This window comes from Erinaceus europaeus, chromosome 1 (assembly GCF_950295315.1).
Source record: "Erinaceus europaeus chromosome 1, mEriEur2.1, whole genome shotgun sequence".
Taxonomy (NCBI): domain Eukaryota; kingdom Metazoa; phylum Chordata; class Mammalia; order Eulipotyphla; family Erinaceidae; genus Erinaceus; species Erinaceus europaeus.
The window spans coordinates 22,388,679-22,449,626 of NC_080162.1; the positions used below are offsets into that span (position 1 = coordinate 22,388,679).

The window sequence follows — 60,948 nt, forward strand, 5'->3', positions numbered from 1 at the left end:
ATGAACACATCTTGGCATGTCTTGCCCCTCTTCCTGGCTACCTGCAGGGTGTAGGGGGAGCAGTTGCTAATATTCTTCCTCCAGAGGAGGCTTTCCCTAGGCAGATCCCTAACAGTAGCCTCACTAAATGTCAAGAAAGCAAAGGAAAATTTAAATGGAGAGCACACGCCCTCTGCAATGCAAACAACCCAGGGTCAATTCCAGCCCCTATAACATTAAAGGAAACTGCTATGCCAGGACATCTTTCCCTCTCTATTTCAATTAAAAAAATTTTTTTGTATTGTCTTTATTTATTGGACAGAAACATCCAGAAATAGAAGGGGGTGGGCAAGAGAGAGAGAGAGAGACATAGAGACCTGAAACACTGCTTCACCACTCACAAAGCTTTGACCCTGCAGGTGGGGACTTGAGGCCCAAACCAAGTTCTTGCCCATTGTAACATGTACCCAGGCCCTCATTTGTTATTATTGTTATTATTATATCATCATCATCATCAATCTATTTCTATTTCTCCACCACTCTCTTTCAATCTGAAATAATAAAAAACAAAGAGTGTGTCCTTTGGGACAAAATGGATGGAACTGGAGGTGATCATGCTTACTGAAATAAGTAAAAAAAAAAAAAAAGAAAGCAGATGGTTTCACACATATGTGGATATGCATGAACTTGAAAACAAAAAACCAAAAACAGAAGCAAGCCATTGACTTATGAGAATTATGGTGGTTATCTTTGGGAGGTGGTAGGGCAGGGATACTGTGGTATGGATGTGATTTGGAACTATACACCATAACCTTACTATCATGTAACCTACTATTAATCATAAGTTTAAAAGATGAAAAAGAAAAAAGTACTTGGAGGTCAAGATGCCGGGCTAGCATGAGGGTGTTTCTTCCCAGGCATGTGCTCTCTGGATTGAAGCCAACCTGGGCTGCTGCTTACTCAGCGACATGGGAGAGGAACCAGGAACTCGTGGCTGAGCAGGAACGCACTGCAATGCCTTTATTGATCAAAGACAATGCCTTTATATCTTAGAAACCGGAAGTGGCAGGTTGGAAAATGTTATGGCTAGGAGAGGGTATGGAGAAAAGAAAAGAGCTCGAAGGTAGAAAGCTTTCATAGCAGCTGTTGCAAAGGTTCTAACCAATGGGATAAACCAATACCCTGCAGGCAGGGTGGTCCCAGGCAAAACAATGATTATGTAAATAAACCACAGTATCAATGATGGAGCAGGGTGTAGTGCCCAACAGGAGAGACAGAGAGACATGTACCTCTGAGGCAGGTTTATTGAGATAAAATCTGAGAGGGATTGGTAGACAGTGGCATCAGACAGTAAATTCTGTTGCAGACTAGTAAGCTTTGTACCTTTTGTCTTACCTGGAGCAGTAGCAGAACTGTCCTGCAGGGACAGTCTCAACCTGCAGGGGGAAAATGGTGAAGTAGGGCTGCAGGTGTCTCTCTGTCTCCTTCCCTCTTTGTCTCCCTAACCCCCTCAATTTCTTTCTGTCTCTAACCAATAGTAAATAATTAATTGAAAAATAACCAATAATCAGTTTTTAGTCATTCTGAATATCAAAAGGTAAGACTTCCACACCTGGCAATTGAGTGGGACAGAAATGTACCCCAGATACCAGGTCTTCAATGACACATTCCTTCCCTGATCCTATAGAACTCAATTTCAATTGAAAGCTTTGTAACCATTGCCCTCTTGCCCAGCAGCAGACAGGTGGCTCTCTCTTTGCTGACAGGCCTCCCTCTTTCTCACCTTTGAAGCAGATGGCTCCTTCTTACTGTCTGCTCCTCTCTTCTCTAGGTGACTATTTCTTAACTTACTTATTCCTATAAACTTCCTACAGTCTTTGCTGCATGTTGACTTATTCTCTCCTGGATCCCTGATACGTTGCCAGAAGACAGCACACAACGTCTTCACTAATGACCTCACGTGTTGGGGTGGGCATGGACAAATGTGATTTTCACAAACTGTAGGTGTTTCATTCCCTCCAAAAGGTGACATTGCTTAGTTCAAGGTAAGCATGATTATCACTTCAGGTGGTGCCTACACACGGGTTGTGCCTACACACGGGTTGGTATATGGGATTTGTTGATGGTGAGGTGGGCTAAGGGTGGGGTAAAGAAAGACTAAGCCATAAAGTGAAACTTAAAAGGCCCACATAGCAGTGACTTATCAGGGTGACTTACAGGAAATAAGCATTTCTGGTGGGTGTTGAGGGGAACCTCTTGAAGGAGCATGGGGTTTGAATAGCATCAGGTCTGAGAACCACAGACCTAGAGGGAGGGTTTTTGAAACAATCATGATTCCCCGAGGCCCCTCCCTAACACTCCTGGCTACAACACTTTCCAGAGGACTGGCATTTCCCCTTCTTCTCCAGAAAATGGAAGAAGGTTCCAGTGTCCAGAGCTGCCTCCAACATTCACCCACCTCTGAAATGAGTCAGGACTTGAAGATGGATGGTTCCGGGGCCATGCTGAACAGAAGGGAAGAAGAGGCTCCTAGTGTGGCCTTTGGCTTCTCAGCAAGCCTCACAGGCTTCTTCTGGAAAACCCAGCAGTCCTCAGGGCAGCACCCTCTTCTGGAACCTTTCTTCTCCCCCCAAGAGAACTCCCAGATATCCCCAAATCCCTGGAAATCTCCACAGTCCTGCCAGCAGGGGGCTGGGGTGGGAGAAAGAAGAGGCAGAGACCTCCATGGGCCTCTGAGGCCATGTGGCCGTCATTTCTTCCAGAAGTCTCTAGGCTGGAGCTGGAGCTGGAGCTGGAGCAGGAGAGGCAAGAAAACCTGGTGAAGCTGCCTTTAAGGTAGCACGTCCTCCCCAGAGCTGTGTTTGCTTCCCGGGAAGCCAGGAGCAGGCCCTGCTCAGGCAGGAAGGGAGCCAGGGGCAGAGCAGTGGGGGTGAGTGGCTGGTCAGTAACCAGCTGCCCACTCTGCTCTGGACTGTCAGGACTGTGCTGAGGGGTCAAGGGAGGGCAGGGCAGCAAGTGGTTCTGTTTGGCTATTCCACTGGGGAGTGAGCTCCTTAGAGGGCTGAGAGCAGCCCCCTTTGCCCCCACCACCACCACTCAGCAGGCCTTCCTGGGGCCTGCCATCCCCAAGTCTGACTTCTGTTGGCTTTCTCCCTGTAAGACCTCTCATGAATGGAGTCCCAACCCCAACCACTTTCTCATGGTCACTGCTAAATGAAGAGCGTGTGTGTGTGTGTGTGTGTGTGTGTGTGTGTGTGTGTGTATCTGTGTCTGTGTGTGTCTGTGTGTATATCTGTGTCTGTGTGTGTCTGTGTGTGCAGAAGCTATGGAGGCTGCATAGGGGCCTGCAGGAGGGGCAGGAAGTCCCCAAAAGCAGAAGGCTCAGGGCTATTGCTCTGCCAGCAGTGGTACAACATAGAGGATTGGTGCCCCATGTGCTCCATCCCAGGGAAGCCCAGCTGGCTGAGGCTCTTATAGATGCCAGCCTTGATGCCACCTGGGGACGGGAGAGCAGACGTGGGCTGTGTTTGGGGCACACAGGTTGCATTGAGGAGAAACATAAGATCTCATGTCTAACCAAGGCTCCTCAGCTGTGTGGCCAAGTCCACTGCCTTCACTCCAGCCTAGGCAGTCCATGCCACCCCCAGTAGGGCAGACTATTCCATATCCCACCCCCGCCTTGTCCCTAGTAGATACAAAAGCTGGAATGGCTTCAGGAAAGCAAACAATGCTGGCTATCAGCTTACCAGTGTGCCACTCAGGGAATGTTTACTTAAGCTCCCTGAGCCTCAGTTTCTCTACCTGTTGAAAGGGAAACTCAGAGGTGTGTAAACAGAGACTGAGGCAGGGAGGATAACAGGCATGCCCAGGAACTAGAGTGGGTGCCCAACACTGGTTTTCTCTTTTTCCTTCTTTGCTACTGAGGTTGTTGCTACAACTCCCAGTCTGCACTATCCCACCTCTGCTGGGAGCAGAGAGTGACATAGAAAGAGGAAGAGACTGAGAGAAGGAGTACACTAATTCAGTGCTTTATATAAAGCTGTCCTATAGGCACTATCATGTGGTACCTGGGGATGCAAACCTTGGTCCTTGTGCATGGTAATCTGTGCACTCTACTGGGTGAGCCACCTCCAGGCCTTTGTGAGATCCTGAATGCTGCAATATTTGGCACTTCAGAGGATGACTTTTATGGGCATTCTTTATGACAACTTTATCTTAAGGAAAGGAGAAATATTTATTTCTAGGTATAGGACTGTTGAGATTTAAACTTTTTTCCATGCTAGTTTTTGTAAGCTATTGTTTTAAGAAGATGAATTAATTTTATCTGGATTGTATATGATAGCTTCTTATGATCATTCTAGTGGATATAGACCCATAATGCTGTTTCTTTCACATTGTGCAATCATTTCTTCTCTTTCTACCCAAGTCTTGCTGAGGGTTCACATACTTTGTTATCTAAAAGCAACACAGCTGGCAAAAAAGCTCACTTGGAAGGGTGCCTGATTTGTCATCCTGTGAACCAGGATTGAGTTTGACTCTCACCACACTGGGGGAAGCTTCAGTGCTATGGTGTATTTATTTCTCTCTTTTGTCTATATTTTCTCTTCTTTATCTGAAAAAATGGACTGGATTGTTGAAGCCCATGTGATGGGAAAACAGTGATAAAAATACTGAGAGAAAAGTAAATTCTGTAATGGACCAAGGACTTGGATGTTAGACCAGAAACTATCAAATACTTAGAGGAAAATATTGGCAGAACAGCTTTCCATCTAAATTTTATAGGCATCTTCAGTGATACGAATCCAATTACAAGAAGGACTAAAACAAAAATAGACAAATGGAACTACATCAAATTAAAGGATTTCTGACTCTAGGGCTCCCCCTTCTGATTCACTGAAGAATATCTTTAAGATGCAACTAGAGGAATTTGAGAGCCACTTCCTGTTTCCCTCCCTTATTTTATCTGGGTTTTCTTTTCACTCGGTTTCTCATTGTTCTATTCAGTTTGGATGCTCCCCTCAATAATTTCTTGTGGGTGTGGGGGTGTGTCCTGGAAAGGTTATTTGGATGCTGAGACTCAAGATACCATGTGTTATAGCAAGGATTAATTTCATCATATTATAAATAAAATAAAACATAAACATCATATTATACAATTATTCTCATAGTGCAAGCCAAATTACAAGTGTTAAATATAGAATATTTAGAATAATAATAATGGCCATTAACTCCTGACCATATGTATATACATAATAGACCCACCCACAAGTCGGACCAATTTCCTTGACGTGACTTTTTCTTCCTTGCCTCTGCTCCTTTGCTCCTTTTATTCCTCTCCCTGAAACCCATCTTGCCCTACTCTGATGGCATCAGTGAGTTAACCAAATCCCAAACCATTAGTTTACACTGTCCTACTAATTTCTAAGCCCCAGATCCCAACACATCCTTTAAGGTTTTATTCATTCATTCATTTATTTATTAATAAGAGGGGGGCAGAAAGAGTCAGAGCATTACCCTGGCATTACCCTGCACTGGGGTTGGAAACTGAGGCCTTGTGTATGTAAGTCCACTAGTCTACCTGCTGCACAAACACCTGGGCTTCCCTTTATGATTTTTGTATCAAATGAACTAGGCTTTACTTAGACCATATACTCAATGTTAAGCCTTTAGTATTTATTTCTAATCTAAACGCCATAGAGAAACTCTGAATTATAGGATTATTCATGGGAGTTCCTTTTAATTTTTATTTATTTTTACAAATGATTGATCTAAATTTCAAAGTGGGATCATCAATTAATTAAAATTTGTGTCACAAATAATTATCCAGGTAAATTCAATTATTGGCCTTATTTTGCATATGTTGGCACCGAGAATTAAAGAAATCAGAACTTCATCCAGGTTGACTGTAGGCAGTAAGTGATAGGCCAGAGATCTTGATTCTGGATCCAAAGCTTGTGATGTAAACTCTATCATGGTGGTAAAACTTCACTAGATTGTAGTCTGCTTTGAGCATGGGATCCTGACTTCCATACTCTCTATAATCATCAGTACCTAGCAGCACCTTTACTAAACTCAATGGAAGTACTAAATAAAGACTCCCTCACTGGGGTAAATAGTTAATTCTTTTCTTTTTCTTTTTTGACTAAACAGTTGAGACTCATTTATCGCAGCTGCTTTCAAGTTAGGAAATTAATAGCGAGAAATGATCATGAAATTGACCAATCGCTACTCACCACATATCTCATAAAAATCGCTATTGCACGATCATCTCTTGAGCTACGTTTCAACAAAATGGTAATTTTTAAAACAATTATAAACCTCCACTGACAAAAGTCTTAAGCTTTACTGGTGCTGCTGTCAAATGTTACTAAAATAGTGTTTTGTGTTAGAGTTTCATAGCATCTCATAAACCAAATAATTATTATTCATTAAAAGATCCCCCCCCCAGAGTGAGTTACAGATCCACAGCAGTAAGCATATTGCTTGAAAGGAATATAAAGTAATTGTGTTTTTTTAATTTTAAAATTTTATTTATTTATTTTCCCTTTTGTTGCCCTTGTTTTTTTATTATTGTAGTTATTATTGTTGTCATCGTTGTTAGATAGGACAGAGAGAAATGGAGAGAGGAGGGGAAGACAGAGAGGGGGAGAGAAAGATAGACACCTGTAGACCTGCTTCACCGCCTGTGAGACGAATCCCCAGTAGGTGGGGAGCTGGGGGCTCGAACCGGGATCCTTATTCCGGTCCTTGCACTTCGTGCCATGAGTGCTTAAACTGCTGCGCTACCACCCAAGCCCCAAGTAATTGAGTTTTATCTGACAAATATGGCGGCGACTATATCCAGGAAGTGTCTACATACATGTTGCAGAATGAGCACATTACCTGAACAAAATCCACATGCAGCATTCAGTAGGGGCAAGACAAAAGGCAATGATTTGTTTGGAGCATTTGGAAGCCCTCAGAATCATTTGTGCTAAGACTACAAATGTTCGCTACTATTGAGTGCATGCACCAGCCTGAACCTGACTTTGGATGACTATCTGGAAGTGGTCTCTGTTAAGATTGTGCATAACTTTAGAAGATTTTCTTAAATTATAACACTTATACCACAGCCATTATTGGTTATATGCTGAACAATTCAAGACTTTGATATATCTAAGTTCTTTTTTTAAAATTTATTTATTTATTAAATGGAAATTTTTATAAATTGTTAATTCTATCCACAGAATATTTTCAAGAATGGGACCTATTCTCTGCCCTAATCCAACTTTCCAGCCCTCTTCTCTATTCTGACACTGTTTTCTGAGATATTGTTTTTATCCAATTGCATGCTAGCCATCAAATTCAGGCAGCAACTATCATAGATGCTGGCCCCTAGAAACATGCTTATGGTGGAGTTGCTAGCCTTCTTCCACCCTAGGATTCCTAATCTCATCTGCTCTGTTCCTACTTTTTTGTTTCTGTTCATTAACCATTTTGTCTCGCTGTATGTCTTGCCACCTTCCAGACACCAAGTTGCAGACACTACCAAGATTCTGTTCTGATTTCTCTTGGCAGATGACCTCACCAGTATGTCCTCGAACCTGCTTCTCCAGAGCTCTGCCCCACTAGGGAAAGAGAGACACAGGCTGGGGGTTTGGATCAACCTGTAAATGCCCATGTTCAGCGGAGAAGCCATTACAGAAGCCAGAACTCTTATCTTCTGTACCCCTAAAACAACTTTGATGCATACTCCCAGTGGGAGAGAAGTGACAGGAGGAAGAGAACTCTGAACTCAAGCTCCATCAGGTCCCAGAGAGAGAATAGGAAAAGGGGAGAGATATTTGGATGTAGCAATACAGTTATTGTATGTGTAGCTTGGAGGGGAAGAGAGGACTGGACCTGGAAGAAAAAGGGGGCAATTATGTACAAATGTAGACAGTTGTAGGGATGATGGTTAGCCCATGTCTGCAACCTTGGGAGAACTGCAGTGGACTGCACTGGAGGGATCAGGGATTCAGAACTCCAGTGGTGAGAATGGTGTGGAATTATACCCCTGTTGACATGTAATTTTGTAAATAAATATTGAATCATTAATAAAATTTTTTAAAGGGACTCTATGTCTGGTTTCTCAGTAGATGAATGTGGGCAGGGCATTGTGCTGGTCACATACAGGGGGCTCTGGGTTAGAAAGAAACATTGTCAGCTGAAGAGAACCCAGAAAAGTCTCAGACACTGTTCAATTCCTTCCAAAGAGTCATTAGTTAGATATGTTACTTAGGAATTCTCCCCCATCCCTTTCTTTCTCTCTCTCTTCCTTCTCCACTTCCTTTCCTTTCCTTTCTTTTGTTTTCTTCTTCTCCTCCTCCTCCTTCTCTCTCCTTTCTTTTTTTTTTTTTTCCACTCAGGTTTGAGTTTGGTGAGATATTCATGTTTTCACAAGCCCTTGACCACCAGTAACCCATTACAGGACTCCCAGACATGGTCAAACACAACCCACAAAGTATGAACGAACTCACAACAGTTCTCTAAACTCTGTAATCTGAGGTCATCACTTTTACAGAGAAACAGCAGACCTACTGTTCTTAGAAATCTAAGCTATCAGGGACCTGACTGAGGTGTTTAGGATCCAGTTGGAATTTCACTTGGCTGTGGATTTACAGGGAATCTGTTTGTGAGCTGAGTTCCTAAGAAAACACTGGCCTGGAACCACAACACCTGGGTTGGATCTCTCCTCTGCCACTTCTTGTTGTTCATGATGTTGGACAGTTACTTTTTATTGGGTCTCAGTTTTTTCATTAAATAAAGTAACTACAGAGAGCAACAATCAGCTTCTATCTGATGTGTCTAAGTGTTAATGAAATAATATGTGTGAAAGTCTTTATAAACTGTAAAGTCTACTCCACACAAAATCAAGAAAATGAGCCATGAAGCCCTGGGGGAAGGTGGAAGCTATCATTTCTTAATGGTCCCAATGGGACAACCAAGGCAGATGAGTGATTTGAAAAGACATTCAGCTAATAATGAAGAATAAAGCAGAGAAAGATGAGGAGGTGAAAGGTGAAGAAGTCTGAAAGATGGTGTGTTGTACCAAAGTAAAGGACTCTGGGATAGGGGGTGGGCTGCTCAGGTCCTGGAACATGATGGCAGAGGAGGACCTGGGGGGTTAGACTGTTATGTGGAAAACTGAGAAATGTCACAGTGTACAAACTAGTGTATTTTACTGTGCACTGTAAACCATTAATCTCCCCCCACAATAAAAAGGAAGTCTGAAAGAGAAATACATAAAAGATAGGAGGGGGCTAGGAGCTTGATATCTTTCTAGTTCCTGTAAGTATTGTATCTTGATAGATCCCCACTGTAAGATAACCCTATAGAAACACCCATTACCTCACTGATAAAGAAGGGCAAAGAGGCAGGGTCTTCTTTTTCTGCTACTCATTTCCATTCTATGCACATTTGTCATCTGGAACCATGTGTATTAGTCAACACAACTTAATGTAGTGAGGTGGATCTCAAACAAGAGTGTTAAAATGCCTTCTTGGAGGATGAATCTGAGTTGATCCCACTCATAGACAGAAGCTGAAAAACAGAAACAGAAGGGAAAACACAAAGTACAACTTGGACTGGGTTTGACTGGGGATCATGGGGAAAGGAGGGGAACATGATGGTGGAGGAGGACCTATGTGAGGGTTAGAGTGTTATGTGGAAAACTGAGAAATGTTACACATATACTAACTACTGTATTTTACTGTCAACTGTAAACCATTAACCCTCCAATAAAGGTAAAAAAACGTATCAAAATTGTGTTGCTCTCATCTGAAAATGTTGTCACCCATCTGAGGCTTCAATCTCTTTGTTAAAACAGAGCGGAACTCCCCTTTATCTAAAGACAAGTGAGTTAGCTAATAGTATATCCATCAGATTCTTTTGAATCTTTAGGAATATAATAGAATTATAAAATAGTTCAGCACACAGTACATAATCAGTCAATATTTATTTCCTTGAATTTTATTGATGAAATATTTATTGAACAATTATTTGTTTGTTTATTTGTTTTTGTCATCAGGGTAACAGTTGGGACTTAATGGTGGTCCTGTGACTCCACCACTCTTGGCAGCCATTTTTATTAGATAAAAATTTTATCCTTTCTTCCTATTTTATTAGATATGGCAGAGAGAAATTGAGAAGGGAGGGAGAGATAGAGAGGGAGAGAGAAAGATAGACACCTGAAAACCTGCTTCTCTGCTCATGAAATGTCACTTCTGCAGGTGGGTAGCTGGGGCTCAAATCCATGCCCTTGTGCATAGTAACATGTGTGCTTACGCCACTGTCTCACTGCCTGGGCCACTGAATATTTTTGTTTTGTTTTATTCTGTTTTGTTTTTTTCCCCATCAGTGCTACTATAGGGGCTGGGTATCTGCATGACAACTCCACTGTTACCAGTGGTCACTGTTCTTTGTTTTTTTCCTTTTATGGAGAAAGATAGAAAGAAATTAAGAGAGAAGATAGAGACAGAGAGGGAGGAGAGTAAGAGAGATGCCTGCATCACCGCTTTACTGTTTGTGAGGCTTTGGGGACTGGGGGCTTGAACCCAGGTCCTTGAATATTGTAATGTATGTGTACTACCAGGTGCACCACCACCCTGAACAACTAACATTTGTGAAATCAAATATTATTGAATAATCTTCCTTAAAATGTCTCCTGCTACAAAAAATGCCTAAGAGAGATAGACAGCATGTAACAATTTCTATTAGGAAGCATAAATGGAATTGATAATAAGTATTAAAAAATACTAAGGGGCTCAAACCCAAAGAAATAAAATGGAGAGGAGGGCAGGAAGACCATGGAAACCTTGAGAATATATGCTAATCCCAGGTGTGAGAAACAAAGACGTCTGAAGGAAAGAAAGGGGTGTTGGGAATTGTACCTGAAATCATCCAACATAAAACCTCAGTGAACTCTGGAAGTGCTACCACAAGGAGGGACAAACTGTAGGAAGAATTTACTTTCTGAGAAAGGGAGTTAAGAAAGATACTTGTTTATCTCAGTCTCAGATCTGCATGGTGGGACAGAGTCTGTTCTACAACATCATAACCACAGACTTGCTTTGCCTACATCTGAGGCTCCAACTTATACTTCTCATACAGGTGAGAACAGGCCAAAGCAAAGAACAGACATAAACAGGTGGGCTGGTGAAACAGGGCTGTGTCCCACAGAGGCAAATGCAAACCTGCTGTGAAGGAATGTTCTCAAGCCAAGCTTTGTGGGAGTTCTACACATAAAGAACAGCAGAGCATGAGCTCACAAGCTAAACTCACTAGCAAAGCATTCAAGGACACAGGCCACCCAGAGGAGGGTGATTTGGCTGAAATAATGATATAAAGAGTTACTTACATGCATCAGTGGTTTCAGAAAGTGGCAATATCAAACAATTTTTTTTAATTGAGGGCATTAATGGCTTACAGCTGACAGTAAAATACTGTAGTTTATTTCTGCGTAACATTTCTCAGTTTCCCACATAACAATTCATTCAGCCTCTTCTAGGTCCTCTTCAACTATCATGTTCCAGGATCTGAGCCCTCCCTCCACCCCCAGAGTATTTTACGTTGGTGCAATGCACCAAGTCCAAGTTCTGCTTCGTGATTTTCTTCTGATACTCAGAGACAGAAACTGAAAAATAAAATTTTAAGTGACTATGTTTGATGACTTAAAATGCTTTAAAGGATTAGAAAACATAATCACAAAATTGAACTGAATGAAATAAAGTTTATAAATTAGAAACAAATTACTACAAGTAAAAATTCACTGAACAACAACAACAAAACTTAGAAGTTTGAAAACAGTCTTTACCTACAACTGAGGGGGATATGGCTCACTGTATATTGCTGGTTACTGTGAAAATTGGTGTCATATCTATGGATTGCATGTATATATGGATGTGCTTGCATATCCTTGCACACCCTTGCATGTATGTGATGGTATATGTATATGTACATATGCATGTAATCTGTAACAAACTGAATATGGATAAGGATTGACACAACACTTTATCTTCAATAAGCTTACTCCACAGGTACAGCTACACTTATCCAAAGTGAGCTATGTACAAAGCAACTTTATTTGCATCATTGTTTGTAAGAGTGAAAGACTATAAACAGCCAAGAGTCCACTGATAAGAGAAACCGTGTTTCAACCATATAAAGAAATCTTATGCAACAGTGTGAAAAATAAATATATTCAGAAACCTATGTGCTGACATGGTGAGATCCTCAGATGGTATTATTTCATAACAAATACAAAATGTGGAGCAATATTTCAGTATGCTTCATGTTGTATGTGAAATGGAGGAAACAAGACTATACTAGTACTTACATACAGTTACATTGATAGTTACTCAGACTGGGCGGCAAACAAGAACTCAACTAATTTTTTAAGAGGGTCTTACCTAAAATGGATGGACAGAAAAGAAAATAAACCATAATAGCGTCTAGCGTCTCTAAGGTGAAATAAAATTTTTTTTGAATTGGTCCATTTAAAATGATTAAGGTCTGGCAAGATAGTTCTTGGAGTCATGTGCCTGCTTTGTGATCTAGGTGCAGTCATAGTCCCCACCACACTGAGGGAAGCTTTGGTGCTATGGTGTCATTCCCTCTATTCAAGAGAACAAGAGAAGTGATTAGCTTGTCAGTTAAGCAGCAGTTAAAGGAGTTCAATAACACTAACTGAACCCTTACAAGAGATACTAAAGAGGCTTATATAAAAGTCAATGGTTTCTCTAATTTGGAGTAAATAAAAAGAAAAAAAAACACAAGATATCAAAGACAAAAGAAAAAATATTTTTGGTCTCCAACTGTGAACTGAGGTAACCAAGGTTTCTGTCTTTCTTTTTTGTGGGGAGTGTGGGTTTCAAGGTTGAGGGAGGTCCAATGAACTTTGGTGGAGGGATATCAGTGTGTTTGATGGGGACGGAGTGTGGTAACACAATTTGATGAAGTGTGAAGTTGTACTTGTAAAATATTTTTAGTTTTGTAGACCAAGTTCAGCTAAAAAAAAAAAAAGCTTCTAGAAAAAGTTTTCTTTTTTTAAAGAATGAGAAGTCTAGAGAATATAAAAAAAAATAAAGGAAATAAACACAATAATCCTACTTTATGACCACAGACTGTGAGCTCAGATCTACAGGGATGCAGAGGTCACATAGGCTCCTAAGATGAATATGGGCCCCAGATCACTTCAAATCGATGAGGTTTACAGTCAACAATATTTATACACCCTTCCCATATTTAGGAGCTACTCTCTTCCCTCATCCAGCTTTCTAGTCCTTCCGCCAGCCATGACATCACCTCCCCAGGCAATAATAAGGATCCACCTGCATATCAGATTTCAGGCTCAGGAAGAAATAAATAAATATAATTAATTAAATAAATGAAAAGAAAATAAAAACACTAGTATAGTCACAGGCCCTTTGGAATATAACTAAAATATGCCTACTAGCTATCTACAAAATGGAGACCCCCTCAACTCTTCATCTGCACTATTCCAGCCTTTAGGTCCATGATTGGCCTATAATTTGTTTGGCTTTGTAGGTTAACTTTTTTCATCCACCAGGTTCCAGATACTAGCATGATGCCGACCAGACTTCCCTGGACAGACAACCCCACCAATATGTCCTGGAGATCTGCTTCCCCAGAGCCTTTCCCCACTAGGCAAATTGAGAAACAGGCTGGAAGTACGGATTGACCTGTCAATGCCATGTTCAGCGGGGAAGCAATTACAGAAGCCAGACCTTCCACCTTCTGCATTCCACAATGACCTTGGGTCCATACTCCCAGAGGGTTAAAGAATAGGAAAGCTGTCAGGGGAGGGGATGGGATACAGAGTTCTGGTGGTGGGAATTGTGTGAAGTTGTACCCCTCTTATCCTATAGTTTAGTCAATGTTTCCATTTTATAAATAAAAAATTAAATTAAAAAAAGATTGTTTAAGGAAGAGTGAGAAAATATTGGCAATACTCATATGCTCACAAATGTGAAAATGTAGACATTGAAACACTTTCCACAACAATGAAACTAGTTAAAACTAATATCAGAAAGAAAAAAAAAACACAAAGCATGAACAGCTGTAACTATTGACATGTATTCAGTAGGCAAAAGTCTACTCATCTAAAATAACTGAGTTCCAATCTTTTATAAATGCTTCCACAGAACAGAAACAGAGGACTCTTCATTGACAGAAATGTGGGTAATAGATTTGGGGGGTGAGAAAGAACCTTGATATTTCATTTTGCTGTATAGAAAAAAGAACAAAATTTTCAGGATGAGAGGAATACCAACTAAGACTGCATTTGAGAACTATAGAATGTGTATAATAGTGATATCTAAATACTCTGCTCAACTTCTTTTTGATTATAGTTTGTAGTTTATATGTAAAGTATAGTTTGTGTCATTAGTTGTCACTAGGATCAATTTCTTATGCTTTCTGTGTAGATAATCCTGGAAAATTTCTGTCAAGGTAGATATTTTGAAAGCTTAAAATGTATATGGAAGCCATATCCACATGTAAGAAGAAACACAGTTGGACCCTATCCGTACACAGAAGCAAAAGCCAAGTGGATGGTAGACTTCCATGACATAATGGAAACTATACAACACATAGAAGGAAAGTAGAGGAGTACATCTTCTATGCTACCAAGGATTTACTACTCTAGGCCAACTTTATCACATAGAAAAGGAGACACAGTCTATGGCCACACTTCCCTGAACATGTCTGATCTCAGCTGATCTTGAAAGCCAAGCAGGGTCAGTACTTGGATGGGAGAAAAGAAAAGAATGAATCAGAAAGACTGAGGAGGAAGATACCATATTAATAAAACACCCCCAGTATGGTGGGGCCCGGGATAGAGCCAGGGATGTGTGCAACACAAAGCAGGCACCTTCCCAGATGAATCATTTTGTCTGCCCCAGACAATGACTTCTTAAGACTTTAAACTATAATCATCAACAATGACAAAATTTGTGAATTGGATTTCATCAAGATTTTTAAAAAAAATTGCTTAACTGCTTGTCATCAAGAGAGTTAAAAGGCAACCCAAATAACAGGATAAAATAATTGCTATTCATCTATCTGATAAAGGCATATAACTAAAATGGATAGCTTTAAGAACTCATCAATATAAAGAAAAATGACCCATTTGAAATATGGAACAAGAGCATGAAATTCTATTTCTCCCAAGAAAAATGCACAAATGACCAAAACACAAATGAAGAGGTTAAATATCATTAGCCTTTGTGGAGATCCAAATCAGAACCATAATACAAAGACCCTTCAGGGCTGGGGAGATAGCATAATGGTTATGCAAAAGTCTTTCAGGCCTGGGGCTCTGCAGTTCCAGGTTCAATATCCAGCACCATCATAAGCCAGAGCTGAGCAGCGCTCTGGTCTGTCTTGCTCTATATCCTTCCCTCTGTATCTCTCTTTCACAAATAGACAAATAAAATATTTAAAAATAAAGATAGGAGAGGGTAGGTAGCATAATGGTTATGCAAAGAGACTCTCATGCTTTTGGCTGCAAAGTCCCAGGCTCAATCCCCCCCCACTCCCACTGCCATAAACCAGAGATGAGCAGTGCTCTGGAGGAAAAAAAAAAAGACACTTAACACACACAAGCATGACTACAATAATAATTTTAAAAGTCAGATAAAAGCAACTATCTAGGGAAATTAGAATCTTTATACACTGCTGATAGGTAAGTAAACTGGTTTTATCATGTTGGAAAATAGTTCCTAGAAAGTTAATTCTACAGTTACCATCGGATCCAGCATTTCTACTCCTTGGTGTATAACACGAAATAAATTAAAACCTCTGACCATACGAAAAAGATGCTTGAAGGCTCAGCAGCTTAGCTTGATATAGCCCCAAAGTGGAAATATCTTGGTGTCTATAACTGATGAAAGAGAAACAAAATGTAATATATATATATATATATATATATATATATATGTTAATATTATTCAGCCCCTAAAAGGAGTGAAGTGCTAGACAGCTGCACTTTGGACGAAACGTGAAAATACAGTGTTACATGAATGAAACCTGATAAAAAATGTCACATGTTGTATGATTCTATTAATATAAAATATCCCAAATAGGAAAATATATAAACCAGAAAGTAGAGACAGCAAGTGGGTACAGGATCTTTCAGGGAGTGATGACAACATTCTAAACTGAATTTGTTTGCAAAATTCTGTGACTATATTAAAAGAATCATTGGAGTGTACACTTTATTTATTTGCCTCTAGAGTTATCACTGGGGCTCAGTGTCAGAACTATGAATCTACTGATCTGGTGGCCATTTTTTTCCATTTTGTTGGATAGGACAGAGAGAAACTGAGAGGGGAGGAGATAGAGCAGGGAACAGACAGACACTTGAAGACCTGTTTCACCACTTGTAAAGCATCCCCCCTGCAGGTAGGGAGCTGGGGGTTAGAACCTGGATCTTTGTGCTGGTCCTTGCACATAGGACTATGTGTGCTTAACTGGGTGTTCCACCACCAGACCCCAGGATTGTGCACTTTAAATGGATGAACTGCCTGGCCTATAAACTGTATTCAGTAAAGTTGCTGATAACAAATGCTACAGAGAGTATCTGGCAATTGAACAAACTCTGTTCCTGTGGAAATATGTGTCTAAGGGAGGAATGGTGCTTTAGCCCATGGTAGGTGGTGTCTGTCAACTGGAGAAGATAGTTATCATCAGTTCTCTGGACCCCAAATGTTGAGACACAGTATACTAGCCGACCATAGGAAGATGGACACAGCACTCAGCTGACGTCAGCCTGGCCAGAGTATACCACGATCTGCATAAACTCACAATGGATTGTGGGTGGACTGAACGAACTTAAAAGCACAAGCAGTCGGAATTCTAGCCTCTTTGTCCCTTGCATCTTCTCCTGATCAGATGTATCTCGACTGAGGGAGCTGGAGGAGCCCACCATGGCTGCTTCTCCTGAGAACTTGACAGGTGCGACTCAGCTAGCTGGTAATGTCTAAGACTCCTCTACAGCCACGAGTAACCTACATCTCTGCTGATAATTGTTTATCTTGTGGGGCTGAACTTTTGGTAACTAATTTGTGGGCTTATTAGACTCACTTACTTACCCCTGCCTATAATTGCTTATTTTGTGCTACCTAAAATATACAGCCCCTAATACTTTATCAACTAATAAAGCTTTAAACCCACTCAGCAGCCCCATAGCCGAATCCTTGATGTGACACACAGCCAAGTCCATTATGAGGCACAGCAAAGTCCCTTTATTTAGAATACATCACCCAAGCAGTAGCTGGAAACCTCGAGGTCATCTTTGCTCTTAAGTGAAATGTCCCCACCAGCACTTTATGGATATAATCATTTCATGAGTCACTAGAAGCCTACTAAGCACACACATTTATCACAAGGAATGAAAGCATTGCTAAGAGTCTCACAGTTCTCCCGTGGATTTTGTAGAAGATGAAATGAGCCCAGAAAAGAGTTAAAATAATAGGCAACACTTACGCAGTAACTATGAAGCAAAGTCAGACTAAGAAGCAATGCATATGACTCACCTTTCTCCTCTTAGAAGAGGCATTTTGCAGGGTTTAACATGGGTGCCCTCGTGTTCGTGTTTGCATGACCAGAGCTCTCTCGACTCATCTAACCCCCACATCCAAGGCAGGCCAGGGCAAAAGTGAGAGATGGAGAGAGGACCTGCATTTTCTGGGAGAAGGAGGGTCAACACCATGGGGAGGAAATGGGGCTGGATTCTTAGAAGACAACTTTAGCTCCTTTCCTGTAAGAGCTGGGACACAGTGGGGTGAAGATGAAAACTCAAGGGATGAGCCATCCATGGTGTCACAAGTGGTCTGGGGCTTGTGGCTATTGTTTCCTGTCACATATGCAGCTGGAGGATGAACTTGTGAGAAAGACCTCCCCACATTCCATCCTCGTGAAAAAGGCGCCCCCCACATCCCATCCTGCCCTCACCTATGACTGGTAAAATTGTGTCCCCTAAAATGAAGCCCAAGGAGTCACTCACCTCATGGAAATTCACCCACCTGACCTCAGGTTTGGAAATGATGAGGACCCTTCCCAGCAGGTCCCATAGGTCCACACCCACCCACCCAGTGGTGACAAGCTCAGGCCAGCACCAGTGTTCTGCTCATTGACTTCCTCAACAGGGAAGAAGGGAATAGGAGATGCTTGTTGAGGTCTGTATTTGAAGTTCAGAGCTTGGACAGGGTTGGATTTCAGTGCAAATATGGGGGTAGGAAGTGGCCATGGAGGTTGGAACAAGGTGAATTTTTCCCACTTCAACTGCTGGGGAGGGAGGATGGTCCCATGCACAGCACCTGCTGAGGGTCAGCATTGTTCAAGCGCTTCACGTGTAGGGACTCCCTGAACATCAGGGCATGTAGGGTCTGCATCAGTGGTGGGGTCTCTCTCTCTCTCTTTGTCTCTCTCCCTTTTTAAAGTTTTATTTATAAAATGGAAACACTGACAAGACCATAGCACAAGAAGGGTACAATTCCACACAATCCCTGCCACCAGAACTCCATATCCATCCCCTCCCTTGATAGCTTTCCTAGTCTTTAACCCTCTGGGAGAATGGACCCAGGGTCATTATGAGGTGCAGAAGGTGGAAGGTCTGGCTTCTGTCATTGCTTCCCTACTGAACATGGGTATTGGCAGGTCAATCCATATTCCCAGCCTGTCTCTCTCTTTCCCTAGTGGGGCAGGGATCTGGGGGGGGAGGCTCCAGAAGACAGGGTGGGGCCGTCTGCCCATGGGAGTCCAGTTGGCATCATGGTAGCACCTGGAACCTGGTGGCTGAAAAAGAGTTAAGCTAGTAAGCAGAGCAAATTGTTGACTAATCATGAACCTAAAGGCAAGAATATTGTGGATGGAGATTTGGGGGTCTCTGTTTTGGAAAAAGGTAGTAGGTCCATTTTAGGTATATTCCAGGAGGCCTATAACCCAACTGGTTTTTTGCCTGCACTTGATGTCTAATGTGTAGGTGACTTAAGCTATTGTCTGGGGGGATGGTGGCATACTTGGAAAAAGGACCAGAAAGCTGAATCAGGGAAGAGAGTAGCTCCCAAATATGGGGAAAGTATATAAATATTATTAACTGTAAACCCCATTGATCTGATCTGGGGCCCATATTCAGCACAGAAGCCTATGTAACCTCTGCATTCCTGTAAGTCTGAGCTGGTCTTCTGAGGTCATGGCTAGGAACATTCCAGGCTGTGCCAATTTCAGGACCCTTCATCTTTGGGTGATAGGCAGAGTATGCTAACCAACCTTCCTTTGGGAAATGGAACATTCCCTACCAATATTGATTCACATTGAGGGCTAGGTCCAATAGGGGCCCACAGAGGGGTCCATTATGTTGTTCCTGATGGAGATGACCAGTGAAAGTGGTGAGAGGGATCTGTTAGAGGTCTAGGCCCATCATGTCTGTGTGGGAATCCCAGGATTCCCTGACTAGGGCTCCAGGTGATGGGGTGGCCTGGTAGTGACTAAAGAGTTATCATTAAAGTATGACAGTCTCTTGCCCTTATTCAGCTTTTGTAGGAGGGATCCCTTTTATTATAAAGATTGGGGCACAGATGCTAACGAAGCTGAGCAGGACACACATTGGCACTCAGCCAACTTGCACAAAGCCAGGCAGCCTGGCATGGGGCTCAAGCTTCAGCCCAGCCCTGCCCTGTCTCTAGTTTTCTTCCTTTCTTTCTTTCTTTCTTTCTTTCTTTCTTTCTTTCTTTCTTTCTTTTTATTGATTTAATTATGATCAATAAGTCCATTGGATAAGAGTGGTGCGATTCCACACAATTCCCACCACCAAAGTTCTACATCCTATCCCCTCCACTGGAAAATTTCCTGTTCTTTATCCCTCTGGGAGCATGGACCCAGATCTTTATGGGGAGCAGAAGGTAGAAGGTCTGGCTTCTGTAATTGCTTCTTTGCTGGACATGGGCATTGGCAGGTCAATCCATACTTCCAGCCTGTTTCTGACTTAGTGGTATAGGACTCTGGAGAATCTGGGTTCCAGGACAAATTAGTGAGATCATCTGCCCAGGGAATTTACATTGGTGTCATGGTAGCATCTGCAACTTGGTGGCTGAAAGGCATTAAGATATATAGCAAAACAAGTTGTTTAACAATCAGGAACCTAAAAGTAAAATATAGCAGATGAGATTTGGTCTCTAGTTTTCACAACTGTGCACGGTCAGAGCAGGGAGCTCATCACTGCCTGTCTGCTGCAGGAGAAACTTGGAGCCCTTAGGCCTGGCCTAGGTCTTATTTTTGGGTCCCCAGACCCCACAGGCTGCTCCACTAGGCTGTGAAACTCAGGCCTTCACACTTTGCTTCATGAGGGCTGTCAGGACAGGGTGGTCAGGACACAGTGGTGCTAGCTGGGTAGTCAGGTGGAAAAGAAGAGTGAAGGGGCCCTGTAACCACAGTAGGGGGTGGGACAAGAAGCAGTGGGAAGAGTCTGGGAGGCTACTCTAACAGTGGCCTGTGTGGTCAGCTGTGTGTTGACCTGGGGGCGGGCTGACATGACTACTTTAAGAGCATCTGGTGGGGAGAGGATTCTGTATAGAAGCAACTCAACACTGGATAACAGGTAGGAGGCATGAGGAGCTCAGGGGGGCTGGGATACTTCAGGTGGGGCCTGCAGGACACTGTTGGTGCCGCTCTTTTCAGGGAAGAAGTTGTTGGAGCAGGAAGTACTGTGACACAGAAGATAGAAGACTTGGGTTCCAGACAGCACCATCTTTAAATGGTGATCCTGTGCCCACAGGGGCCTCAATTTCCTCATATATAAAATGAAGAGATTAGATACATGGTTTCTAAGACACTTCAAATACTGACAGCTTTGGTGGGCTCTGGGGAAGGAGGGAGTTGAGAGGACATGGGGGTCCTGGTGCATGATGGTGGGAAAGATCTAAGTGTTTTGAAGACACCTATCATTGGGAGATGAGAAACTGTACTCATGTGTCAATAACTATGCTATAAACCATTAACTGCCCCAAATGAAATGGTATAAAAACTGCTAATAGAAAACTTCTAGAAAGCTGAGAAGTTCCTAAGAAGTTGGAAACAGACTTTCTGGGGAAGAATATGATGAGGATGGGCACAGAGTGTCTTAAATTTAGGTGAGGAGCTGTTCTAGCCTGTTCAGTGGAATGATCCTAGAGCCTTTGCAAGATTCTCCTTCCCCTCTACCTCGCTGGGGCTGCTGTGTTGCTTGAAATCCCACCAGCGAGTCCCTCCTTTGGGTAAGGCACAGGCCCCAGTGAGGGAAGCTCCTGCATCCATAACCCACCATGTCCCAGAGAGGCTTCTGCCCTTGGCAACACTGGCGCCCAAAGACCTGAAGGGAGCTCAGTCAGGGTGAGATGGAGAGAAGAGATTTCTGATTATAACAGCCTTCAGAGCTTCCTGAAAATGGGGAGGGGAAAATCTAGCTATTTGTTATCCAGTGTAGAAAATAGGTCACTCGCAGTCCCTGACAGAAGCCCACAGAGCTCAGCAGTGGGGCCAAGGAGTGGACAGGAGCATCAGGAGGGCTGAGAGCAAACTCACAGGCCTGTCCCCACAGGGGTCAAGGGTGTGAACACCTGGGTGATTTCATACTAGAATTCAGGTGGGTGTTGATCTGTGAGACTCAATATGGGACCTTAAGGGGAACTGCGGAGAATAAAGGCAGTGCACAAGTGCTCAATATTTAAGGACTCCATGAAGAGAGAGAGAGAAAAAAATACAGTAAGAGAGTTGGTGTAGGGAAGGCATGTTTTTTTTTTCCTCCCTGGAGTAAAAAATGATAATTCTCCAGAATGCAAGCTTCTCTAGAGTCTCCAGTTCCCTCCCCAAATCCACTACAGCCATTTCTTATCTCCTCCTCTGTGCAGAGACACCCCCCCACACACACACATACATGCACAAACACACAGGAGCAGCTGTGGTCAGAGTCTGGAGACACAGGGTCATCAGCCTGGATCCCCACTAGGGCTTCCATAGCCAATTTATAAGGAGGGGCTCCTCTTGGCTGTGTGTTCTTGGACAGGTCACTTTTCCTTCTGGGGACCATCTGTTTGCAGAGGCTATTCCAATTTTGATAAGCCGTGACCTGAGAGGCACTGGGTTCCCTCTGCCTCCATGTGACCTAGTCATCTTCCACGCCTCTGCTCACAGTCTACAGGGATCTGACACCCGTGTATTTGCAGCTCCATGGCAACCTTGCTGCCCATCCTCTTTCTGCTGCCCACAGCAGCCCTAGCCCAGTGCTATGCCTCTGAGAAAGATGAGTGCAGTCGCTACCACAGTTTTGTGCCTGGCTCTTGGATGGCAGGAGAAGGCATGGATGTGACTAGTCTCCAGCGCTCAGGCTCTTTCCCTGTGGACACACAGCACTACCTGTGGCCCAATGGCTCCTGCATCCTCTGCATTAACAACCTGCAGAAGGGCTCCATCCAGAGCCTGCCTGTGGCACTCAACTACTGGTGGGATCATGGATCAGGCTGCCAGCGCAAGGTGGTCAGTGTCAAAGTCAGCTCCACTGAGGGTGTGGCCCGGGATGCAGCTCAAAGCATCCGCAATGACTGGAAGGTAGGCCTGGAATTGAATCCTAAGCCCTAAGTCAATGCACAAATGACCATGGCCAGCTCACACTCCAAGGTGACTAACTTCGCAGCTAAGAAGACCTTCCAGGACCACTACCTCTTTAATAATGATGAGGTTGAGTGTAAGTTCTACAGGTAAGGTCTAAGGTGGGTGAGGAAGGGGTCTGTAAATTTGTGAGAAATTTGGGTGTTCTGAAAGTCCTGGAATGGCAGGCTGGGGATACTGAGGCTGTTTTCATAAGCATGAAATTGTAACCCTGGTTCTCACAGTCTGGTAACATAGCTACAGAAGAGCCCAGGGAGAGAACAGGTGAAGGGAACTAAAGTTCCAGTAGGGTGACTTTATGGTCAACTGAATGCCCGTTTCCCTCTTTCCTTGGCACTACCAGTTTTCTATAGGGTTCATTCTGAACTGGACTGGAGACCAGTTGTGTCCTTCCTGTCACTAAGCTTTATATTTTCTCTCCTCCTTTAAACTTCATCTTCATTTATTTATATATATATTTTACTGAATAGAGACAGAAAGAAATTAAGAAGGAAAGGGAAGATAGTGAAAGAGACAGAGAGACACTTGCAGCCTTGCTTCATCTCTTGTGAGGCTTTCCTCCTACAAATGGGGACCAGGGGCTTGAACCTGAGTCCTTGCGCACCGCAGTGTGTGCACTTAACCTGGCGCTCACACCACCACATGGCCCCTCAGTCTCCCTTTCAACCTTGACTTGTGTCTGCCTAGTTACATTCCACAGCTTAGGACTGAGGTGCTGAGAAACATTAGCCACTTCAGACTTAGGTTCCAAACTGCAGAGTCCTGTGTGATCTCCAGGGGGGACTCCCAGGCACCCACTCTGCTGCCACACACAGAAGGCCCCATTTCCCCCACAGTGACAGGGCACTTCCTCTCTGCATGGCCAGTGCTGTCAGTGCCCAGTCATAAGGGGCTCAGCCCAGGAGACAGGTAGATGAGGGGGAAAAGGAACGAACAGTGCCAATGCTGGAGTATGGCTTCTGGGGGACTATAGATTCCCAGAACTAATAAAGGGATTGTTGTTCCTTTCTTTACCTTGAGAGTACCATGGTGGTTACTGCTGGAGGGGGTGAAGTCACAGCACTTTGATGGTGGGAGTGGCCTATCTATAGAACTATACCCCTATTATCTTTGAATCTTGTGAATCACTATTAAATCTCTCATAAAAATAAGATAATAAAAAAGGGCTTTTTGTCCATCCACAGTACAGAAATGACCACAGAGACTTTTACAATGACAACAGTTATAATTTACCAGATATTTTATGGCTAGGAGTCAGAGACAGCTGGGGCAGCAGGATGAGAATGTCTAGGGATACAATCCTGGGTTTTTCATGATGTAGCATATGGGGCCATTCTCCTGATTGCTTTTTGTTTGAGGTTGAAAATGGTTCCTTGGAGCAGGAATCTCTGGGAAATGTAGTCTCTCCTTTTTTCAGAAGTAATATTTCTCCATTCTTTCTCTAGGTATACATTTAATTTCACAATCCCACAGTGTGGGGTAGCAGACACTACTGACCTCTAACAATATCAACAGTTTTATAATGAGAATAAAAGGAAAGAAAATATTTTATTCATAAAGGTAAAGCAAAATTAGCTATATAAAACATCTACATTACAAGGGGTGACAAACAGAATTGGGCTTCTTTGTTTAACTTTGGAGCCAGGATATCTGGGTTCAAGTCTTAGTTCTACTATTTACAATGGTCTTGGCCTATGTCAAGGAAATTACCCACTGCTACATCCACCTGATATGTTTCTTTTTTAATACTAACATTAATTAAATAATTAATTCACCACTCCTGTCACCAAAGGTCTGTATTCTCTTCACCTCACCCCTGTAGAGAACCACTACAGTTGTCCCACAGTCTTGGAAACAGGTTGACATTTTGTCTTTTTCACACTCATGTACTCAGTTTTCTATATTCTGCATGTGAGTGAAACCATTCTGTAGTTGTTCTTCCCTCCTAACTTGCTTCAGTGAGCATCATCTTCTCCACTTGATCCCAAAGAACACAATATCAGTCCTTTTACTGCTGTATAACACTCTTTTGAGCATATGTCCCATAACTTTTTTATCCAGTCATCTGTTAAAGGGTATTTTGGTTGTCTCTAGATTTTTGCTCTTGTGAATAAAGCTGCTAAAAACATGGGGGAAGGGGTGGGTGTATCCCTTCAAGTCAGTGTTATTATGTCTTTTGGGTATATGCCTAGTAGTGGAATTGCAAGGTCAACAGACATTTCCATTTGCATTTGTTTAAGGATTTTCCATACTGTCCTCCATGGTGGTTGTGCCAGTTTGCATTCCCACCAGCAATGCGGTAGAGTTGCTCTCTCTCCACATCCTCTCCAACACTTCTCTTGTTTTACTGACAGAACCCGTTCTCACAGGTGTGGGGGGAAATCTCAGAGTTTTGATTTGCATTTCTCTGATGATGAGTGTATTAGAACATTTCCACATATGTCTGTGGTCCATGTGTATCTCTTCCGTAGAGAACTATCTATTCATATCTTCTGTCCACTTTTTAATTGGGTTGTTCTTTTGCCTAATGTGTTTCTTCTCCATCAGTGTCTGCCTGGTACATGCTCCCCCACTCCACCATGATTTCAAGACAGCACTCAAGGCCCTGCCACCACACTTCAATGCCTCCACCCAGAGTGACTACATCAGGCTCGTCTCCAACTATGGCACCCACTTCATCCGATCCATGGAGCTGGGTGGTCGGCTCTCCTCCCTGACTGCCATGCGCACCTGTGAGCTGGCCCTGGACGGGCTCACGGCAGACGAGGTGGCAGACTGCCTGGAGGTTGAGGCCCAGGTCAGCATAGGAGGCAAAGCCACCAGCTCATCTGAATACAAGGCCTGTGAGGAGAAGAAGAAGCAGCACAAGATGGCGACCTCCTTCCACCAGGCCTACCGGGAACGCTATTCTGAAATAGTGGGTGGCAACCATACCTCCACACATGACACGCTGTTTGGGCAGCAGGCTGGGCCTGAGAAGTTCACTGAGTGGGTGGCCTCACTGCTGGACAATCCTGGCCTGGTGGGCTACACCCTGGAGCCACTGCACATTCTCCTGAAGAATAAGGACCCAAGGCGGGAGGCACTGAGGCAGGCTGTGAGCACCTACATTCTGCACAAGGCACGCTGGAGGGACTGCAGCCGGCCCTGCCCCACTGGGCAGTACAAGAGTCCCCATGACCCGTGCCAGTGTGTGTGCCACGGCTCAGCAGTCAGCACCCAGAACTGCTGTCCCCGGCAGAGAGGCATGGCCCGGCTGCTGGTTATGAATTTCATGGCAGCAGGTCTCTGGGGAGATAGCACTACTGCTACTGATGCCTATCTGAAGGTCTTCTTTGGAGGCCAGGAGCAGAGGACTGACACAATATGGAATACTAATGACCCCATGTGGAGAGCACCAGTGGACTTTGGCGATGTGCTTCTGTCCACTGGGGGTCCCCTGAGGGTGCAGGTCTGGGATGAATACTATGGCTGGGACGATGACCTTCTGGGCACTTGTGACAGGTCTCCACAGTCTGGGACCCATGAAGTGAATTGCAACGTTTCTCATGGTCGCCTAAAATTCATCTACCAAGCCAAGTGCTTGCCTCACCTGGGAGGGCCCACCTGCATGGATTATGCCCCCCGTGGACTTCTGGGGGAGCCTCCGGGAAACCGGAGTGGGGTGGTGTGGTGAGAACAGCAGGCTGTGGGAGGGCCAGGGTGCATGTTCAGAAGGCGTTCTCATCAAGGGGCAAAAGCCTTCTCAGATGCTCATTAGATAGGCTGATAAGAAAAAAGTTAAGTCTTTTTGCTTTTTTATTCAGGAGACTGAGTCTAGATGCCAGCTGAACCTTTTTGTCCAAAGTCCCTCAGCTCTGTTATATCCTGGTCTTCATAAATCAGCTGAGGCTGGGCCAAATCCTAAATTCACTGCTCCACAGGCCATGGCCAGGCCCCACCTAGATGCTTGTTGTCATTGAAGACCTCATCCTCTGCTTTTTTTGGTTTTGTTTTTGTCATTTGGAGAATCTCTCATCATATTAGACCCAGCCCTTCTGCCTCAAATGCTCTTTCTGAATTCTTTGCCCGCCAACTTTGCTTCCCAGACAACAAGGCCTGTTCTGTCCTGGTACTGTTTCTACATTCTGGCAGGGGACCTAGGAAGATGATATGATGGTGGTGGTTGTGACAGGAGAGGCTGAGGCCCAAACACAGCCTTGGAGATAAACTCTGCTTCAACAACTTTGCGCAGCAGGATGTGTGGTTTACCCATGGGCATGAAGATAATGCCAATTAACAGCCTTTTGCTTTAGTTGTGAAGTGTGGTGACTGAGTATAATTTACTTTGCATGTAATTCTCTGATTCAGGACACGATAACATTTATTCAGTGATAAATGACAATGGATGAGGACTGTGGTGACCTACTGAGCTCATGTCTCATCTAGAGGACACCACTAGCTCTGCACAATTTCCCACAGAAATGTAAACCCCTACAGCCAGGTCTATGCTAGTCACTAACATGCACCAAAATCCCTACTTGACCTCTAACTGTAAGTAGAACATCTCATCTTGCAAAAGTAAACCAGTAAGGCAAGCCCAGTATAAGCCAAAGAGAGCACGAGTGTATGTCACAGCTAACTGAGAGTGATCAGTTTGAAAACTTTAATCTTTGCTTAGTCCTCTTGTAAGGCTAAGCACTCCCCCCCCAACACAATTAAGGAGAGACAGTCAGTGGATTTGTAATAGTCAGTGATGCCTGAGTCCCTACTGCAACTGGTATGTAATACTCCTAAGAGTCTTATTTGGATATAAATTGAGATGGGCTTTGTATCATAGGCCTGGGGGTGACCTCAGAACACAGGTTCACAGGGTGGGTAATAAGATTTAGGGCTGCCTAGCAGAAGTGGTAGTGTGTGGGTGTGCACCACCACCTGGCTCCTTAATGAGAACTCTCAATGAGTCCATCACAGTACCTCAAACTCCTCAGCAGATCCCAGGGTCCAGCTGTAAAGTGAGGGGCTAGAACAGTAGCTTCCGCACCCCTTTGCAGCTGAGCCCCAGTTCTATAACCGTCTAGTCCCTGACACCCAACAGGGGTGGCACTTGGGGCATAGTCCCCTCCCCTAGGTCTGCTGAGTGGGCATCTCCCAGGAGCTCTCATACTGATGCCTGGGAGGACCTGCTCCCTCTGCCTTTTTCTCTCCAAGTCTTGGACAGACACAGCCAGGCTGAGCCAGAGCAGCTGCTGTTATTTCCCCCACCCCCTCGTCCAGGAGTCACACCATGGCCATTGTTTAGTGAGAGGCTTCCCACAGCTCCTCTTTCACCCAAAAGGTCAATGCTTCCTCCTATTACTTCAAAACAGTTTGAAACTTACAACAGGGGGAGCCCACAGTGTGGAAAAGGGGACTTCCAACTTGGTACCCTGGCTGCCCTGCCCTCTGCACAGGTACCTCTGCACAGTGAGTACCAAGGTGTGGGTAGAGTTTCTGGGGTGTTTGCCTTTTCATCTTTATCTAGAATTTCTTAAGTGCCTGATGTTCTGGGAACAGGCCCAGGTAAGATATGTTATCTCCTGAACTTCTCATAAAAGCCCCACTTTTCTGTTGAAGAAGTTGAGGCTAAGGAAGGCCTCATAAGTTCCGCGAAGTTCCCCAGCTGCGCTTCACGGGGAAAGCTGAGACTTCAAGCAGGGCTCTGCTGCCACAGGCTCGGCAATGTGTCCCAGTCTTGCTGCCCAGTCAGCACCATGTGTGTCTGTCCTTGGTGTCCACTCCCCGGCTCTGCTGGCCAAACGTGGTCCCCGGGTGCCCCAAGTCTCCCCTCTCCTCCCTGCAAGGGAAGAGGGTTTGCCAAGCCCCTCCCTTCTCTCTGCCTCCCTCCTAGAAGGTGCTTAGCCCACCATGGCCATTTGTTGGATAGTATGCCAGCTCCCCCTGGCTTCTGCGTAACCATATGCCTATATAGGGATAGATTTAATCCCATTCAAAGCTTTGGTCTATTTACATAAATCACTTTTACATTTACATAAAGCACTCCAGGGCATTGGTGGTTCAGTGATAGGATTCCCGCTTGCTCTGCCCCCTCCTTGTCACACTCTGATTTTCACCAGTCACTTTTCTCTCCACCCTCTCTATGTCACATCCTGTTTCCACCCTACTTGGCAAGTATATATAAAGACAGCATTGTGAGTTTTAGAGTACCTTGAGTTTAGCTTAGCTCGGCTTAGATTGTGCTGCGTCCTGCATGAATAAAGAGATACTGCCTACAGCTCAACCATGAGTCCCTGGTCGTTTGTTACCCACCCGTGAAGCCAGCCCAGCAAAAACAACATAATCCGTCGAAAACAACAGCCATTGTCCTCTGTTCTCTTGGAAATGACTCCCACAGACTACACAGAGCTTGGGGGGGAGGTCAAACTAGGGGTGCACTTTGTCCCCCCCTGAGGCACTTAGTCCCCACACCCACCCTCTGACCAGAAGAGAGTGTGGAGGCTGGATTCAGGAAATCCAGGGAGCAAGAGAGAGTGGGGAGCAGGCGTTTACTGAGCACCCCTGCACCAGATGCCACTTCTGTCTGTCTCTCACCACTCAGCTGGCAGCAGGACACACGGGGGCTTGTTCAAGGTCACGCAGACTGGCCCAGAGGCCTCTCCTTAGTGAGTCCCTTCCCTTCTCAAGGGCCTCACCTCACAGGAGGCAGAGGGAGGCAGGTCAGGGCCAGGCCTGGGGACAGGACGTCAGCCTGGCTACAAGCCGCTCCTACAGAGCAAGCTGCGCAGAGGAGAAGCTGTGTTTAAGCTGGAGCCAGCAGTCTAAACACAGACAGCTGCTGGGGGCTTCAAGTGCAAAACAAGAACACGGCTTCCGGTACAAATTCACAGGGCAGATGACACAGCAGGGACTTATATGACTTTGCTAAGTGTAAGCATTACCATGTTCAAGAACCCCAGTTCAAACCCCTGCAGGAGAGAAGCTTCATGAGCAGTCAAACAGTGCTACAGTTGTCACTTTCTCGCTCTGTCTCTCCCTTTCCTCTCAATTCTGCCTGTATCCAAAATAAATAAAATTAAAAAACCATCTTGAAAAAAGAAAATAATATCAGGACTATCTTTGAAAAGGTTCACCTATTAAAATATTCTAGTCATTTATTCCCCTATGTATCCATTTCCTATCTCCTAAAGAAAATTTCCTGTTAAGACTATCTGGTCAATTATTTCACTTAAAGGCATTATTTTCTTATGAATTGTCTGTCTGTATGATATATATCTATTGATACAACTGGTGGGTTGACACCATCCTACTATTATCATGTTGCTGTCAATGTCATGTAGTAGGTCTGTTTGTAATTATTTTACATATTTAGGTACATATGTATCAGACACATACATATGTTTTTTTATTAGTTATTTACAAACTATCAGGGGTACAGTTCCATACTGTTTCCATCACCAGAGTTCTGTGTCCCCATTCCATCTACTGGAAACAGCAGGTTCACCCAAAGTCACAGATATGGGTCGACTATTATTTCTATATCTATGTATCTATCTATCTATGTATCTATCTATCTATCTATCCTGCCTACTCTTCCTCTTTAAGTCACAGATAAACCTGTTCCTACTTCTGAATGTCTTTCCTTTTCTATTTTCTCTCTAATCTAGTTTTTTTTCTGATGCAACTGGGTTTCAGAGTCCTCTAGTCATCTTCCCCTAACATTTCTCCCTCTTTGGGAATACTGACCAGAATTCCTTATGGGATTCAGAAGGTAGCAGTGCTGGCTTCTGTAACTGCTTCTCTGGTGGACATGGGCATCGGCAGGTTGATCTATACCCTGAGTCTGTTTCTGTCTTTCCCTAGTGGGGCAGGGCTCTGGGGAGTTGAAGTTCTAGGACACATTGGTGAAGTCATCTGCCCAGGGAAGTCAGGTTGGTGTCATGGTAGCATCTGTAACTTGGTGGCTAAAATACAGTAAGTTATGAGGCAAGACAAAATGTTAAATAGGAACCAGAACGTATGAATAAAGCAGGTGAGAACTGGAATTTTAGGATGGTAAAAAGCCAGGAAGTCTGTTTTTGGTATATTCCTTGGGGCCCATGATTTTAGTAATTTTTTTTTTTTTACCTGAGCTTGATAGTTAACATGAATGTGGGCTAAAAATATAGACACATACATATTAATGGAAGTTACATCTTCTTTGTAAATTGTTCTCATTATTATATGGTAGTTCCTTTATTGCTCTTAGGATTTTTTTTTTTCTGCTCAGTGTCTACTTTATCAGGCTTGAGTATAGAAGTGTCTGCCTTTGTCTTTATGTTTTTGGTTTGCAACCCTTTATTATAATCTTTTAGAATCTATATGTGTCTGTAGGTGTTTTTTTCTGGTGATTTTTTTCCTTCTCCTTTTTCTTCTAAGTGTTTCTATTCAGGATTCCTGCTTTGTGTTTTTTATGAAGATTATTATACCAGTCTTTCTTAATCCAAACTAGACTTCATGCTGGGATTGACTTGTGGCATTAGACTGAATAGCTTCTATATTTTTATCGAAAACACCTCACAGATACTAATTTGAAACAGATTAAATATTTAAACATAGGACCTGATACAACAAAATACTGAAAAAGTGAAGAGACATTGAGGTAAAAGCCACTTAATAATGATTTTTTAAATGCAAAACCAAAAGTACAACACTAAATGAGGAAGCCTGTAGTGGGCAAAACAAATAAACAACAATATGTAAAGATTGAAAGTAAGGAACAAAAGTGTTTGCAAATCATATATTGGGTAGTGGGTTAATATCCAAACTACATAAAGAATTCATACAGCTCAATAGCAAAAAACAAAACAAAACAAAAAAAAAACTTCCAAAAATAAGTTGAAAAGTTAGCAGTGGAAATGAATGAAAATTTCTTCCAAAGAAGAAATCCAAGTGATTGCAGGCAATGGAAAGATGCTTGTCATCACTGAATACAAATCGAGATCATAATGCATTTCCAAAACACGTATTATTAAGACAATAAGAAGTAGGTGTTATCAAGAATGCAGCCAGAGTGGAACTTGTGTAAATTTTTTATCTAGATATTTATTTATTTTAGAGAGAGGTAGAGACAGCATGAATGACACCCCAATGCTTCCTTCAATGTGGTGGGGACACATGGCTAAGCAGCATATTATCCAAGTGAGATACTACTGTCACCATGAAAAACTGAATGAAAGTCTCTTAAAAAGTAAAAAAATAAAATGCTCAAACTATCCCACTTCTTAATACTTATGTAAAGAAATGAGAACAAGGGATGGGGGCTGGATGCTGACGCACTTAGTTAAGGGCACATGTTACAATTCACAAGGACCTGGGTTTGTGATCCTGGTCCCTACCTAAAGGAAAAAGCTTTTTGCGTGGAGAAGCAGGGCTGCAGGTATTCCTCTCTCCCTCCCTTTCTATCTTCCCCCATCTCTCCTGATTTCTGGCTGTCTATATTCAATTAAAAAAGATAATTAAAAAATGAGAACAGGGCACCAAAAGCAGTTTTATGTTCATGTTTATTGCACTATTATTCATAATAGTCAAGATAAACAAATAGCCTAAGAGTCTACTCAGTTGGATGGATAAAGAAGGCATGACATTCAGACAAGGTAATATTATTCAGCTATGTGATAGAAGGAAGTCATGTTTTGCAATATCATAGATGAACCTTAAGGGTATTATGATTAGTGAGGTAATCCAGGCAGAAAGGTGTGTGTGTGTGTGTGTGTGTGTGTGTGTGTGTGTGTATTTAGTTTGTTGGTGGGGCTCATTGCTCTGGACTGACTTTGTCTTTTATTTGCCACCAGAGTTATCACTGGGTTCAGTACCTGTACAAAGAATCCACCATTCCCAGAAGTCATCCTTAGTTAAATCCCAAATGAAGAACATTCTACAAAATGCTTGGCAAGAACTACAGAAAATTGCCAAGGTCATCAAAACAACAGTCTTGCAAATAAACGACATTTAACAAATGTGTATGTGTATTACTAAAGAATATATAACATAAATTAAATAGATCCTTGTGTTGCTATCTAATACAAAATCATATTTGGAAACACACCATGCTGAAGTCAGAAGTATTTTAGTCAGTTTGCAATTTTTTGTGTGAAGTTGTTATCATCAGAAAGTATTGCGAATCAAGTGAATAGCAACAAGGATCCAGATAAGACCAAGTTCATTGTTTCCAGTTTACCTACTGTTACTATATTACTCTGTGGGTGCAGAGCTTAAAGGAATGAAGGCTGAACAAATGAACAAGATGAGCTAGAGCAAGTCCCCAGCATGTGTGTCAAGCAACGCTTGTAAATGAGGGTGAGGACTATAGCAAGTGAGTGTTCACACCGGGAGTAGCAACACAAGGATCCAGTGTTTCCACAGCTTTTAATATTTCAAAAGAGGCCGCCCAGTTCCTGATTTTCAAATGTTAGCAAAAAACAAACAAAAAACAAACAAAAAAACCCCAAATTGTTCAAAAGTTAAGTGATGTGGTCCAGTAGATAAATCTTTGTACTCTAAAGCATATCCCCGGCAGCATATGTACTAGGATGATGTCTGGTTCTTTCTCTCTTTCTTCTAATTTCCTCTCAAGAATAAATAAATCTCTAAAAAAAGGAAAAGTTAAGTGAAACTTAGCTTTTGTTTTTGGCTGCCTGGTGTCTCTAATCTGTTGAAATGGACTGAGCTCAACCACCTCAGGAAATCCACCAAGAGTATCTTTTCTAGCCCTCATCCAGGACTTTTCTCTAAGTCCAGAGTGTGCAGCTCCAAATCAGGTTGCTTTAAAGGCTTGGGACCCTACAAGGAAAGCCTTCCCTTTGTACTGGCTAGGCCCAGTTAGAGGGGCACAACTGTTAGCTCTTGGATAGGGAGGGACTTGGGGAAAAGTCTGATTTTCCTTAAAGTTAGACATATGTTTGGGAAGACAGCAGATTAGTTATGCAAAAGACTCCCATGTCCAAGGCTCCAAAGCTCCAGGTTTAATCCCTAGCACTATTGTAAGCCAAAGCTGAGTAGTGCTCTGGAATCTCTCTCTCCTCCCCTCTGGTATCTCTCTATCTGTCTATCTATCTATCTATCTATCTATCTATCTATCTATCATCTATCTATCTATCTATCTATTTATCTATCTATCTATTTTCTTTTCACTGGAAACTCAAATTTAATATGAAAAATGTTGCTGAGCTCATTGATTTGAGCTACATCTTCACCCAGGGAGGACAACTTTCTTAACATTGTAACATTTTTGTGTTTTAAATAAGCAGGAAGCATTAAATAATTATTCTCTCAGATGTAGAATGTAATAGTCGTCAGTTTACATCAAGTTGTTTTCTTTTCTTGTCCATACTCTCAGAGAGGGGGAGAAATGTTAGGGGAAGATGACTAGAGGGTTCTGAACTCCAATTCCATCAGGACCCAGAGAGTGAGGAGGAAAAAAGGAAGGAGATTCAGAAGTAGGAACAGGTGTAGGTGTGACTTAGAAAGCAATATCATAGGAGAGAAAAAATGTGAATATATATAAATATAGCTATAGAAGTAATAGTCTATCAATACCTGTGATCTTGGAAATGAATACAGTTCTCAATGAAGGAAATGAATACGGCTCCCAATGAAGGAAATGGGGATACAGAACTCTGGTGGTGGGGAAAATGTATAATTATATCCCTATTATCTTATAATTTTATAAATCAATATGAAATTACTAATAACTTTTTAAATGCAGATAAAGAGAGCAGAGACCCAGTTTATTTGCTGGCTTCCTAAGACCTAGTTTTCTGCATCACCTCTATGTCCACATGCCAGAGAGGAATATAAACCAGACCTCAAGCGCATGGGAGAGGACAAACAGAACCTGGTGAAAGACGAGAGGAGGAGATGACCTTTCAGCACACAGAATACTTGCCTGTCAGTGTTCCAGATTCAACATAAGCAAAATAAGACAAACTAGCATCTATACAGAAATTTATGAAATAAAAAAGGAAGAAGGAATAAAAAGGAGGAAAGGGGGGGTTGGGTGGTGGTGCAGTGGGTTAAGTGCACGTGGAGCAAAGTGCCAGGACTGGTGTAAGGATCCCGGTTCGAGCCCCCTGCTCCCCACCTGCAGGGGAGTCGCTTCACAGGCGGTGAAGCAGGTCTGCAGGTGTCTATCTTTCTCTCCCCCTCTCCGTCTTCCCCTCCTCTCTCCATTTCTCTCTGTCCTATCCAACAACAACAACATCAACAATGGCAGTAATAATAACCACAACGAGGCTACAACAAAAAGGGGGAAAAATGGCCTCCAGGAGTGGTGGATTCATGGTGCAGGCACCGAGCCCAGCTATAACCCTACAGGAAAAAAAAAAAAAAAAGGATGAGCTAAGAAGAATCACATGCTAAGTATGTACAGGAAATAGAAGAAAACATAACCTAAGAAACATTTTACTTCCCACAGGGTGAAACTCAAACTAGGTGTGTTCTTACTCAGCAGAGCCAAAGACTCTATAAAGTGGGAGGTGGAAGAGGGATTGAGAAGATGTGGAGGAGCAGGTGAATGACAGTGGAGGAACACCTTAGGTGGTGGTGGGAGTAATGTGCTGGCACCTAACATGCAGAGATAAGAAACTGTACTTGAGGGGGTCAGGTGGTGGCACACCTGGTTGAGCTCACATATTACAATGTGCAAGGACCTGGGTTCAAGCCCCTGATTCCCACCTTCAGGGGGAAAGCTTTTGAAGTGATGAAGCAGTGCTACAGGTATCTTTCTGTTTTTCTCCATCTCTACCTCCCCCTTCCTCTTAATTTCTGGCTCTCTCTATCCAATAAATAGATAATACACATTAAAAATAAAAAGAAAACCTATACTTGATGGGGTCAGTTGATGGGGTAAACTGAAATCACACCAGTGCTCAAGGACCCAGGTTTGAGCTCCTTTCTCCATCTGCAAGGGCACCAGATGTCTGTCGGGCTGCGCTGTGGGGGAAGGAGAAGAGACCAGAGTGGAGAGGAAACACAAATCTTTATTCACGCAGACACCTCAGAGTTGGGTGAGAGCATAGCGGTTTGGGCCACATGGAGCTAGCAAAATGGCTGCCTCCCTACGCACAGCAACCCTTCTCTCCTCAAGTCATGGAGGCGAAAAGGGGCAAAGTGAGAGAGGGACAGAAGCAGAAGGGCTTTTATGGGAGAAATTCCAGAAGTGACAAGTTGGGACAAGATTGGATAGGAAGCAAGGCACTCTGGGAATAGCCAATACCCTGAGGGGACAACATGGTGGAACAGGACACTCCAGGAATAGAATTTCAACTCTCACAGGAATTGACAATACCCCGAGGGGACAACATGGTGGATGTGACCACATCTGCACAATTTCCCAACAGTCAGGTGGTGACACACCTGGTTGAGCTCACTCACATGTTACAATGTGCAAGGACCTGGGTTCAAGCCCCTGATTCCCACCTTCAGGGGGAAAGCTTTTGAAATGATGAAGCAGTGCTACAGGTATCTTTCTGTTTCTCTCCATCTCTACCTCCCAATAAATAAATATCCAATAAATAAAGACAATACACATTAAAAAGAAAAAGAAAACCTGTACTTGATGGGGTCAGGCAGTGGTGCACCCAACTGAAATTACACCATTGCTCAAGACCCAGGTTTGAGCTTCCCTTCTCCACCTGCAAGGGGGAAACAGGTGCTGAAGGAGGTCTGCAGGTGTCTATCTTCCTTTCTCACTATCTTCTCTCTCGAATATTTCTGTCCTTTCAAAATAAAATAAAATTGGAGGTGGGGAAGAAAAAATGGCCACCGGGAACAGTGGATTTGTAGCGCCAGTGCCAGTACGGAGCCCAATTGATAACCCTGGTTGGGGGGGTATCTAACATGAATAAGAAACTTGCTTTGAAAAATAGCTACCGCTGTGACACCAACTGTCTGCAACTTATTATTTCCCCCAATAAAATATGAAAACTAAAGAAATACTTTACTTTCTCAAGAAATCATGAGTAACTTGAACTCTTTGATCAAAGTTGAGACAAGGTAAGAGAATGAGTTGGAAGGGAGCTGGTGGGAACCAAGAAAAGAAACCAAGGGCAAAAATAACACTGCCACAGAACATAGCAAAGTGTTATTAGAGGTATAGCTGACATGACAAAAAACCAAGGCAGTGAAACAGAAGATATGTTTGGGGAAAATCACAGCATGAGAAGAAGTTAACCCAGTGTGTCGCAGAGGTGAACACTGAGACCACATATCAACACAAGAGCTGTTTGACCTAGGGCTAATCAAGTGAATTCTTGTCCCTGTTGTTGTGCTAATAAAACATCGGCCACATAGAGTTATTGTGGGATATATAGGGTCAAGAAGAGGGTCTCTGCACATTCCAACTGCCAAGTTTAAATCTTGAATTTGCCTTTCATTACCTATATGAATTTGAGCAAGATACTTCTTTGTCATCTGTAAAATTATCAAAGCAATAGTATCTACTTCATAGGTTCTGCCATGGATTAAAAACATAGGAGCTGAAGGATTCTTCTTAATATGTGGTATGGTTTGATTGACACTTATAAAGTAGACTTGACAAGGACAAAATTAGACAGGAGAGGAGAAGGCCTTGGTCTTTGTGGTTCTCGAAATAGAACTAAGGACTGAGCATTCATTCAGGAAAGGTAACTATTGTTGTAGTTCTTCAAGCTGAAGTTTGATACCATGTCATGTGTCCTATAATGGGGTTTCTTCTGAACTGGAGAGGATGCTAAAGGACTTTCTGAAAACAAACCAAACAATTGAATTTTGAGGCTAATAGTGAACATGTAAGCTTCCCCTGTATTTGCTGAATAGGGTCTCTAGCCTATTCTCTCTCTCTCTCTCTCTCTCTCGTCTCTAGCCTATTCTCTCTCTCTCTCTCTCTCCCCTCCCTCTCCCTCTTTTTGCCTCCAGGATTATTGCTGGAGCTTGGTGCTGACACCAAGAATCTACCACTTGGGAGTCAGGCTGTAGCGCAGTGGTTAAGCACAGGTGGCACAAAGCACAAGGACTGGAGTAAGGATCCCGGTTTGAGCCCTGGCTCCCCACGTGCAGCAGAGTCGCTTCACAGGCGGTGAAGCAGGTCTGCAGGTGTCTATCTTTCACTCCCCCTCTCTGTCTTCCCCTCCTCTCTCCATTTCTTTCTGTCCTATCCAACAATGATGACAACAATAATAATAACCACAACAATAAAACAATAAGGGCAACAAAAGGGAATAAATAAATAAATAAATAAATAAATATTAAAAAAAAGAATCTACCACTCCTGGCCACCACTTTTTTCTTTTACATTTTATTTGATAGGGAAGAGAGAAATTGAGAGAGGGGAGGGGGAGATAGAGAGGGGGAGAGACAGACTTGCTGCAGGTGGGGAGTGGGGGCTTGAACCCAGGACCTTGCACACAGTATTAGGTGTGTTTAACAGAGTGCAGCACTGCCTGGCCCTTATTATCTTTTTTATTGGTGACTTAATGTTAATTTACAAAATTCTGAAGTACTGGGTGTAATTCCATATTGTTCCCACTGTCAGAGTTCTGCATCCCCATTCCCTCTATTGGAAACTGCAGTAGTTCTCCCAAGGCCACAAATATGAGTTGATATATATATCCATTTTTTCTATGCTCCTTCCTTTCTAAGTCACATCTACACCCATTATTACCTTTGTATGTCCTTCCTTTTTGCCTCTTTTCTCTCTGGGTGCCGAGGAAGTTGGAGTTCAGAGCCCTCTCTTCTAATAATTCTCCCCTTCTGAGAATATGGATCAAAGTTCTTAAGCTAATTCTTAGCTTCTGTAATTGCTTCTCTGATGGGCATGTATGTTGGCAGGTTGATCCATACCCCCAGTCTGTTTCTGTCTTTCTCAAGTGAGGTAGGACTCTGGAGAGGTGAGGTCCCTGGGCACATTGATGAGGTTGCCTGCCCAAGGAAGTCAGGCTAGAATTTTATTAGCATCTGTAACCTAGTGTCTCTAGCCTATTCTATCGATGGTGAGGGGAGATGATTGCCAAGCCAGCAAACTAGGAGAGGAACTGGATCTCCCCTCATACACACATGTGTCCTTAAGCCAAGACTGCCAGGGTGATTCACCTTCAAATTATAATCCTTTTTAGTCAATGTTCTCCAAAGTATAAGCACACTCTAATGCTACAAAAGACGAGGGTAAGCCCCAGCAACTATCTGCCCTTCAGTTCTACAGAGTGAGATAACTTTGGCTTGGTCCTGGGGAGTAAGGATGGTGCAGAATTCACTCCTCTCTTGGAATAAGTGACCCTAAGAACAGACCTTTTCTTCTAGAACAGTGGGACTGTCCTTCAAGGGGAGATCATAATTTAATAGACTTTTTGCTATAGCAAAATAAGTATTTTGGTTGAGGTGATAAAGACAACTCTAAAGTATGGGATGATGTCTGAGTGAGGAGGGTTGGAGAATCCTCACTCTTCAGTGCTCTTCCATTATCTTTGGAGTTTTTTCTTCTGTGCTCTGGCTGGAATACATCCGAAGAACTTGTGCTTTTCCAATGTACTCTGGGAGAAGGAGAGACAGCAGGCAGGAGAGGGTGAGGGGGCAGAGCACTTATCTTGGAGCATCCAGAGCTTTCACCAGGCCCTGAACAGCTGTGTGTGAACTTTGTCAAGTCCAGCATCAGCTCTGGACTCTGCTGGGGGCTGGGGAGTTATAGACTCCCTCTCCTGAGCCCCACCACTCCCTCCTCCTAACCCAGTAATAATTAGCTATGAAGTATTACTCTGTGCCAGACATTGTGCCAAGGACGCAGGATCCTGCATAGTCTAGTGGGACATGTATGTGATGCTCACAGTTGTCCTTCTCTCTCACCTCAGTCCCCTCTTACATCCTACACTGGCCTAAGCCACCTCAGTGACACAGAAACCTCCTCATGTCCTATTTATAATCCTCTAGCACTCCTCTGTGCGTGCTGTGTGAGAATACACTGGGGCCTGTCCCATGGCCTGACTCTGCCCTCCTCTCTCATTGCACTTCTGTCCCCAGCCCATGAGAGTTTGACCAGCCTGGCTTGTTTCTTCTTTACACCAATACACCAGGCAGGTGAGGGCTGTACTTATGAACTCTTCCAAGATCTGGGGAGGGCCACAGCCTTCCTGTTGCTCAGCTCAAGTAGCCTCCCTCCTCCTGCTCCGTCATCCTTGTAGCCTGCCTCTCTCTCTCCCCCCCTCTTTTATTTGATAGGACAGAGATAAATTTAGAGGGGAAGGGGAGATAGAAAGGAAGAGAGAGACATCTGAAGACCTGCTTCACCACTCATGATGAAGCATCTCTGTTCCTGCAGGTGGGGAGTGGGAGCTTGAATCTAGGTCCTTGTGCATGGTAATGTGTATGTTCAACAGGGTGTGCCACCACTTGGCCTCTGTGGGACTATGTGAAAGCTTGGTAGAGCTTAGGGGAGCTCTCCCATCTTTGGATGGAGGTCTGGAAAGACACCCCATTTGTCAGCCTCTTTCCTTATAGAGATGAGCCAAGAGGAAAAGTCTCCAGACTCAGTTTCTCCTTGTTAGTCTCTCAAGCTCACAGAAAGCCTACAAGCCTCTCATACTTAGTTCATTCTCTTGCTATCAGGCCAAATGGCTACCTGCTTGGAGGTTCACTCAAAGTTCATTATAGTCATCCAAAGTTCACACATTCACTATAACTTTGCCTTTTGATCATATGGGAGAACACACTCTATCATACACCCCTGCCAGTACCCCGCAGTGAGACCCCCATATTCTATTTCCTTGTGCCCTTTGATGTCTGTGATCCACATCAAGCTTTGTTTTTCTCCTTCTCTACCTCACCTTACTGGTTTAACCCCTATGCTTCTCTCAAATACCTTTGGATAATTAACTTGCCTGTATCATGGAAACTAATTGTCTTGACCTTTATGTATCTCATCAATTCTTGTCATACCAGCCCCCTACCATGGGGACAAGCTGACCTTTAAGAAACCTGTAATTTCTGACATATGTGAAAAATGTTCTTTGTTTAACTCAGTATAAAATCCTGTACCCGGGAGTCAGGCAGTAGTGTAGTGGGTTAAGCGCACATGGCGTAAAGCGCAAGGACCAAGGACCCTGGTTAGAGGCCCCGGCTCCCTGCCTGCAGAGGAGTCGCTTCACAGGTGGTGAAGCAGGCCTGCAGGTGTCTCTCTTTCTCTCTCCCTCTCTGTCTTCTCCTCCTCTCTCCAGTTCTCTCTGTCCTATCCAACAACAGCAATAATAACTACAACAGTAAAACAACAAGAGCAACAAAAAGAATAAATAAATAAATAAATAAATAAACCCATCTTCAAGTAAACGGATGTTCGTACCAATATCTCCTGATGCCTCTTTCTATTTCATGCAGTCACTAGAACTGGTGAGGGAGGGTTGGAGGCTTACCTCCCCCCCCATTGGAGCCACTCCACATGAGCGCCGGCAGGTCCCCTCTCTATTATCTTCTTGGTGTCTTTTATGCCACCTGCATTATGTGTCTCCTGGCATTTATACTTCTGAAGTATTTTTAGTTGCTGTCTGCACTTCTTCTCACTAAGCTCCACAGGAACTGAAATTGTCTGAATTCTTCTTCCAGTGATACCCAGAACCCAGCATACAGTTGCTAAAGAAGTATCTGTTGGATGGATGGATGGATGGATGGATGGATGGATGGATGGATGGATGGGTGGGTGGATGGATGGATGAGCAGATGAAGTGATGAGAGCTTCCTTGGGTAAGGACTCATCCTGTGGCAAGGGAGGGGGTTTCTGAAGAATCAAGCTGGGCTGGGCCTCAGAGAGCCCCCAGCTGCTGCATGGACTCTTACCTGGTCTCTCGCTTTTGGGTAGAGGAGATGTCTTCGTCTTCTTCGGGGATTGACTATAAGCAACACAGAAAGAGAGAGTAGAAGGTTGAAGCAAAGCCTGCTGCATCAGAGCAGCAGGGGAGGTGGGCAAAGGAGGAGGGTGCTCCAGAGGGCAGCAAGAGCTCTCCTTTCAGAGACCCAGAAGTCTCTGTCCATAGTTGTCACCACCCCAAGCAGGACCTGACAACTGGGACTCCATTGCTTCCCACTGTCACAGGGAACCAAGACCCTTCTGCCTGGAGAGCTGGAAAGGAAGCCCCTGCACCAGCCTGACTTTCTAGTTTGAGTGGAGAAGACAGAACCTCTGCTCCCTTCATGAACATTTCCAGGCTCCAGCAATAACTTAACATATCATATCAACGTTACACTCCAGCAAGCCCTTCTGTGTCCCTGATGTGATTTTTCCTCCCTCCAGCTCTGGGAGATGGAGTTTTGAAAGAAGGTGAAACTGAGGCTTATGGATTGGGAGGTGGCTTTCCCAAGGTCACAGTGGAGACTGTTGTCCTCATATGCTTCCCTCAGTCTCTCTGATGGGAAAGAAGCCTAAGCCTAGGACCTGAGTAAGGGTCCTCCTCCCCACCCCCAGCTGGCTAACTCTCATCCATCCCCTGACTTGACACCGCTGACATTCTCCATCCTTTCATTTCTCAACTGTTTTTTAAATTTTTAAATTGATTTTATATTGCCACCAGAGTTGTCACTGAGACTCAGTGCCTGCAAGTGAATCCACCACCCTTGGCAGCCATTTTTTCCCTCTCTTTTACTTGATAGAACAGATAGATATTGAGATGAGAGGGCATGATAGAGAAGGAGACAGACAGAGAGACACCTTCAGTATTTGCTTTATTGCTTTTGAAACACCCCTCTGCAGGTGGGGACCAGGGGCTTGAACCCTGGTCCTTTCATATGGTAACGTATATTCTCAACCTGGTACACTACTGCCTGACCCCTGCACATTCAAATTCTACCCCTACAGTCCTCAAACTCTGCTGGAAATACCTGGGTGATTGTTTAAAAAAAAATACACATCCCGGGGGGGGGGGGAAATATATATGTATATATATATGTATGTATGTATGTATGTATGTATGTAATGTAGACAGATAAATATAAAGTCAACACATATCTATGACCTTGGGAGAACTACTACAGTTGCCAGTAGAGGGGAATGGGGACACAGAACTCTGGTGGTAGAAACAGTGTGGAATTATACTCCTATTATTTTATAACTTTGTAAATCACTATTAAAATATATACATCTTAGGCATGTGAAATAGGTCACTTACACAGTGTGATGCTTTGCTTGGTACATAGCACACATTTGAGCTTGGCCCCAGTCATGTGAAAGGAAGTTTTGCTATGTGGTCTCTCTTTCTCTCTCTCTCTCTGTCTCAATAGGATGATACACATCCCCTGTCTTCACCCCAGACCTGTGGGGTTAGGCCATCTAGAAATCTGCATTTCTGACTAGATTCTTGGTTAGTCGAAGCTCTTCTGAGCTTGGAAGGTAGACAGGGTTGAGTTTTGAATCTTAGCTCTTTTGCTGATCAACCAGGTAACCTTAGGCTGTCATTCAGCTGTTCCTGAACCTTGACTTATTCATCTGTGAAATGCAGTGTCATATGGGACAGAAAAGCATACACCACCTGTGGTGTCAGGAATACAGCAGGGACTCTGGCTCTGTTGGTGACATCCAGGCCTTACTCAACTGCTTAGTCCAGAGACCCTGTCTCCAGCTATCCAGGGCACTGAGTAGTGGGAGAAGGCACTTCTGCCTGCCTTGTGCTAGCATACTGGCCAGGGAAAGACTGGGGTCAGTGAGCCAACCTGAAAACTTCTATTCTGGCACTGATGCCTGTCCCTATTCATGTCTCCCCAAAGACCAAGAGTCTCTGGAGGGCTAGATGGGGTGTACCCAGCCCTGTTTTGCTACACCAGGCCACTCCCTGGGGCACCCCTACCCCCAGCACCTGATGTCTGCTCTGGTAGAGTGGCCTTCCAGTGGTATAGACAGAACTGGAGTGTCCCTGGGAAAAGGCTGGGGCAGATCCAGTCATCCCCAGCTGTGACCAACACCAGGCATTCTTTCCTGGGCATCACTGGCCTCACGTGGAAGGAAGACGGCTGGGCATGAGAGAGCAGTTGAGGGCAAAGGATGACGGTTGAAGGTGTGGAACCCACCTGGAGGGTGTGAGCTGTAGTCTCTCTTGAGATTCCTGGACTTCCTGGAGCTGGTTCAGGAGTTTCTCTTCTGGGATAGAGACTAGGGGCTGAGGAAGAAGCTGAGCCACTGCTGTCTGGAGGAGTCCCAATGCCAGGTCCTTCTCTGGAAGCACAGCCAGGGGTGGGGTTCACAATGGCTTCCCAAGAGTGGCTCAGCAGGGAGCAGAGCCACAAGTCAGGTCAAGCAGGGTCCAGGACAGCTCTTTCTAAACACCTCCTGTCCTGCCAGTCTGTTCTCACGTGGAGGTGCCCTCGTCTCTCCTAGCCCGAGTATGTGTGCAGAGCACCCTCCCTTCACACTCCTTCTCATCACCAAACATACAGATGCAACTTGTTCTTGTCCCTGTTAGGCACATCCAGCCATCTCACCCCCTGCCCCTCTCTAGGAGGCTTGCTAGGAGCCTGACCTTCCTCCTTCCTCTTTATCCTCCTCTTACTCCACTTTCTTATCCTGGAAGCCATATCTGTCTCTCATCACTCCTCCCCCTCCCACCTAGGTACACCATGCCCCATCACGGCCCAGTGTTCTGGTGTATGTCCACTCATGTGTCCATGTGCACATACATGTGTTCTGATAAGCATCTGTATGCTCCCCAAGGTACTGGGTGAGGGCTGGGCTACAGAGTGTGGGCTTTGGACCTCTCCTTCTTGGACACTTATGCCTGCAGTTGACATGCAGGACGGGTCCCCTCCTAGAAGTGGGGTCACAAAAATTCTGCTGGGGAGCTGAGAGGAGGAATGTGGTGACTTTTTCCAGCAGGAAAAGTTGAGTATGGCTCTCCAGAAAGGAGAATCAGAGGCCTTGAGAAGTGAACAGGACACTGATTTTAAAAGCTTGAGATCACAGATTCAATCCCCAGCATCCCAAGTACCAGGTGATGCTTGGAGTCTCCCTCTCTCTCTCTCTCTCTTTCTCTCTCTCTCTCTCTCTCTCTCTCTCTCTCTCTCTCTCTCTCCTTCTATAGTTAATAAATAATTTTTTTAAAGAAGTGAGAAGTGGCTCCAGTGGAAGGTCCTGGGGTGGGATCCGAGTGGTGTGGAATCTTGCAGAGATCCAGGCTGTTTCCTTACCCTTCTGGGGAGCGTAGAGTAGCCAGAACTGGATAGATCTCAAAGAGTCTGTCTGAAGAATCTGACAGAGGAGTTCCAAGACCTGTGAGGGAGGAGGTGGGACAAACCAGGGTTTGTAAGCCAGGGTGACTTCTGACTGACATGTTCCAGTCAGAAATACAGGGCCCTCCTTGAAGTAAGCCCCTAGAGCCATGTACTTGGCTTAATTGGTTCCCCCCCCACCATGGCCCCTCAACCACCCCCCTCCCTGGGACTTTGCGAAAAACTTTACAGAGGGGCTTCCCTCTGCCCACAGCCTTGAAGGAAGATTCCTGAACCTCCTCTGTAGACAGAAGAGGGATCAGAGAGTTCCAAAGAGGAAGATACCATAAGGGAGATGGTGGCAGTCTCATCACTGATTCCCACTGGGGCTGGGTGTACTCCCTTCCCTCACATCTGACAGCTGCTTAGTCAGCTCCAGGGAGACGCACCGGGTTCTGAGTCCCTGAGTTCTTGGTGTGAGTGTTTCAGGGACCCCGTGGGCCTCCCCACCCTGGAACTCCCAGGGTCTGGAGATGTTATAAAGAAGGTGATGTTCTCCCAGAAGACAGGCTGAGGGCTGAAGTGGGCTGGTCCTGCAGATAGCTCAGCCTGGGACTCGTCCATGGTGAACGGCGTGTCCACTTGGCTCCCAGCAGCCTCCTCAGCCTTTGGTGTCTCTTCTACTTCAGGGCTTGTCCCCCCCTCTACTCTCCAGTCAAGAAAAGAATGATCCATTTCTATTTTGGGTGATCTATGGGGGGTCTTTACGCAGGGCTGGTGATGGTAGCTGTGTCTACTGCTGGCTGAAGTTGGGACCCTTGGTGGGAGGTGAAGCCCTTGTAGTCCTAGGAAAGTGAGAGCCCCTCAGTTCTTGGCAGTTAGTCTTCCCAGGACCTTCAGAAAAGCCTGTCAGTTCCCAACAGGTCTGCTGCATGCATGGCAGAGTGGGAACTGGGCCTGGCCTCTCCCCAGGCCTGTGTCTGCTAGGGAGCTCACCCCCACACCTCAGGTACCCACCCACTTCAGTAACCCCCAAACCCAGTCTGTCCCTTGACCCTTCTCCATTCTCCCAGTCCAACTTACCTGCCCTGTGCCCCCTCCCCACGGAACCCGAGAACCTAACTCCAGGCAAGGTGAGGTCGTCCTATGGTGGAGAAAGTACTGTGTTCTAGTCCCAGTTGTACTGGTTCCTCTCTGGGGACCTGGACCACAGAATGTCAACTGGCAGGACCTCAGTCTCCCCATGTGAGAAGTGGGGATTCTAGGTCCTGTCTGCTCTCACCACTCACTGAACTGTGTAAGGCTCCAAAGGGAGCCCATACTTGAAAGTACTGGTCACAGGAAGGTGTCCAGATGCGAACTCAGTGTCTGGCCTTTCCTAGAGAACACGCGTGCACTTCAACAGGGGCCACCAATGCCTTAAACCACCCGCAAGAGTCAAGGACCCAAACTAGGCCTTGAGAGGGAAACTCTCAATCAAGGGGCTGGTAGACTTTATGCTTTGCTAGAGCACAGACTAGGCCCTACTCAAAGTGTGGGGAGAGCACAGCAGACCCTGCCATGGTTTGAAGACACACTGGAAAGTTTATCTCTGTGTCTCTCATTCTACCATTGTCTCTAAGCTTTATTGATGCAGGCCCTGTAGCAAGCTTGATGCTCCCTATTTGAGTAAGTCATGGAAGTAAGGGTTCAAAACAAAAAGGTCTTTGTACAGGGAGAAAAAAAGCTTCATACAGTAACCAAATGCAGCAGGGGACTGGAATCCCGACTCCTTGTTTGGGGTTTGCGAGTCTTACAGTCTTAGGTGCCAGCATTCCTAGGAGAAACCAGATTCTAAAGCAAATTATAAGAGTGACAGTTGGGATTTCCATAGGCCTGGGAACAGGCCCCATCGTGCACTCTGCCCTCAGACCACAGAATCTGCAGTTCCATCCTTCTAGGGTCCTTACCAGCAGCTCCTGATCTTTTAGGATGGTCTGAATGTCTCCATTTCTACTTGAAGATGAAGAAGAGCTCCGGTGACCCTGGCGGGAGTGGCGGCGGCCAAAGGCTTGGGCAGAAGCAGGGATGAGCCTCCCTGTCTCAGCCGAGTACTTAGCCCCCTCTTCTCTCTGAGGTTCCTCCTTCTGCTGGGACAAAAGTGGCCAGAGGCTCCAGGCAGAGGAAGAGTGAGGAAAGGGGGTGGGAAGGGAAGGGAGGAGAGAGGAGGAGAGAAGGAACTGGGTAACATCTCTAGACAGTGTCCATCACCTGTCCTGGAACTCCAGTGCCACAGTACTGCAGAAACCCAGGATGGTGGCCGGGCCAGTTCCTCTCCATCCTAGACATTGCCCACAGCAGAGAAAACCTTCCTCTGACAGCCAGATCTCTTACTCCTGAGACTTCACTGAACCCTGGTCCCCCTAGTGATCTCTATTTGCTCCTTGTAGGCCCTCCACATGACCCCTCTCTTCAGCCATCAGAGACTGGAAAACAGTACCCTGGGCCAAGGCCCCATGGCTTACAACCTACCTTCACTCCTAGCTCAGCTGCCCCCCACCTCAGTTCTATACCCCTCTGCTTTTCTGTGTCCTGGGGAATCACCTGTGGTCACAAGGCCTGGGACTTCTGGTCTCTGTAACTCCAGTTATAGCTCCATCTTAATGTTAAGAAGACGTAGGCCCAGGCAGCATAGCTGCACCATTAGCTGCAGACTGGGGACAAGAATTCTGCTGCTGCCAAAGGCCAAGGCAGGACCAGACTCAGCCTCAGCCACAAAGGGCACAGCCAGTCCTGAGGTCAACTCTTAACTTCAAGCTGCCTCCTAACCACCTTTACTGGGTGATCAGCTAGTAGCCCCCCTTAGAGGTCACCCTAATCCTGTTTGAAACCCTTCAATGATTCTCCTCCACTCCTTACTCCACTCTACTCCACTAATTCAGAAATGAACACTCTTCTTGCTCATGTTCAGAGTCAGTCCCCTCCCTATCTCCCTGACTGCAGCTGTCTGGTCTCTCAAGGAGGGTCCTTTCTTGCCCAGTCTCTGAGCTTTTGCACAGAGTACTTCTACTAGAATGCCTCCCTATCTACTTCTGAACATCCCATCTCACCCATGACTCCTCACTACTCCACCCCTCCTCTGCTCCCAAGATGTCATTGTCCTCCCTCCCCCTTTGGTTAACATTTATGGGCCCCTCCTCCCCTGTGCCTAACAGCAGCACATTGAATGACTGGGCTGGTCTTCCATCTTGGAAGGAACTTTGATACAGAGGGCTGGATAAATTTCACCTCATCCCAGACAGCAACTTTATCCTCTACCCACCTCGCTGTCCTTCGGCTCATTTTCCTTGGTGAAGACAGCTATGCGAGAAGCCAGGGTCTTCAACTCCTTCTTCCAGGCCTCTGGGAGGAGGGGACAAGGTCCTGCCAGCTGATATCTGGGCTCTCCTCCTTACCCTCCCAGTGGCCCCAGATATTGGGCAGCCCTGCTCGTCCCCCCAACATTCTAATCCTGTATCGTCAAGCAGAAAGGGAGGCTGTGCCCTTAAATCACAGCAGTGATAGGCCAATGGGCCAGGAGGGGGGCTAATATCCTTGTTATAGCAGGTGACTTTATTGGGAAATGCTGCAGAGCCTCTGGCTACTGAGCAGGATGCTCAGGGCTTCATCTGACTTCCTCTCTTTTTGGAGCCTGAGGCTGGTACTGAGATTCAGCCACCAGATTGTGCCAATTGCTCCAGTTGCTGGAGAGGTTGGTGGAGAGCACTGCAGCAAGCCTGCAGACCTCTGTCCTCTCCCCTCCCTGGGAATTCTTCCCCAGTGCTACACACACACCTACAGAGAAGGTTTGACAGAGCAGAAGCCTCTGGAACACTGCCCCAGCACTCGTGATGGCTGGCTACTTTCACTGACTGATTCCTGAGTATTAAGTCACAAAATAGCCCCCATAGCACTCCTGTCCATACCGCAAATCCCATGACTACTGTCCATTCTACTTGTACTCTACTTGCTACTAGTCTGCAAGTACCTCAAATCTAAGCAGATACACTTTTTTTTTGAGGACCTAGGGATAGGGAGTAACGCAGATGCAATTGTATGAGGAAGTAAATTTAAAAGTAAGACACCCCACACACCAGGACCTGGGTTAAAGTTCCCAGTCCCTCTGTTGGGAAGGGAACTTCATGAGTGGTAAAACAATGCTGCAGGTGTTTCTCTTTCTTCCTCTCTCTTTTTTTTAAATATTTTTATTTATTTTTGAATAGAGACAGAGAAAAATTGAGATGGGAGGGGAAGAGACAGAGGGAGAGAGACATCTGCAGCACTGCTTTCCCCCTGCAGATGGGGACCAGGGGATTGAACCTGTGTTCCTGTGCACTACAATGTGTACACTTAACCAGGTGTGCCACAGCCTGACTCCTTTCTCGCACTCTCTATCTTTTCCCTTCCCTCCCCTTCTCAATTCCTCTCTGTCCTGTCAAATAAGTAAGAAAAAAAAAAGGAAAAATGACCACTAGGAATAGTGGATTTGTTGTGCAGGCACTGAGCCCCAGCAATAACTCCATTGGCAACAAAAAATGTAAAAAATATAAAGTAAAATAAAATAAGTAAAAGTAGTGTGCCCTTGTGTGGGTCCAGGAGGTGGTTCAATAAGACACTGAACTTGAATGTATGAGGTCCCAAGTTTGATATCCAGTATCCATGTACCAAAGTGATGATCTGGTGTTTCTATATCCCTCCTTCCCTCCCTATCTCACATTAATAAATAGGAAAAACGTAGGAGACTCCACCAACCCAAATGCCATAGCCTTTTCCCTCCCAAGCACCCCCCATGGGAGAGTGACTTGGAGAGTAGTATGCTCCTGAGGAGAACAGTAACCCCAGGGTAGAGGGACTATGTACCCACCAGAAGGAAGCTGAGGCTCCTGATTCGACTGTGGGTCCCCAATGGGGGTGGCTATTGTAGGTGTCTTCATCAGACAGCGGGACCAGAGTGGGTCTTGAGGCGAGGGGGTCAGAGAGTACTGGTCTCCGATGTCCCTGACAACACACACGGGCTTCCCAGTGAGATCTGCAAAGGTGAAACACTGTGGGGAGGGACGTCTAGGTGGGTCCCAAGAACTCCAGGGGCTGGAAGAAGGCTGTCAGGTGAGAAGGGCACTGTCCTCACTTACTTTGGTAATGGCAGCCCATAACATCTTATACTTGGGAGTTACTCTGCCACTACAGAGGCTGTACCTGCCTAGATGCTTAGAATGAAGCAGGAGGGAAGGTTTCAGGGTCCTTGGAGAGTCTGGCAAGAGGTGCAAGGACCTGGGATTCCTGGGATCCTGGTTTTGAGATCATTTTAGTGTCCTGGGACTGAGCAACTCACTGCAGTCTGGGCAAAGAAAGGTGGAGGCAGCCTGAAATTAAGACAGAAGGGTGGAGGCACCAGGCTACAGACTGTGATGAGAGGGGCCAGTTGATAGTTTAACTTAGATGTGGAATAGAGATCATTAAAGTGTGTAAACTTGGGCCAGGCAGTGGCACATCTGGTTGACTACGCATAGTACCAAGCTCAAGGACATGGGTTCTAGCCCCTGCCTCCACCTTCAGTCAGGAAACTTCACAAGCTGTCTCTTGTTCTCTCTTCCTCTCAATCTCCTCTTCCTCTCAATTTGTCTCTGTCTTTATCCAGAAAACAAACTTTTTTTGAAAGCACAAACTTGCAAAAACAAAAAGTCGTCAAATTATGTCTCAGACTTTGTGAGAGTCATGGTGGTTTTGGGATTGGGGGCATATAGGACTTTAGGTTGAGTGTGGTGTGAAACCATAACCCAACTCTTGCAACTTTACAAGTCATTATTAAATCACTAATAAAATTAATGTTAGCAAATCATTTAAGAGGATCAGGAAACAGCTCACTCACCAGAGCACACACTTTGTCATGAGCAGGGACCTGGGTTTGAGGCCCTGGCCACTGCATAGGAACACCTGCACAGGGAAGCCTCACAGTTAGTGGGGATAGTACTGTGGTATCTCTCCTCTCTCCCTCTCTCTGTCTCCCCTTATCTGTCACTGTCTCTAAAGATAAATAAATAATAGTACCCTCAGAGTAGGCAGGGGTGCACCTGGTTGAGTGCACATGTTACAGTGCCGAAGGATTGGGGTCTGAGCCTCCGGCCCCCACATGCAAGGGGAGAGCTTTGCAAGTGGTGAAGCAGTGTGCAGACATCTCTCTGTCTCTCTTCCTCTCTATCTTCCCTCTATTTCTGACTGTCTATCCAATAAATAAAAATATAATTTTTTAAATTGTGTAGGCATAGATCTCCACTGATGACAGATAATAAACAAACAAATAAGTAAAATGAATCAGAGACTTAGACTCTCCCGTACAGAAACACTTTTATTTTGAGGAGGTGAGTTGCCAGGATGCCTCACTCTCCTGGTTTCTCTTCATCTTTTCTGTTGCTTCCTTCTCATGGCCTCAGCTTCTGTATCTTGGGGGTCTGGAGCAACGTCCTCCTCTCCTATCTTGTACTGTCTCCTGCTTGATCCCCTTCAATCTAGCAATTCAGACACCACCCCTATAGAATGAATCACCTTTGCATCTTTTCTCCTAACTGTGGACCCAGCTGCCTGCTCTGCACCTTCAGCTGGCTGGCTAACAGTCTGCAGACACTTCTCATCCCTTACAGTGATGACTCCTCCCTGACTCTCCACTGGCCCTTTCTGTAGGCTTTTTTGTTTTGACCAGTACTTCTCCAGTTTCCATGAGCCCCAACCCAACTCCTTGGAGCCAACTTTGACTCCTTTCTTTCTCTTACTCTCCATTTCCAACTGGTGAATCCTACTTATTTCACCTTCTTTGTATCTCTAGGATAGGGTCACTGACTCTTTCACTGCTGCCAGCCTGGACTAAGCCAGCATCTAGAAAGAGGTCAATGGATCACTGTGTTCTCAACCTTCTAGAGGCCCCCATCTTACTCAGTGAGATGACACAATGGTAACTATAGTGACCTGCAGACTCTCAGTTCTTCCCTGGTTGCTGGCCTTTTCTGTTCTTTTGACCATTCCAACAACATTGACTTCCTGACTGTTCCATCATCACAGCCTAGATGTCCTTGCCTGTGCACTTGTTTCTTGTTCTCTCTTCCTTGAATACTCTTTGATTTCCACACAGTTCATGACCCCCCTTTTTTTCTTATTTCTTTGTTCACATGACATGCTATTGGTCAGTCTCCTCTCTCCAGCTGTGGCATTTATCACATTTTGACGCCTGATGTATTTCCTGTCCGTCCTCACCAGAAAGTTTGTCCCATGAGGGCAAGGAACCATATGTCTTGATTACTGTCATATCCCTAGAACCTAAAAAGGGGACTGCCAAGTTCATGCTAAATGGATGTTTTTGATGGATGGGTGGTTGGTTGGGTCAAATGAACTGAGAGGACAGAAGGCAGTAAAGGAATCCCTGCAAGTGATCAGGCCACAGTGACCCTGGCTAAGTCCCTGTCTTTTCTGTCTCAGTCTTGGAACAAGCTGGATCTTCTCTTCCAGTTTTCAAAATTACCCTCCCCACTCTCAAGCACTGCCCCTAGACCTACCTTGGATGTGCGTCACCCTCTGGGGGTGGGGGTGGTGCCGGGAGAAGAAGGAGTGGTGGCTGAGACGGCCAAATCGATAGGTGCCTGGACTCTGGGGCTTGGGCGCCTTCACTTTCTCCTGGACAGGCTCGAAATTAAGAGTCCCTGAGTTCACCAGTTCTTTACGTGGTTCACTGTCTCCTTGGCTCCTTGGCGTGTGCACCGGTTTCTTTTCAGGCTGTGACTCAACACTTGGACTGAAGAAGAGTGTCAGGCAGAAGCTAGTGGAGCCTCTAGACTTCAGAGCTCAGTGCTCAGTATTTATTGCTGTGTTCATTCCCAAGATGCTCTGCAGTCTGACTTTCAGGATTTTTCCCACCACCCTCCATGGTATCTGAAGCTGAGCCACCCCCAGAACCTTTTCCCACTTGTTACAATCCAATCCCAGGGAGACTTCCTTTCTGTGTTTCTAAGAATACCTTAGCAGAGAGCTAGGATTCATTGGAGAGATTCTCCCAGGATCCCTGTTTTCTCCCAGAAACCATCCCTAAAGTCAGAAGGAGAAGCCACAGACCCACCTATTCATCCAAACACCTGGTGAGGAGCAAAGTTACATTATATAACCCCCAGGGTCAGGGGCTGGCCCCACCATGGGCCTGTCCCCAACCAAACTTTTGGCAACCCAACCCACGGGAAACAAGATATAGGTGGCCACCCTTCCCTCCACCCTTCCCCCCACCTGCTTCAAGTCTAGGCCCAAACAGAGCATCTAGAGGGTCAAAGCAGGCACCAAGGCAGGCAGCACTAGTGAGTTGCTTCCCCCCCTTGGGCCCCTCCCAGGACATGCTGCTATGAGGCTGTGCCGCTACAGGGAAGCTTCAAGCTCTTTCTCGCTTGGCTTCACTCCAGTGAAGCCACATTGAAGGCAAGCCATAGTGGGTTCTCTGACCTCCACCCTGCAACCCTCCCTACTCCTGAGGATGCTGCATCTCTACCCTGGATGAGGCTGGGGTAGGTCTTGCAAGGCTCCAAGCTTGCTTGCTGTCTGCTTTCCCGTCTCCCGGTGGCCCTGGCTGTAGGGGGTCCCTCTGGAGTATAGATGGGCTCTGGATATGATAAGAAAGCTGTTCTGCCCCGGGCCCCTCTGATGGTCTTGCTGACCAGTCCCCTGAGTTTCCTGTTCCGTCCTCGGTTGGCCTCTAAGGAATCTGGGCCTTAAAGACATAAAGCAAACTTTCCCTGAAAGCTGCAGTTAGCTGACCTTCCCTACTCCCAACTAGCAGAGGAAGCCCCCTGTCCAACCTAAAGCCCCTGGAATTCCTCTTCTGAGTGCTACTGTCTCCTGTCACCATGACTTCTTCCCCAACGAAGGTCTAGACTTATCTGTGAACTGTGTGAACTAAAGCCCCCTGGGGACCTGACTGGTGACAGTGAAAACTGAAAGATGAATATTTTTCTTAGCCACCCCCTCCAAGACTGCTGAGCTCCCCCAGACTACCTTTGTCTAGCACTAGAATCCCAGCTCACCTCCTCAGTCAACAGAGTGGGCACTGGGGGCCTTACCTCATTAGTGGATGCTCTGCCACTTGATTTGCTACCTCTGTCGTCATTATAGAGCTCTAAAGGGATGAAGACCAGGGTACTTAATACTGGTGTTGAAGAGAGACAACAGAAACTCTCACAAACTGATAGTGGAAGCAGAAACCAGAATGCTAAGGGGCCAAATGGTGGTATCTTGTTAAAAAAAAACAAAAAAAACTAGCAAGCTGTGTCAGCCAGAAATGCCTCTCTCAGATTTAATACCCCAGAGGAGTACCTGCAAAGACTAGTTGTAAAAAAGAACTTAGGCTCCCACTGTTTAAATTAGCAAAACCATGGTGATAACCCAGAGGCCCAATAACAGAGAATAGATAACTAAGCTAAAATTCGCACAACTGAACTCTGAAAATGAATCACAGCTTCATAGAGAATAGACACATCTCACACATAGAATGTGAGCTCAGGAGAACAAGTTCCAGAAAACCCTGCATCCGAATGGCATTATTAAAAAAGAAGCATGAGGGTCAATTGGTGATGCACCTGATTAAGCGCACACACTATAGTGCATAAAGACCCAGGTTCAAGTCCCTGGCCCCCACCTTCAGAAGGAAAGTTTCATGAGTGGTGAAGCAGGACTGCAGGTGCCTCTCTGTCTGTCTCCCTCTTCCCTCTCAATTTCTCTCTGTATTGAGTAATAAATAAAAATAAGTAAATAAATAGAGACTGGGCAGTAGCTCACTTGGTTTAATCTATGTGTAAAGTCCTGGGTTCAAATTCCTGGCTCCCCATCTGCAGGGGGGAATGCTTCACAAGTGGTGAAGCAGGTCTGCAGGTGTCTTTCTTTCTCCCTCTGTATCTTCCCCTCTCTCCTCAATTTATCTTTATTTTTATAAAATAAAAATAGAAGAAAAAATGTCTACTGGGAGTGGTGTATTTGTAATGCTGAAGCTAAGCCCCAGTGATAACTCTGGTGGCAGTAAAAAAAGTTAATTAATGAAATAAAAATAGAAAGACAGAAATGGTCAGTAAGGGCTGTGAATTCATCTTGCATTCACCAAAAGCTAGTGGTGATCTTGGTGGTAATAATAAAAAATAAATAAACTGAAGCATGGACCAGAGAGACAGGTCACTGTGTAAGATGTGTGCCTTACCATGTGTGTAGCCCAAATCCAAGCCCCAGCATAAGAAAGTCACAGTATCAGGGGGAGTGCAGTCTATATTCTCTTCTCTCTGTCTCTCTCTAAATGAAGAGTTGGCGGGGGGGGGGGGCTGGTGGTGTATCAAGTTAAATGCACATGGTTCAAAGCTCAAGGACCTGGCAAGGATCCCAGTTTGAAGTGTCTCTCTGTCTCTTTCCCATTCTATCTCCACCCCCACTCTGTTTCTCTCTGTCCCATCCAATAAAATAGGAAAAAAAAAAAAAAAAAAAAAAGGCCAGGAGCAGTGGATTTGTAGAGGCAGCATCGAGCCCTGGTGATAATCCTGGAGGCAAAAAGAAAAAGACAAAAGTTGGCCCTAGAGTGGTGAAATTGCATGTGTGTCAGTCCTCTCAGACTAAAAGGTGGAATGATGTGCACAAGCAAGGTGTCTGCTATGTTATTAAATCAACTTGTGACATGAAATGGATCAAAGGCGATGGGTAACAAAACTAAAGATGGTGCTTAATCTAGATCTATGTACAATACATATACAGTCAAAACGTTGGTGCCAGGTTGGGGCAGGAAGTCAATGCATTCTGAAGATTAACACTCACAGGATCTCTAGGGGACCCCAGAGATCCCCACCCCCCACAGAACCAGCCTTCATCAGATTAGGGAAGTAAGTAAGGGAGAGCAGGCAGCACTGCCCAAGACCAGGAAGGGGACACTGTCCGAGGCCACACTACTAAGAACCAGGCATCTTGACTAGGTCCTGACTCTTTAAAGACAAAAAGAGAAGGGCTTCCTCTTAAGGAAGATTTTGGCAGTCTTGACCAGGGCTAGGCCCTAGAGCACTTAGATGCTGCCAGCTGGAGGACAGGCTACTTGAAGGCTCTAAACCCACCTTCCAAAAGGAAAAGGAAAAAGATTCTCTTTATAATAAGACTTCCAGAGACTTTAACTATGATCAGAAGATGAACCCCTTTCTTCATCACATTCCAGTTTATCTCTCTCTCTCTCTCTCTCTCTCTCTCTCTCTCTCTCTCTCTCTCTCTGTGTGTGTGTGTGTGTGTGTGTGTGTGTGGAGAGAGGGACAACAGAGAAACAAAAGTAATACTTGACTGTTGGTGCTGATGATACAGGCTGATAATTTCATCCAACCCTCGTCATTTTGTAAATGGTGGATGTGACCCATTAAGTTTTGATCTGATTTGCTAAGTCACTAGTGGGGCACACCTCATACAGATGCTATAGAGAAGGCAACAGGACTCTTGACAGGCCATGGCTTCCTTTTCCAGAGACAGACAGGCCAAGCCTGCAATATCCTCTCCTGAACTCACTTCCATCTCTCTGGACCCTCAACCAGCCAGATATATAGCAGTCTGCATGCTCACATAAGTCCTGAGACAGAACTCCCCTTGCTCCATCTTGTCCCCCCTCTGGGTCCCCCTCCCTCCCTGAGGCCCTGCCTTGCCTCCAGTGTCCATTTCCTCCCCATGAAAAGAGCCCTGGACTCACCGAGGCAGGTGCCTACTTTGGAATGTGAGCAGAAAACCCCTGGTGCCTGAGCAGGAAGGAGCCAGACAACAAGTCGGTGGGCAAGTCTCCTCAGTTCTGTGTGCAGACCTGTCTGCTTTGTGACTGCATGAGGCAGTGGTTGCTAGGTTACCCCTTGCCCACAACTCCAGAACCACTCCCCAGCATCCCTCTCCTCACCTGCACACAGCTCCTCTTACCCCACCTAGACGTAAATGGAGGGCTTCCTAGGGACCCTCTTGCCCTCCAAACTTCTTCATCTCTTGCTCACCCAGTGCTTTCAATGAGAAGCCAAGGAAAGTGGGAATGTATTGGGCTGGCTTCAGCAGCAGGCAGAGAGTGAAAAACTGGCAAAGAACGCTACTCAAGAAAGGTCCCCACTCTGCCAAGCTGACTGGGCCTGATACCATCATGAGGAGTGTGTGTGTGTGTCTGTGTGTGCTTTTTCTAGCTTCTTACAACCTGTTTCTGGAGGGGCTGATTAGCAGAGTGTTGTCTATATAAAGAGGAGGAGGTTGTCAGAGCCTTCTTTATAACCCTCCTCTAGGCAAGATAACTGGGTGGAAAGACCCTTGATTTCCTATTAATGGGAGTTTTCTGACACAAGATGTGTCACCTTGGCTAAGTCACCCATTCTACTGCCAGAGATTTTGAACAGTAGTAAGAACAGTCCATCACCCCTGCTCCCCACAGTGAAGTTGAACATCTACCCTTCCCCTCACTCCAGAAATTTTTACTTTGGTGCCATACTGCAAACTTGGTCAGATACAGAAAGAGTTTCCCTTTCTGTTCTTTCTCAACTTCTGTTTATGAGAATCCAATACTCATTGTTGTCTTTCTGACTTATCATTTCACTTAACATAATTCCTTCTAGCTCCATCAAAGATGGGTCAGAGAAAGTGGTCTCATTATTCTTAATAGCTGTGTAGTATTCTATTGTGCAAATATGCTCAACTTTCTTAGACGTTCATCTGTTATTGGGCACCTGCAGGACATGGCCCTCAATGTGGATCAACAATGGTAGGGAATGTTCCATTCTCTGAAGGGAGGTTGGACAACATACTTAACCATTTGAGGAAGATGAGTCCTGAAATTAGTGCAGTCTACAATGTTTCTAGCTGTGATCACAGAATGTGAGCTCAGACCTACAGGGATACAGAGGCCACATAGGCTCCTGTGCTGAATATGGGCCCCAGATAAAATTGATGGGGATTACAGTTAACAATATTTATACACTTTCCCCATATTTGGGAGCTACTCTCTTCCCTGATGCAGCTTTCTAGTCCTTTTTCCAACTATGACATCGTCTCCCCAGACAATACCTTGGGTCCACCTGCATATAGATGTCAGGCTTAGGCAAAAACTAGTAAAATCATGGCCCCCTCAGAAGCTACCTAAAATAGACCTACTAGGTTTTTCCAAAACAGAGGCCCCCAAATCTTCATCTGCAATATTCTTGCCTTTAGGTTCATGATTAGTCAACAGTTTGTTCTGCTTTATATCTTAACTCTTTTTCAGCCACCAGATTCCAGATGATACCATGATGACAGCCTGACTCCCCTGGGCAGACAACCCCACCGACGTGTCCTAGAGTCCCTTCTCCCCAGAGCTCTGCCCCACTAGGGAAAGAGAAGACAGGCTGGGAGTATGGATCGACCTGTCAATACCCATATTCAGTGGGGAAGCAGCTATAGAAGCCAGACCTTCCACCTTCTGCCCCCCATGATGATCCTGGGTCCATACTCCCAGAGAGATAAAGAATAGGAGAGCTTTCAGGGCAGGGGGGTGGCAGATGGGATAAGGAGTTCTGGTAGTGGGAACTGTGTAGAATTATACCCCTCTGATCCTATGGTCTTGTCCATTTCATAAAAAGTCAATTCAAATGCCAATTCTGCTACTTACTGTGTGACCTCAAATACGTGGCCTCACGTCACTCAACCTCAGCTCCTGCATCTCTAAAATAAAGATGACACATTTATTCTTACAGGAATGTTGGAAAGACTGAATGTCTTAATGCGCAGCCAAGTATTGAGATTCATGTCAGGTAGTAAGTCGCCTGCTTGTTTGTTCGCTTGCTCAGTCATCATCAAAGTTTCACGGTTCTAGTCTGACTTTTTCAATAGAAAGAGAAAGGGGGAAGGAGACACTGCAGCACCAAGGTTTCCCCCAGTTCCCTGCTCCTACCTGGTGATATGCCAGTGATTCAAACCTGGGCTGCACACATAGCAGGGCAGACACCTCCCCAGGTGAGCTCTCTCTCCAGCCCCCTAAATTTTCACTTGTTACCTTCTCTGGTCCTGTAAAATGGAGTACACTCACTCACTTTTGAAGGATAAAAGAGCTAAGAAGAATGAAACACCCAGTGCTCAAAAAATAATATCATCATCAATTATTGGTAACTTACTGGAAGTGGGATATTTTTGTACCACTGTTCTAATAAACATATCTAATAAATATTTAATATCTAATAAATATTTAATATCTAATACATATTTAAGATAGAGACAGAAAAATTGAAAGGGAAGGGGGAGATGTAGATGAGGAAGAGAAATAGGGAGAGGGAGAGGGGAAGGAAGAAGAAGGAGACAGGGGCAGGGAGAGGAAGAGAGACCTGCAGAATTATCTCATCACTCGGAAACTACCCTCCCCCCACAGGTGGAGACCAGGGCCTTGAACCCAGGCCCTTGAACACTGTAATGTGTGCACCACTTTACCAAGTGCATTACCGCTCAGCCTCCTGGAGATAGGATTCTATAGTGGCAGGAGTCCTTAGTCTGAGGACTACCTTCACTTTATTTCTCTGAGACTTGTTTACTTATCCAATGAGGTGAGGCTAGTCCTTTGTCTGCTGAGCTTTGATGAGGACAGAGATTGTGAGGGGGAACCCAGGGCCCTGCAAGTCACAGAACGGTTTGCAAACAAAGCTGTATGGTGTGCTAGGAGTGGGGTCACCTGCTCTCACAGCCAGAGGGAGGCCTATTTGAGTGTTTCCTTCTCAGCACCTGGACTTCCTATTGGTACCCTGAAACATAAAGACTTTTTCTTTCCAGTGGGGAGGAAACAAATGAGGAAGGGTAGTTAGAGGCAAACCAAAGTTCTTCAAAGACCCTGTCCTCCCTGCAACTGAGAATTCAAGGCATGGAGGTCACTCAAATGGTCGGGGGCAGTCTCTGAGCCTGGCCTTGCCCTTAAATCATCCTCCTCCTTCTCCTCTTTCTCCTCTTCCTCCTCCCCCTCCTCCTCCTTCTTCTTTCAGCTCCCCCTCCTCCTTCTTCTCCCTCTTCCTCCTCCTCCTCCTTTATTGTCTCTAGGGTTACTGCTGAGGCTCAATGCCGGCACTGCAAATCACTGCTCCCGTGGGACAGGCTTTCCTTTTTTTTTTTTCCTTATAATTTTTATTAGATAGAGAAATTCAGAAGGGATAGGGAGATAGAAAGATAGACTATCCACTTGTGAAGCAGACCTCCTGCAAGTGGGGAGCTGGGGTTCAAACCCAGGTGCTTACACTAGGTAATATGTGCACTTAACCAAGTGCACCACCACCCAACCCCCACCCCAAGCTCTTGACTTTTCCTGGGCCTGTCTCTGCAGAGATGAGGTGACCCCTGGATACATCCTGAAAGCCCCTGGAAGTGTGTTCTGGGAATCCCAGGGAATACTCTGATAAATAATACTCTGCTTGAAAGAAGAGAGCACTTACTTGCCTCCTGATCACCCCCTCCCTTCTGCTTCTAGGAATACTTGGGGAATTTCCTGCCCTGGGAACTCACAGGAAAGCCTGCTTCACCTTCCTGTCACACCTGTGAACCCTCCCCCCCTGCCCAGGAAGAGGTGCTGGTCCAAGGTTTTACTGTCTGTCTCTTAGTTCACACTATCAACCATAGTCTGAAAACACTGTATATAGTATTTGAAGAAAGAATGTATAATTTATTTTGTTGCAGCATATTGTTATGATTTTATCATATATATATAGCCACCACGGTTATTGTTGGGGCTCAATTTGGGGCACTATGAATCTACTGCTGGAAGTGGATTATTATTATTAAATTATCTTTATTTGTTGGATAGAGACAGACAGAAATCGAGAGGGAATGAGGTGATAGGGGTAGAGAATGCTTCACCACAGCAGGCGTGGACTGGGGGACTTGAACTGGGGTTCTTGTGCATTGTAACATGTGCCCTCAGTCAGGTATGCCACCAGCCCCAGCATTACTTTTTTTTTTAATTTCTTTATTGGGGGATTAATGTTTTACATTGGACAGTAAATACAAAAGTTTCCACATGCATAACATTTCTCAGTATTCCACATAAAAATACAACCCCCACCAGGTCAGTCCTCTGTCATCCTTTTCTAGCACTTGTATACT

General features: G+C 45.0%; 2 protein-coding genes across 9 annotated transcripts; one reads left to right on the top strand and one right to left on the bottom strand.

The window, feature by feature from the left end:
* Positions 1 to 2,719: 2,719 nt before the first annotated feature.
* LOC103114483 (perforin-1-like) lies at positions 2,720 to 26,338 on the top strand. Its single transcript, XM_060204659.1, is given in 3 exon segments — positions 2,720 to 2,814; positions 22,221 to 22,751; positions 25,210 to 26,338. Coding segments are annotated over 3 exon segments (1,755 nt in total).
* A 12,580-nt stretch (positions 26,339 to 38,918) lies between these two features.
* TBATA (thymus, brain and testes associated) lies at positions 38,919 to 59,352 on the bottom strand. Of its 8 annotated transcripts, XM_060200507.1 has the most exons (14): positions 59,296 to 59,352; positions 58,484 to 58,536; positions 53,931 to 53,986; positions 53,363 to 53,581; positions 52,389 to 52,624; positions 49,709 to 49,873; positions 48,128 to 48,207; positions 46,776 to 46,952; positions 45,910 to 45,970; positions 45,276 to 45,671; positions 44,806 to 44,887; positions 43,693 to 43,837; positions 41,473 to 41,525; positions 38,919 to 39,182 (listed from the first exon to the last, which is right to left on the bottom strand). In XM_060200507.1, exons 3-14 carry the CDS (start codon positions 53,975 to 53,977, stop codon positions 38,981 to 38,983), a joined length of 1,863 nt encoding a protein of 620 aa, XP_060056490.1. In that variant the 5' UTR covers positions 53,978 to 53,986; positions 58,484 to 58,536; positions 59,296 to 59,352; the 3' UTR covers positions 38,919 to 38,980. The 8 variants fall into 8 exon arrangements, with proteins under 8 accessions (XP_060056490.1, XP_060056632.1, XP_060056431.1 ...); XM_060200649.1 differs by lacking the exon at positions 53,363 to 53,581; XM_060200448.1 differs by lacking the exons at positions 58,484 to 58,536; positions 59,296 to 59,352 and adding an exon at positions 56,564 to 56,650.
* Between the last annotated feature and the right edge of the window lie 1,596 nt (positions 59,353 to 60,948).

Excerpts from the sequence above, each read along its gene's own strand:
- TBATA (XM_060200507.1), bottom strand. The coding sequence starts at position 53,977 with ATGACGACAGAGGTAGCAAATCAAGTGGCAGAGCATCCACTAATGAG. Across the intron at positions 53,582-53,930 it reads GCAGAGCATCCACTAATGAG|GCCCAGATTCCTTAGAGGCC; the intron begins GTAAGGCCCCCA and ends TATGTCTTTAAG. Across the intron at positions 49,874-52,388 it reads GAGGGTGACGCACATCCAAG|ATCTCACTGGGAAGCCCGTG; the intron begins GTAGGTCTAGGG and ends TCACCTTTGCAG.